This window comes from Vigna umbellata, chromosome 10 (assembly GCF_029865625.1).
Source record: "Vigna umbellata cultivar VRB3 chromosome 10, Vumbellata_1.0, whole genome shotgun sequence".
NCBI classification, from domain to species: Eukaryota; Viridiplantae; Streptophyta; class Magnoliopsida; order Fabales; family Fabaceae; genus Vigna; species Vigna umbellata.
This window is the reverse complement of record NC_142174.1, coordinates 17,457,796-17,529,046: the sequence shown is the minus strand read 5'-3', so window position 1 is coordinate 17,529,046 and position 71,251 is coordinate 17,457,796. Positions and strand designations below refer to the sequence as shown.

The following is a 71,251-nucleotide window of genomic DNA, read 5'->3' as shown; positions in this document are numbered from 1 at the left end:
GTATATAAGGTGATAAAGTTTTGGTCTGAATATTTTTATGAGTGAAAAAAGGTGCAGAGTGACTTGTACCTCTCATAAATAGAAGAAAACGATGAGCAGAATATTAAATAAAATAGGATCATGTTTATATTTGGCAGATAGCGTGCTAAAGACGAAATAGAATGTAAATATTATTAAATTTCGTTTCGCTTATTTTATTTGATCTTTTCATCAAATGAAACGTGGTTTTTGGGTGATTGAAGGAGGGAAGTTGCACTGAAGGGGGATTTGGAGGCTGTTGTTCCAACTTCGGTGCCTGTGCGTGTTGCATATGAACTTCTTCTAGCTGGTCATCGATATTTGGATGTGAGGTAGATTCAATATTAATTACAACAACTAACAGTAAAAGTAAAAGTACAGAACTTTTTCTGAATTATATTGTTTAATGAACCCAAATCTTATCAATTTTTTCTCCTATTTTGTTGCAGGACCCCAGAAGAGTTTGATGAAGGACACGTTCCTGGCGCAATAAACATACCTTACATGTTCAGAGTTGGATCAGGTTGGATTCTTTGACAGACTTATTGCAGATTTATTGTCAACCATCAGCTGTATGGGTCTTCTACACTTCAGCTTCAAGTCTTCAAGGAGTGCTTCTAACCAAATACACTGGCACGCTGTCTCTGCAGATGAAATATATTCTGCTTCACAGGTTGAAAGTGCCACTACACTTTGCTTTTTAGAACACCAAGAAATAGGTGCTCCACCATATTGAATGAAGTAACCAAACGTGCTTCTTCTATCCTCTGTGTCTCCACTCCAATCTGAATCACACCATACCTCCAATGTGCCTTCTGTGCTGCTGGATGCTTTGGGGAACAGAAGACCAAGATTTGTTGTTCCCTTTAAGTACCTCAGAACGTGTTTAGCTGCTGTCAAGTGTGATGTCCTAGGCTTATGCATGAATCTACTTAGCAAACCAACACCATAACTGATGTCAGGCCTGCTGTTGCAGATGTATCTCAAGGAACCCACGATTTGTTTATAAAGAGAAGCATCTACACATTCCTCTTCAGATTGCTCTCCAAGCTTTAAATTTGCAATGACTGGGGTTGGAACACAGTTACAGTTAGTCATATTGAAACGATTCAGAACTTCATTGATGTACCTTGTTTGATGCAAAACAACTCCATTTGCTGTTTCCATGAATTCCAGACCGAGAAAGTAACTCAGACTGCCTAGATCTGACATCTCATATTCTTCCTCCATTTTCTTCTTGAACATATCGATTTCTTCTTCAGAATCTCCAGTTACGAGGAGATCATCCACGTACAAACACACCAGTAGTTTACTCTGTAATCCAGCACTTCTCACATACACACCAAATTCAACAGAGCTCTTTTTAAATCCCAGCTTGATCAATAATGCATTAATGTGATTGTTCCAGGTCGTGGTGCCTGCTTGAGTCCGTACAAAGCCTTATTCAATTTATACACCTTTTGTTCCTCACCTTGTTTCTCAAAACCAGGTGGCTGCATCACGTAGACTTCCTCTTCCAAAGGACCATTGAGAAAGGCAGATTTCACATCTAACTGCTGAATTTTCCAGTTATTCCAGCTAGCAACTGCTATCACAAGTCTTACTGTCTCAAGTCTTGCAACTGGAGAATAGACATCTGTATAATCTATTCCTTGTTGCTGTAGAAAACCCTTCGCTACAAGTCTGGCCTTTAGCTTTGCTATCTCACCACTTGGTTTGTACTTTGTCTTGAAAATCCATTTTACCTCAATTGCCCGTTTATGCTGAGGTAGTTCAACCATATCCCAGGTTCTGTTTCTTTCAATGGATCTCAATTCTTCAAGCATAGCTTCCTTCCAATCCTTCATGTTAATGGCTTGCCTCCAAGTAATAGGCTCTGCATCTGCCAAAAACACAAGATGATTCAAGTCTCCAGAGTCCAAAACATCACTATCTGCAAACACTTCATGCCCTGACAGCCTCGTTGAGGGAAATCTAACTCTCTGTGACCGTCTGTTATTGCTTTCAATGCCTCCAGTAACTTGTTCTTCTTCAACATGATTGTCTTCCAAGATGCCTTGAACAAAGTCTGGCTCGGTTTTTGTCATATTGAAATCAAAGATGTTTTCTTCGTCCACTATAACATCTCTACTCACAATTATCTGATTCTTTCTTGGATCATACATTCTGTAGGCACCAGTTGAGTGATACCCGACAAAACAAGTGACTCACTTCTATTGTCTAGCTTCTTCCTTCTTTCATCTGGTATATGTTTGTAACATATAGATCCAAAAACGCGCAGATTCTTAACTGTAGGTTTAATTCCAGACCAAGCTTCTTCTGGGGTGCATTCAGTCAATGATCTGGTTGGACTCCTATTCAGAAGATAAACTGCTGTAGAGACTGCTTCTCCCCACAAGCAATGTGGCAGCTTCTTTGCTTTAATCATGCACCTGGTCATGTCAAGCAACATCCGATTTCTTCTCTCTGCAATACCATTGTGTTGGGGTGTGTACGGAGCTACCACTTCATGCACGATACCTTTGTTGGTGCAAAACTCATTCATTTCAAGTGAGTTGAATTCTCCTCCTCCGTCTGTTCTGAAAATTTTAACCTGCAAACCAGATTCCCTTTCCGCCATAGCACAAAATTTTACAAAGCATTGGTATACAGTTTTCTTTTCTTTGATCAGGTATACCCACATCTTCCTAGTCCACTCATCTACGAAAAGCAAAAAATATTTATTACCTCCTATTGTCTCCACATCAAATGGACCGCAAACATCCGAGTAGACAACAGCAAGTGGTTGCTTTGCTCTCTTGTACATGGTTTGTTTAAACTTGTTTCTGGTCTGCTTCCCAACAACACATCCTTCACAAACTTTGTCAGGAATCTGTATCTCAGGAACTCCTTTTACAAGATCTTTGCTCTTCAACAATTTCAGGCTTCTAAAATTCAGATGCCCGAACCGATAGTGCCACAGCCAAGCTTCTTCCTTGGAATCAACAGCAGTTAAGCATTGAACAGCAAGGGTATTAAGATTTACCTTAAATGTTCTGTTCTTGGCAAGTGGGGCTCTAAGAACAATTCGTTGTCTTTCGTCAAATACATTTATGTGTTTCTGGCACATAGTCATTGTATAACCTTTTTCAAGAAGTTGCCCCAGACTCAGCAGATTACTCTTCATGTTTGGCACATACAGTACATTGTTCATGTAGGCAGGACGTCCATCTTTGCGTTTGATCATAATTCTTCCAGCTCCTTCAGCCATGATCACGCTATCGTCGGCAAAACGCACGCTGCTTTTAATGCTCGGATTCAGATCCAATAGCAATTCTTTCTTCCCTGTCATATGATTGGAACAGCCTGTGTCTAAGTACCAACAGGATTCATCTTCTGCATGATGTGTTTCGTCAGCTAACAACACGTGTTTAGCCTTACAACACCTGTCGCATGCAGAGACACTGTTCTTGCACTCGTTACATCTGTTGTTGCATGCAGAGTTACCATTCTTGTATTCTCTTTCGTTTTCTGTGACTGTACTCATTAATAGCACTTGCTCTGAATCAGACTCCTCTGCATCTTGCACCAGATTAGCCTCCTCTTTTCCTTTGCCTTTCTTTACATCTTCATTATGCCAGCATTCTGAAGAATAATGTCCATACTTATTGCACGTATAACATTGTATGTTTCTTTTATCAACGTTACTTCTTCCTCTCCCTCTGGAGTATTTTCTTCTCTTGCTGCCGTTCTTGTTTTCACTACACTCATCTTCATCATTCTGATCAGACACACTTGCATTTCTGCCTCCAGTTCGACCTCCCCGGGCACGACCTCTACCTCTTCCATTTCCACGTCCTCTGATTTTGTAATTGCTTCTAACCTGTAGAGCTTGGTTTGTACCTTGATTCACTTCTTTCTCTGCATTTCTTCTTTCGATTATTCTTTGTTCATGTGCCTCCAGTGAATTTTGTAACTCCTCCACCTTCATCGTTGCAAGATCTTTGCATTCTTCTATCGCTACAACGATATGATCAAACTGGGGTGTCAACGTTCTGAGAATTTTCTCAACTATCTTCTTGTCTTTCACAATTTTGTCGCAAGATCTCATCGCATTTACAATTACTTGAATCCTTCCGATGTAGTCTATCACGGTTTCTTGCTCGCCCATACACAAAAGTTCGTATTGTCGCTGCAAGGATTGCAACCGAATCTTCTTCACCTTGCCTGAGTTTCCGTATCCCTCCTGCAAGATCTCCCATACTTCTTTTGCCGTAGCTGCTTTCGAAATTTTCTGAAAGATGGCAGCCGATACACATTGATGTAGGAGCATCCGTGCCTTGCAATCCAGTCGCTTATTTTCTTTGTATCTCTTTGTTTCTTCGAGATCACCCTTTACTGGTTCCTTGAAACCTTTCTTGATAATCTCGTCAACCTCTTGATAGCCAAAGATGGCATCCATTTTGACACACCAGTCATCAAACCCTTTACCATCAAACACAGGAAAGTTACTGTGTATTACGCCAGTCATCTTCTTGATCGTCTTGCATTCCAATTCTCAAATTCAATTCAAAATAATCATCTAAGTGATGATGAACTAGTGGTAGTAACTACTTTGTTGATTCCTAAAGTTTGTTCTGAATACAAAAAGAAAAGGAGTGATATACGAAATAGCTATATAAAGTATTTTTTTCACTGTATTTCCATCACAAACTAATTGCTAATTGGCTGACAGAGTAAAAGTTTATATGCAACTCAGAAAAGATAGCTACCTGGTCCAATGGCTTATTGTTCTTTAGATTTGGATTCTTCGGCTTGTTCTAGAGGGCTGTCTTATGCATCTGATGAATTTAACCTGACTGATAGTTTCAAGATTATGTCAGTTATCACACTCAATTTTGTCCATTCTTGAAATGCAAACATTTTTGTTATGACTCGAAAAATTTACCCTATGATCTGAAAAGCTCTTTTTTTTTCTTTTATTATTATATTCCATGATCTCAATATAGATTCTCCATTATGTATTCAGGGATGACGAAGAACAGCAACTTCATTAGAGAGGTGTCGTCACATTTTAGGAAAGACGATGAAATTATAGTTGTGAGTGCATATCTTCTTAAAACTCTTGTTGAGTGATTAAGTTCTATGTTAGTTTTAGCACTCCTGCTTAATCCAGATTTTGGCTTGCGGTTTCACAGGGGTGCCAGCTTGGTAAAAGATCTATCATGGCTGCGAGTGACTTGCTAGCTGCTGTAAGCATTTTTTTTTCTTCAACGCCTTAAATTTGAAGTTGAAAACAAGCATCCTAGTTTGGTTGAATGTCTGAATCAAGTTTTGTTTTTCCAAATCAAGGCATATTTCATGTCTACCTGCATACAAACTAGATTTATTGTGGAATAATAAGGTTGCTCTGAAGTCAATTGGTCTATAAAGTTAATTTTGTTATTTAATGTTGTACCGCAAAAGGATCTTAAACCATTGATATTTATAGATTAGTACAACCTTGCTTCAAAGACAGACATATTTAGGAAAATTTGGTATTGGTTTTTTGTGTCATTCGGTTTTCTTAAGAATATTTTGATTGTGCAGGGGTTCACAGGACTGACAGACATTGCTGGTGGCTTTGCAGCTTGGACACAAAATGAGCTTCCAACAGAACGATGAAGTGTTCCTGTTGGAGCTGCAGCTGTATATAGAATAAGTTGTGGGATGAGTCGCATGCATGAAAATGCGGAAACATCTCACCAAGACAGTGGGAATCTGACACAGTGAAAACAAAATGAAATCTGATACCAGAAAAGTTCATGTAAAAATGTGGAAAAAGAGGGTTTGTGAATTTGTCGATATAGACAATTGAAAAAAAAAGGTTAATATTTTTCGAACTTTGCAAAGAAATTCTCGTGCCTTGACGTGATGTTCGTCTTCCTCTACTTCCAATTCAAACCATGATATATTTATTGATGAAAAATTGAGGCCAAAACTTAATACAACTTGATAACAAGTTTCGCTTTTGCTTTCCAAAAGAGAACAATATTTTGATTCCTAGTAAGTTAGAAAAATTATATTTATGGTAAGGAAAAGGTATTGGGTAAAACATTGGATTCATCCAAGATAACAGGACTGGCGCTCACTTTCACCATCTATACTTCTTATAATATAAATTAAATATGTTTTTAATTTTTTAATTTTTAATAAAAATTAAAATTAGTTTCTTTTTAAAATTTTGATCTAATTTAGTTTTTCAAACATGTTATCGTTTTAAAGATAGAAAACTAAATTAATCTACAATTTCAAAAGACTAATTTCAATTAAGGACCAACACATATTTATCACTTGTAATTTCACAAAAGTTAGAAGCACGTGGTAAATTTTCTTAAGATCATTCCATGTGCATATAGTAAATATTGGTTAGGGACTACAGATTTAAGAATGGTGGTGATACATAGTTTTAGAAAAAATGAAAAAAAGAGTTTATATTTAAGAAAAAGTTATCAATTGTTGAGACTATAGTTTTAGTTGAATAAAAATTATTTTTATCAAGATAATTTTTTTTAAATACAATTTAAAATAATGAAGAATATTGTATACCATTACGACTTTATTATTCTTATCAATTATTATAACACATTTTTTACTGCATTCATTTTTGTACATAAGGAGCTTAATGGTAGGAGAAAACTGACTATCCAAATTATGGAATTTTTTTGCAAAAGTTCTCATTCGAATTCCAACCCGATACTTGGGCTTGGGGTCAATATACATTACACCTTCTGGACATTTTGACAAGAATATTTTTATTCATTTAGCTGTTTGTATTTCTTTTATTTTATGCACACGATTCCAATTGCAAAAAAAAGTTCTTCATTAATTATTGGTAAATTTTTAGTTAAGTAAATTTGATAATTCATTGATAAAAAGTAACATGAGAAAAATAATACATGCAAAGTTGAACATAATTCTGTCTCCTTAAGGACCCATTTATTTTTTAAAAAGAAGTATTCGTTGGAATTTAGTGCATATAAAAAAATTTACAACTCATACACTCCATTCAATCAAACTGATATAGACTCCATCGGCTAAAAATTAAATAAAACTAATTTCAAAGCATTAAGAAGAAAGTGATTACTCACTTACGCACGATATAGTATAATATAAGCCATCGATTTTAACAAATTTGTTATCTTCTCCAATACCTGATGTGAAAATCATTCACAACAACAATTGTTCTTTATGAGTATGCTTGGTAGCATCAGCGCTAGAAGACTTGCGTCCATGTAAAAAGCATATAATATAAGCTTCTGTGTTGTTTGCAAAGGAAACATGTTCGAAGAAAATAATTCACGACTTCTTAGGGTGAAGAGAGAATAGCTTGAGTAAATAGTCTGTTACAGTCATCGAATCACAAACTATTATATATATACATACATACATACACACATATATATATATATATATACATACATATATATGTATATATACCTGTATTTACTTTTACTATAACTGCCTTTAAAAGAACAACGCTATTTTTTGTAATTATTGATTGATGATCTTAAATTACTAAACTGCCAATAAAATAATTTGACAAATCTAATACAGATTGACTAAGCACAATCTTAATACAAAAATATGTTGTCCTTAAAAGAAAATTATGACAATTCGTGTTTAATATACCCTTTGAATCAAATTGCATAACATACGCCGATTTTATTACAGTTAAACTTGGTACATCTCAAGTATCAACACATAACGCCTCTGCGAGTCAACTTCGAGGGTTTGGATACAAGGGAGTGCATCGAAAAAACTCCCAGTCAAAACACATGGAATACAATTAGCAAAAAATTAATTATAAATGATACCTCGAATTTTCGACCTTCACTAATCTTGTATCCATCCTATTCACAGGAGAACAAGTTGAATAGATAAATTGGAGAAAGACGAAGATTCTAAAAGAAAATTAAGGCAAGCACAATACCACCGAATCTTTCAAGAGTAGAAACAACCAACTCAATAGATATTTGGTCAGAGTCTGGCTACTATACAGGACAAAAAGGCTATACTGTCGTGTAATCCTCCAATATCAATATCAGTGATGGACCCGTCTAAGAGCTGAGAGAAAGCCATGGGATGATTTATCCTTGTGATCATTATTACTCTGGTAGAAAAATAAAACCGTATTACTCAGCAGGTCCAACTCTACATTGGTTTTTAAACTTAAGAATTAATTTTACCTCTTTTGCTATGTGCTGAAGAATTTCTATTATTTCAGAGAAATCTGGTCTGAGAGTCGGATCTTGTTGCCAGCAGCGCTGAAGCAGTTCAGAAAGTCTTGGGTGTGTTGTTTTTGGAATTGTAGGCCTTAGGCCCTAACAGCAATTTAAGCACATAGAATCATTATGCATAAACAAGAAATTGTTTCCGATGAAATTATTTACAAAAGAAAAATAATAAAAACCTTCTGCACCACGCCGACTGCTGCTTGTAATGGGGTCAAGCAAGAATACGGTAGCTGGTTAACAAAAATAGTATATACAATGAGATAAGAGTGGTACAAGACTGATTATTTGAGAAAAAAAGAGAACAGATCACAATGCAAAACCCACTGTCTGGCATGAAAGTACTCACTTCTCCGGTTAAAAGCTCCCAGAGAGCTATTCCAAAACTGAAAACATCTGCCTTCTGGTCATATGGTTTGTGTTCAATGACCTTCAAATAAAAGTCAAATCAACGAAAGAGATCTAAGGTATACCATTAACAGCTGAATTCTTAAAAAAAAAAAAAAAAAAATCAGCAAACCAGAGCACATGCCCTAAATCGTAAATGCCTTAGTCCAGGAATTAAGGCCTCCAAGTATTAAGGCATGTTATATGAAGATGAAAATAAGAATGGAACTGAGGAATAAATATCAAACCACTGCATACTTTGTAAGGAAATAGCCAAGAAAGAATAAAAACGAGGCAACCATTTCATGTATTTTTCTAATCTTCGTTTTGAAATTTCAGAGTTAAAAGATAAAATTGAAATAAAATCCTAAGTTCAATACTAAGATACAATAAATTCAATATCTATATGACAAAATATTCACATCAACAACATATAAATTCAATATTAATATCACAAATGTGAGATAATCCAAACGAATATATTTTTAGTAGTTTAAAATTCTCCTTCACTATGGGCAAAGACATTTCAATCATAACCAAGAACAATAACTCAAGTCGGTCGACTTTGCCAGAACCCGGAACTAAATTCCACCTAGGATGTTTTTCTTACACTAATGCTCACCTTGCCCTCACCACACAACCCAAAATAAAAATAATAAAATAACACCATTTTCTTCCCTGTCCACCACCATATTTCTCACTTTTCAAGCAGGAAAAACATAAATGCCTACCACAGGATCGAAACAGGAAGTACCATGATATCCAAGAAAATTTATACCTCAGGAGCCATCCAACGGTATGTTCCAGTTTCAGCTGTCATCACACCAGACTGAGTTTGCACTCTAGCAACCCCAAAATCAGCAACCTTTACCACCTGTTGAAGAACAACTGCTATTTTAGTGATGTTTCCATCTCAGGTCTGTGTTCGCAGCTCATATTTTACTGTATTCTAACAAGAACCCAGCATCACACAGTTACCCATCTTAAACTTATTTCTACAAATAATAGACTATGGTGATTATTGTGAGTCAAGATAACAAACAATTTTCATTCATTGACAAATATAGGACCAAACACTAGTATGAATAAGAAAAGGGACAGATACACACAAGGCTAGTAGCCTTTTAAATTCAAGCATTTGGCTCCTCAAAGCGATGAATTAAAGTGCAGTTATGTCTGTTGATTTGGAAAACATTGATTGAGATATGTGCATGTATTTTATCACAATTTCAACCATTGATTTTTTAATCAATGACTATAGCTGTTCTTTATTCAGTAAAGTGTATTCCAATGGTAAACAAATCTCTTTTTGTTTTTTCGACAACATAAAAGTACTGAAATTATATTACAAAACCAAAATATTATGCAGAGAACATAGATACATGGACCATAATAACACTGAAAATGCAACAGACAGTATCAATGCGTGCATTCAATATTCATGGAATCCTCTTACTTCATTTTCATCCATCAGAAGATTGGCAGTCTTGAGGTCCCTGTGAATTATATTATTTTGGTGCAAATAGTTCATTCCCTTGGAAACATCAATTGCTACTTTTAGCAAAGATGGAAGCTTAAATACACCTCTTTGTTTGTGCAGAAAGTCATATAAGCTTCCCCTAGACATAAACTCTGATAAAGTCATAAACATGAGCACATAAGCATTAAAATTGCATTACCAGCAGACTGAATAAGGCACCCAAACCATCTCAGAATTCCTAGATAAAACATATACAGGTAAGCACAAATATTATACCAATTCTAGAACTAGTATAAATTAAAAAAATAAAGCAGCAATATGAATATGAAAGGAAGGGATGTGCACAAGGCTTCCAGCATCAAGGGGTGTGGGGAGGATCAAAATGTATGCAGCCTCTGCCATAAGCAGAGAATTTGTTTCCACAACTAAAATTGATGATCACCACAAAGCAGTAATATTATCATTAAACCCAAGCACACCCTCTAAACAAACAAAATTCTTCAAACAGAATCATGCAACATCATAAATTCTCAGGATTCTTTCCTATTTACCCGTAACAATACAAAGATTTGGGGGCCTGGTACATGCGCCGATGAACTGAACAACATTCTTATGTCGAATCTTCCTACAACCCAAGATAAATCGTAGTTAGTAAATGAAAAATGATTACTCAAGACTACAAAGATACCACACACCAATTACTAATACTCACTAACTAGTATAAAAAGACAGATTCACAAACTAGTGAAGTTGTCAGGATTGAAATATTATTAGATATTTTCAGAAGCATTTGATGTAGTGAAAATCTGAAATTGAGATATTAGTTTTTAGTTAATATATTCCTTTCCAGAATGGTCTAAGTCAGACAAATAAGGAAGTTAATGCCATAACTGTAATTCAGTCAAAGTTCATGAACCTTTGATACATGCATTTTAACAGTCTATCTATGATGCCAATTTCATGGAATTGAAATCATGTAACAGAAATGTTAGAACTTTAAGAAACAAAATAAATTACAACATGCTTCACTTTAATTGAGCAGCACTATTGGTAGCACAACTTTACATGTGTGTGCATGTGAATCAAGCTACCAGGGGTTGCTGGTTTTGAAACTGAAATAAAAATAAGACAATGAAGATCTAGCCATCAGTATAATGTCAGACCAGTTCATATTTTAAGGGAATAGTATGAAAGGCATGATCCTAAATAGAAAATAAGAAACTAATAGCACAATATATCAAAGAACATTGATTCCTCCATCCCTTCCATTCCTCTGTTGTAGTTATAGGTTGTGCAAGCCAGATTACCATGTAATTCAATACAAAATGAATAATTATAAACAAGAAAGTGAAAGCTACAGCACAAGGCAGGAAAGCATGCGAAATAAATATCTCAGTAATTGTAAATATAAGGTCCATAACTACACTCAATCATCCAAACAAACCTCATGATATAAACTTCTTGTGCAAACTCCTTCAGCATATCTGTACTTATACGCTCAGGCTTCAGAACTTTGATAGCAACATCTTGACTGCAATATGTACCTCTGTACCTAAGGAATATCAAAGAAATGCAGAGATAGACCTCAGCTACAAGGATTAGAAGAGTTCAAATATAATCTAGCAAAAATAACTTACAAGTCACCAAATGACCCAGAGCCAACTTTGTTTTCATATTTCAGCTGGTTGGTATCAAGTTCCCAGACATCAGCTCCGTCAGTTGGTATTTGAATGCAATGAGGGGATTGCTCTATCCTTGTCTGGTAATGATCATTGGCAGCACAATGTATGCCCTGATTTGACATATTCTGCTCCTGCAAAGGAAATAAGAAAGTTTATATCATTTAGTATTTAACAAAAGGAGAAATGAATTACAGTTGTCTATATGAAGTGCACGGATGTAAAGAACAATTTATTTTAACAGACGTTGTCATTACTCAAATGTAGTTCAACTTCAAATTAATATCAATCCTTTCTAATAAAATCCAAACAACAATAATCTCATCTTCCCTTCTTAATCTTGAAAACGACATTTTATAAAAAGTTCATAGCAACTATAAAAAATTAAGATATTTCCAAAAATATATAGCACTCAGTATTTTGAAATTGTCATGAGTTCTCAATCCCAAATGTTAAGGTGTTAAGTGAAGACTCGTGAAGGGTTGTTATATTACATCTCTAACAGAAAAAGTTAAAAAAGGAGAATATACCTTAACCTTGTAAATTTCCTTTTCTAACACACCTTTCAGCTCCTCAGTTTCCTAATGGCCAAAACATATATACAATAGATACAATAAGTTTGGATATAGAAAACACAATTGAAAAAGCAAATAAAATTAAATATTAGATAACAGTAGAGAAATCATAAACACGTAAAGAGTAAAACAATCAATGTATAGAAAGGAAAAAGATACAAAATCCTGATAAATTACATGACGGCTCAGCTCTCTTGCAAGGAGCCATTACATTAGTAAACAAAAAGTGGAAAAGAGAAAAGCTTGCAGATAAAAAGACATCTCAACAAAATTTTATTCGTCAATTTGGATGTACACAAAAGGAGTCCCCAAACCTTCCTCTAACATTTTATTGCTATAAAAATTCCATTATGTTGTGGAAGTCAACTGCATGATCATTAAGGAAGCTTGTGCTGAATGTGCCTATATTAGTTTTGAAATAAATTCAATTAGAACTTGAAACAGGAAGTCTCAAATTTTGTACAAAACACACAGCTACTAAGACTTTTTAACCAGCCAATGCATTGTGAATACATGGACGACATTAACAGAAGAAAGATCTTATAAATAGTTATCTATGATTATAAAAATTGCAGGGTGAGTCTTTCAGAAGAGTTAAAACAATACACTGTATTTTATACAGCATGCCTAGGTATATATTTGTACTGATACTCTAGGCCACACGTATACATCATTTTGACATAGCACCTCTACTAGGTATGTACCTGTTAGCAAGTGAAACTCAGTGAATGTTTGAGGTATAATTATCTTTTTCTATGTTGATTTTATCAAGAACAATTGAAACAGAGATTTAAAATGGGCCAAAATGATCCAGACGATCCAAAAAATAATGGCAGCAATAATATTACTTATAATTGAACCATGCTCCATTTTTATCAGGGGGCCATCGATGTAATAAAATCCTCCTTCCCTGTTCTAATTAACAGGTGCCTTGTAATTTGGCTCCAACACCAACAGCAACAATCATGCTTTGGCTATTATTGGGAGGGACATCAGGTAGCAGCACCCCTCTCGTGATCAGCCCTCTTTCTCCCTCTCTTCATGTTTCTCTTTTTAATAGAGGAAGAGAAAATTTCTTCATTAGCTATGATTTAAAATTATTCTGCATCCTCCAAAATTGTTTAAATTGGAAAGTTTTAAATTTTGTTGGCTGAAGATATCGTTTGCACCAATTGTTTGTTAATAAAGAAAAAAATAAATCAGGGATACAATAACATACCCCACAATGTTCTAAATTTGTCAAAAAAACCACCATATTTATTATCAATTTATATCTGTAAAACAAGTTTGCTAGAAATGCCACAGAGACAACAGAAGTAATCACTCGTTATCTACTGAAATGAAAAGGTAAACATAACACGAGGAGATGAAAAGTTAAAGGTATTATATATCCTTTTACAAAATCAAAATTGCAAATACTCATGGCAAGATGCTGATCAAGACATGCATAAAGTCTTTCTATTTCCCAAAATACTTGCTAGTTTTATGGGATCATTATTTGGCTACTTTCATCCTACCTCATTGGGCCATCCCTCAACAACAAAGACATCCAGAGAAAATCCATCAGTGGTGGAAAATGCATGAGCTTCTTGAATATTCAGTCCCATCTCACCAAGTATTGATGTTAACTGAAACGCAAAGTAAAGGTTGACAGACAGCCATGATACAAAATACATTTGTTATATTCTATCTCACAAATGAAGAACTTAATTTTCATCCACTCTTCGTGTGAAAAAAAGTACATTAACATCCAATAACCTTGTTAAATCGTGCAATGAATTTGACACCTCATGCAAGCGTTAACATTGTCAAATTCATCTATGATGTGATAAATCATCATTAGATGTCAATGAAAAACTTTTTACATTGATGAGGCATCAAAATTAAACTTGCTTAAGAACTCCAAAGATTTGTATCCTAGTGCAAGGATATCGGTTTGAGTTGGCCACAGAATTTGCAAAATCAAGTACTCCTCACACCTTTCCAAGGTCCACTTTAAACCTACTAAATCTAGTTATCCGGATAATAAAGTTTTGAGCACAAATGAAAGTTTCCCTTTTTGAAGTATAAAAGAGAAGTTATGACAGGCCAAAGTAATCACCAACACCACTCCCCCAAAAAAAAGCAGTTAAAGTAAAACACTCCTCTCTATGAATTTTATATTACACAATAAATTATATATTTACAGGTGTGCATTCATATTAGAGTTTAAAAAGTTACCATAACAGAAAATGTTAAGAGATGATAATTGAAAAGATTATGATATGCGTTTGTGAATGATTTTCTTAGTTTTTTACCGTTGTACCTTCACAAATTCTCAATCTAATCTGAGTGAGAAAAGAATACTTGGGCAAAATTAAAACTTGTAGTACTTTACAATGAAAACTCTTAACATACAATTTTAGTTTGACAGCAATTGGCAGATAATTTGCCCATAATCAATAGAAAAGACACTACAGTCATAATTATCTCCAGAATAGAAATACATTACAATAAGTTCCCTAACCCAATTGACGGCTCAGAAATGCGAGAGACATTGCTTGCTATCATGTCAAAAGCTGAATAATACGGTAGAAAAGAAAACATAACAAGGATTGTATGAAATAAAATAACAATGTAATTTTAAAGAACCGTTTACAAAGCATAAAAACACTTTTAAAATAAAGTCAGAATTAACCACCTGACTAAGGAGTTTAGGCTTGTCAACTGTTGAAAAGGTAATCTCGTGCATGGGCCTAAAATTTAGTAAGTAAAAGATTAGTTCTAGTTAAACTTTAAAACATTAGTACATTTATTAACTGCTATAAGCTAATGGAAACAACATGCTATCCCTAGAGAAACTCAATATGGAGAGTGTGTAATCGATAGTGTTGGCATTGACAACCTTGGCAATACCCTAAACAACAAATACCTATTGACTGATTCTACAATTTATTTTTTTCTGTACATCATACGTCAGTGCTTATCACGTATTCATGAAAAGATGAAAATGCATGATACAAAAGTTAAATATTCTGCAACATCTCCCTCTGTCTAAAAAGTTGGTGAAAAATAATAAACCAAGAGACTTGCACTTCGAAAATATTTTATCTTCAAAGTGTGAGATTTTACCTTAGTCTGTATATCAAACTTATCATATAATACATGTTTCTACTTTATCAACATAAGACACATTTTAGCGATACTAACTAAAGCAAAAGTGAGCAATCCATTACCTGTGAAAATATGGTGTTACACTCATAGCACTTCCCCCATCTTCAATGTTATTTTTGGTTGTTTGAAGTGCAAGAGCTTCTAGATTAGAGGATGAACCAAATGTGGGTGGTGGATGAATTCTGTTTTGCCCAAGAGAGAGACAAAGAAATGACATTAAAAAAAAATTAATTGGCACAAACGAAAACATAAAAACAAGTGCATAGATAATAAAAGAGGACTGCACTTATTGAGCAACAGCAAGGATGGAAATAAAACACAAAATTACACAAGCCGTACCCCTGCTTTAAAGAATAGTTAAGAGAACTCTGAGCATCCTCTATTTCAGAAGGATCTGAATGTATGGAATCAGAATAATTTGCACCACCAAAAGGATATACCTGCATTAAGGACGAAGCTTTTATAAATTAATTTGAATGTAGGACGTCTCTGTACTTGGATTCAGAGCTCATAAAGTAAATGATATAACATAGTTCCAAATTTGCTACCAGCTGACAATGCAGTCAAGGAAAAAACAATTCCATGATGTATCCTCCACAACGTTTAAAAAACTGAATTCTCCATTTGATGGGAAAACATATAGCCTTAGTCAAAACTAGTGAAAATACATAATAAAGAACTTCAATAACCTTAATGAAATGTGTTTTAATTACCTGTACTAACCGAACTTGAAATGCAGGTCGAGATGCGGGATCCTCCGCCAACTTGAGCAATCTTTTATGAGCCAGAACATCTTCTGCCCTCTCAACATTTACATCCAACGCGTACCTATGTAGTAGCAATCAGAGTGACCAACCAGGAGACTCGGACAAAAACCACTCTGGCAAATCACTTACAAAAGTAAAGTAAAAAAAGGCAAAAAAAAAAAAACACTCAGCTATCTTCTTCCTTCTTCATTTTGTTTTTCTCAAATCTCATCAGAATTCAAAATAACACGAAAAACACTTGAATTGCAGGAATCACTTAAAAAAAACACAAATAATCAGGAATATACAAAATCACTGGTCACAAATTCCCCTACCAATCATTTTCACCGCTTTACAAAAGAAAAAAAAACAATAATCAAATATAAAGGAGAACGTGAGAACAGAAGTCAGTTAGCTAGTTAGTTAATTGATAAGGAAACGGCGTGAGAGACCTAGCAGGAAGGCGATTGAAGTGAAGCCAAAGCTGATCATCGAAGCCGGGAACGTGCGCCTCCTCGCAATCGGAATCCTGAATCCGCCGCAACACCTCATTGTACACCTCCAGTTTCTGGCGGTGGTGTCGAGGGTGGTTAGCGTGCGACAACTGCACCGCTCTGCTCCCGCAGCTCTCAATGTCATGCTCGATCACCATGAACGATCAACACCACACACAAACACTAAACAAGAAGAAGAAGAAGAAGAAGAAGAAGAAGAAGAGAAACCGAGAAAGAGAGAGAGAAAACGGATCGTGAAACGGAAGAAGAAGCAGCGAAGGAAAAGGCGAGAAAGGGAAGCGAAGGGGAAAGACGATGGAGATTCAGTTGACGGAAAACTCTTTTATTTTAATTTGTTGCTTGTTTGGTTGGGTTCTCTTTCCAGGTACTAATGAGTGTTTTTGCTTCGGCGCTGAGTGTTTGTTCCCAGCTATCCACGTCAGAGTGGGCCCCGCATTCCGCCCAAAGTGGGCACACACAGCAAATTGAAACTTTGCTCATTGGATAATTAAATATTTCTTTTCCGCATCTCCTCTCCGAATAAATCAAGATGCTTCTTTTCTCTTTTATTGTGGACTAAATAAAATAATAACAATAACAATAATATAACATCAAATTTAGAAAATGGGTAAAAAATAAGTAAATAAAAAATAATAATGGGCCCACAGGGACTCCGTCTGTGGTTTATTCGGGAATATGGGCTTTTTTGTAATCCTCAATCCTTATCCTCTCGGATTAAAAATTCTGGGCCTACCAAACCATAGAAGTTTCTTTTTTTATTGCACTACTGCTAGACTTAGGGTCGTTGAGACAGCACGATCTGTAATGGGAAGAATAAAAGCAAACAAAGATAAATAGCAAGAGTTTAGGAATCTGATGTAACGTACCTTTCTCGGAGGGATTTTTCTTTTAATCTACGTGTTTTTTTTATATAAATAATTTTCTTTGAAAAATATAAATCAGAAAATTTATTTAAAATAATCAAATATATACCAAAGAAGTTACTATATTCCTGAAAAATAAAATCGGAAAGGATGTTTTCTTTTGGAACGAAATTGAAAAGGTTACAATTAGCAATGTTTTTTATAGGTAAATTAATAATAAACATTTTTAGTGATGTTAGAGTTTAGCACTTCTGGAAAAAAGTTAAAAATTTTAAATGATTGAAGATAATGTTTTACCTTATATGTTATTCCAACCACCACAACTTTGTTAGGGTTATTAGATGTAAAATATTTTCTATTTTAGACCTTAAACTAATTAACCTTTTATTATAACTTTACAGTGAGATTAAACTTCATAGCACACTAACAACAGCGTGTCTAGCAAAATGCTTCCTGAAGAATAAAATATATCTCTAAAAGACATTGTCAAATCAGTTAATTCACCTGCCTAAGAATAACTGCTGATAAAAAAAATATAAGAATAACTTTTCGAAGTTTGAAATGAACATACTTTACATTCATTCCTTGATCAGCAAAAACACTTCAAACAAAACTTCTTCTCGAAGGAAAGTCCACTTCCAATGAATTACTTTTTCACTGTTCTTTTACTTTCTAGTAAATTTCTAAAATATACAAATAATCTTTGGAGCCATGCTCAATCAGTTGAAATATGAGTAAAGTTAAATTATTTTAATTATAATTTCTAAATAATGTATATGTAGAAAACAACTTATATTGAAAAACAAAACTCATCATCACTTAGATTAGTTCTAAAAAAAACGAGAAAAGATTAGATTTATTGAAAGTCTTATCTCTAACACTAAAATAAAATCAATTTATAATATATATACATACAAAACTCGTTTTAAAGATTTGGATTGAATTAAATTTAAAATTTGTTTGTTAACAAAATTAAACCTATAGACGGAATATGATATAATTTAATTGAAATATACATTTTTATTTTTATTGAGTAAGTATTGATAATTTGTATTTAATTGAAAATGAGAAAACAAGAGGTTTGAAAGATTTGTAGTTATGATGATTGTTGTGCATGCAGCATGTTTGGTGGAGTAGGAGAATATTCAAGAATTTGTTGGTGAGAATTTGAATCTATATATAGAGAGAAAGGGTAGGTTTGACATGGTCAGAAATGACTCTACACACATGCTAGGAGCCAAATTCAGATTTAGAAATGGGGGAAAACACTGAGAATAAAAGTCAGCTCTGCGTCCATGCATGCATGCTGATCGAATTACAGGGTTGGCAAGAATAGGTTTTAAGATAATGATACTTTGATAATATTTTTTTAACAACATTTTAATATCATCTACGTGTCATTATGTTATTGGTTCATATTAGTGTTTATAATTATTATTATTGATTGTGGAGTAATTTTGGACCAATCACAGAATGACACATAAATGATGTTAAAATATTGTCAAAAAATGTTATCAAAGTATTATTATCCTAGTTTTTATACTGCAAAATTATGTGAAGGTGGAACAAAAAATAATGCAGATAAGAAGAGGGAGGTGAGAATAATACAGTAGTTATTATTGCCGTCATAATTATTTTCAACATATTACCATTTTAAAAATATGAATATCCACACAAAAGAATTGGAACGAAATTTGGAAATCAGTTGAAAATTTATAATTCTGAATCAGTTTTCTATATTGTACGGAAATCAATTTTTTAAAATTTGTTACAACTTAATTAAGTTTTACGTATTTCATAATTTGGATATTTTTAAGGCTTAATTAGGTTACAGGTATTGGATAAATTTAGGTATTTTTAATTTATATTTGTTCTTTTATTTTTCGATTTTTTTGTGATATGTATGTGATTTTGTTCTATTATTTCACGACTTTCTTGTTAATATAAAATGATACTGCGATATTAATATAAACTGACAGTTGAATTTTATTGTTTTTTATTACTATTCTTGTTATCCACAAGTTTTTAGTAAGAATAATAAAACTCCCTAATCTGTTTAACATTATCATATATTAATTAATAACAAAATCTCATATATTTTTTAACATATTAAAAGAAATAAGCAAAAAAAAATATTAATAATAATGTCGACCAATTAACAAGTTAATAGAAAAGATAAAAAAGAAAGTACCCAACTTACAAATTTAAAGTTAAATCCTAAATTGTTAAAAAAAATAATTAATAAGAACTTTAAAATATACTTAAATTTATCTTGAAACACAATTAAACCTATTTTTAAATTAGCCTCTATAAAAATTGTATATTCGATACTTTTAAAAATTTTATATACCTTTTAATTAAGTCTTTATTTTTTATTTAGTGATGTATATATCATTCCATCATCTTGTTATTCAATTATTAATAATCGCATCATTTAATTAATTAAAAAAAACTTAATTAATAAATATATATTTTTGGAATATTTATCTAATAAAAATGTAATTAAAATTTCTTAAATTTGTAAAAATATCAAGAATTAATTAAGTATATTATTATCTATGTTTCAAAATGTGATCCATATCCTGTTTTCCATTTGACCAGCACCAAGAAACATTTTTCAGAGTTATTGGCTAATTATATCAATGGTTATCACATAGTAGCTGTATTATTCTAAAATTCAGACTTTCTCTCTTATCACAATAACAATTATAAGTACATACTTACTATTTAAACGCAATAGGTATTATGAGAGTTTTATATTTAAAGCCAATAAGTGCATAAAATAAATAAATTTTGAAAAAGAAAAGATAAGGTGATGGTGATCTTTAATTTTTTATTATAAACGTGATTGTGATCTTATCTGAAAGGTTCTGAATCAATATCCTTATACTACAATATTGGAGTAGAAACCTTATTAATTGAAAGACATGTATCATGTGTATGTCCATTTGGATGCTGGTCTCACCAACCAACAATTTCAACACCGACAACTAATGTCCACTACTAGGAACACTTACTTAGTATTACTTTTTTAAATAAATATTATTATAGCAAATCTTTTTTATGTATGGCGTTGTTATAATTATTAATATATCATTTTATCTCTTCAAAACCTTTCAATATAAGATCAATTTCCTCAATAGTAATTTTTATTTCTTTAACTTTCTTCATTTCGTTTATTGGGAGGATTTAGAACCAAGTACAAAAGTTGTGTTGGGTTCAATTGGCTCTGGTCCACATTCGTAAATGACTGTTTCTTTCTGCACCTCTTTTTCTTCTTCATGCACTCCCATAAATCTCAAATTATCTTTTACTGAAATATAATAAATACAAAAAGTAAAACTGCCCAGGCGCTTTTTTTAATGAATTTTTAATTGTTTAATGGCTTAATACCCTATTTTGTCCCTAGTTTCGCTCGACAATGTCAAATTAGTCCATCCTTTAAAAAGTGCGTCAATTACGTCCTTACTTAATAAAATTTATATAAATGAAATCCCTTCCGTTAAATCCGTACAAACGGCGTTAATTATTTTTCTCTCTCTTCTATTAACGCCGTTTGTACGGATTTAACGGAAGGGATTTCATTGATATAAATTTTATTAAGTAAGGACGTAATTGACGCACTTTTCAAACGATGGACTAATTTGACATTGTCGAGCGAAACTGGGGACAAAATAGGGTATTAAGCCTTGTTTAATCTAAAAATATTTCAAATTTGAAAATGTTCTAAAATTTATATTTTAAAATATATTTAAAACATGTATTTTAAAATATGTATTTTCAAATTTAAAAATATATTTTAAATTGTACAGTCTAAAATTTATGAGATTTTCCTTTCTGGGGTTTATATTTATTTTTTAATTTTACTTTTTAAATAATGTTTTTTAAAATTAAAATAATTATTTTTGTCAATTTTATCTTTTTTAAGTGACTGCTCCTTTAAATTTTACTGTTTTTTTTAACAACTATTTTTTTAATTATAAAACTACGTGAATAAAAAATGTTCTTGCTTTTTTTTTAAGTTGTGATTTTAAAATCTATATTGCATATTGTGTTGATAAATTGACAGTAGGTTCAAGATATCATGTTCTTCATTCGGACTTATAAGATAGTTGATATAAGGTATGAATTGGGAGATATTAAGTTATGCAGTTGTGTATTTATGTTTTTTTTATCTTCTTTGTTGTTTTGTTGATTATAGTAAAATTATTTCTTTGATATGAAGAAGTACTCGTGATTTTTATCCTTTTTGTGAAAAGTTTTTCACTTTAAAAATCTTAGTGTTCTTAATTTTTCACTAAAAGTCTCATATTGTTCCCTTCAGATTGCAGTTTTGTATAAGCTGATCTGACAGTGTAATTATCAGATTATATATCTTTCCATTTCAGTACTTCCTCTTACATTTCGCTGAGGAACTTTCCATTAACCATTCTCTTCTCTACTTTAAATTTCATTCCTAAAGTTGAGATAAGTTATTTCCTTTTTTTAAATTATAGTATTTTGTGTGTGAACGGCATGTGGGACATTGTGATATTATGTTGCAAATGAAAAGAAATGTAGTTGTATATGGTGTTGTTTGCTTCATAATAGATATTTTTTAACAATGGAAGAAAAAATCATTATAAAAATTAATATATTTAAACATTACATTAATGTAGAAGAGTTGTTCTTGTAATCAATATTTTATAAACATAAACCGATATACTATATTGATTATTTATATAAGTAATATTTCTTTTCTTAATTAAGATTTAATTTTTTTCTAAATTTGGATATTTTTAATTAAATACTTAAATTTAAATATATTTTTTGTGATTTAACTTTTCTATTAATAGAATGACATAAATATTAATTTATTATTATTTTATTTTCTCATTTTACCATTTAAATAATTTTTAAATTAAAATAATTATTTTATCAATTTTATCCTTTAATTGACCATTTATTTGAATTTAACTTTTTTTTACAATTTGACCATTTTTTTTAATTATAAAACTATCTACAAAATAAATAAAATTATAAAAATTATTTATATTTAATTTTATAATTATAATAATAACAATAATGCTAATTTTACTATCATTAAAAAATAAACACACATATATCTTTATTAAGAATAAATAATATGAAGTAATTAAATAATTATATTATTTTCATTACTTGTTGAATAACAATGTCATAAGGATAAAAATAATTTTTTAATCATTATAAAAATGACTTGTGTTATTTTTTATTATCATAGTTTTTCATTGTTACCATGATTTTGTTCAACCTCTTTAATCAGGGTAAACTGTAAAACATTGAGCAATATAACAAATTTATATAGTAATTATAATATAATTCAATTTTTTTACAAAGTTTGTAATATATAATTTATAACTTTTTGAAAGTATTTCAGAATGATTAATCTCTAATGAGGATTTGTTTTAGGTATTACAAGTCTCCGTCAATTTAGGTGTATGATTTGAATTTTTTTTACTTGTTTCAATTACATCTAGTGGGGATAGTAGTCATTTCATATTAAAAACTTTGACAAACACCTTGCATTTTCGTATATGACATTATCCATCATCTTACCTTAGAAAAAAAACAATTAATAACTATGTCGACTCAACAAACTATACTAAATCAATGAAGCACCTTCTTCTTCCACCTCATAAGAGTTTCCACACACATTTTTCAATGATAAACCACCTAAATTTCAAACTTACCCCTACGTGTATTTAATTTTAGAACTTTATTTATATTTTTGAAGAATCTATATCAAAATATATGGTATGGTCATTCAGTCAACCTAGAATCGAATGGTTCACACAATTAAAAATATCCATTAAATCACTTATATACTGAATAACTGTATCTTACAAAATTTATAATTACAATTTTGTAGTAATGAAGTAGGTGATTACATTTATTACACATTAACTGTTAAATTAGTCAAATTTTTACTGACTTTGTCATCAAAATACCTCTCCCAAATAACCTTCCAATTTTACTGTTTGGGATAGGTGATAAAAACAATCATTAAAACGCATGGAACTAACACGTAGTTTCGATTTCATAACTGAAACAATACTTATTATATTTATTTTAAAATTCATTTATAAAATATAATTAAACCATATATATAAAATATAAATCAATATTAAATAAATAAATGTTCATTCTGAAAAAGAACATTATATCTTTATAATACATTTTATTACAAGAATGACACAAATCACAATAAATAAATAAAAAAAGAACATTATAATATTGATAAGAAAAAAGAAAAATTGTACAAATAAAAGTTAATGAGAAACTTAGAATAACAACAAAATAGAAATAACAGTTCTCTTAACAACTACTTAAGATAATTGCAATTAAACTAATACAAAGTGAAAATAAATACAATTTCAAAATATCAAAAACACACACTGAGTTTATCAGAGTATAATTTTTTTTTTTACCAAACAATTATTTTAAAATACAAAAAGTACACTAAAAAAACCGTCATTACAAATAATATCCATATGATCTCAAAACAATTATCTGTACACAAATGTTCATTCTAAAATATAAAATGCATTATAAAGATATTCAGAAATAACCTATATTATTCTATAGCACTTTTATAATATTAACTAAAATTCACGGATAAAGTAATTTTCTTTTAATAAAATTGATGTGATTTCTTTTTCATTCTAAGTATAATTGAAAAAAAAATACACAATATAGTCAAATATTTGTTAAAAAAATACAAAATGAAAATCTTAAGTTTTAGGACTTGATTCCATCCTATAAATCAGTCCCATCTTTTCCCCTATTATAAAAGAAATATATGTATTACTTATAACTCTTGATAGCATTATCATACATAAATGTAACATTGCAATATGAGTTAAAAATTTTACATTTGGGCTAAACTTTCCATTGCTAACATCATAAATTGAATTTTAAATCAAAAAAATAAATTATTGCATTAAATGTTTTAGAAACATAAACGTCGAGAAGTGAGATAAGTTACATGTTAGCTTTTAATGAAATATTAATTAATTTCTTCTATTTATAAACTCAATAAAATGAATATAATAAATAACAAAAATTAAACACATAATTCTTTAATATTTTAAAAACATAAACGTGGAGAAGTGAAATAAGTATCTTAGCTTTTAATGTAATATTAATTACTTTCAATAAAATAAACAATAAATAACCATAATTATAAACAAATTAATAATGGCAAGATTAATTTTGAAAAAAAAAATATTCTTTTTCATTCATTCATTACTTATTTTTAGCTTTTATATAATTAATCTAAAATGACATAATAAACATTGAAATGTACATATATAAAGATGAAAAATGTTAAACTTGAAGAGTTATCTCAATATAATGGGTGGATGACAGTATCCCAACAACAACAAACTTGTAAACATGAACGGTGGAAAATAAAATCTTTTCAAACTGATTTATTTAAAACCAAGAATAAGAAAAACAGTACAATACAAAACACAGAAAACAAAAGAAAAATACAAATCAGAATTACTTTCTCCATAATAAAACATTAACATAAACAAAAATGTAAAATTAACAAAAAAGAAATGGTAGTGACGAATTAAACATATAGTTTTCCACTAGAAAATGAATCTTTCTTTTGTTTATTAAGCTAACATTGATATGTAATGGACTCACATAAAAAATAAAAAATTGAAAACACTGAAAGAGAGTTAACTACCTCTGTCTGTGTTGTGTTTGAGGTTGTCTGAAGAAAAAAAAAGATGAAATAGTATTGAGATATTGACGCGGCTCAATCAAAACCTCAAAAATAAAAGAAGTGTTTTGAGGTGTGAATGAACCGAATCAATAGCACAATAACTATATCATAGAAAAGTGATTATGTTTGTTTGATGAAATCGTTGATCGAAGGAGCGTTTTATACTAAAATGTGTGGGGAGAGCGTTTAAGAGAGTCTGAAAATGGCATTAAAAGAACCCGACTACCAAAGCATAAAGCAGCGACAGAGCATTTAAATGCCTTACCGTTGTTTTCCATTTCTTAACCCAAAACATAACGCTTTTAATGTTGTTTCACAACCGTGGTTTTCGACATCAGATTAAAATCTTGTTTTTATCCGAACTTTTTCTTCCACCGTCTCAACTGTTTTGTCAGAACCTAAACATTTTCTCTTTCTATCTATCTACCTTTCTCTCCTCTTAAACAACTAATATATATACTAAAGCAATATTTTTATTTAATTTCTTTATATATTTATCCTAATGCATATCCAGATAGTTTTTTTCTTCTTTTTCCTAAAATCAACCTCCAATCTAACCATTTTTAATTTATCTATAATAATTAATAATAAGATTAGAATTATTAACTAAATTTTTCTTTTTTTCCTTTTTATCTTTATCTTCATTAATAAAATTTTAGTTCCGATTATTGTATTATTAGAATTATTAATAAAAAACAAAATACTTAATTACTATTCTTTTAAATTACAAGTTTTTTATTATATAACTATAACATTATAAAAAACATTATAATTATCTTTTACATATACAATTTTGTATAATTTTAATGTAAGTTTTAATAAAATAAAGGTTTTATTTTAATTTTAATAATTATGTTTTATTAAAACTTTTTTATGGTAAAAAATAAATAGTATTTATAGTTTATCTCAAAATAGTTAATATTTAATTTCTGATATATTAGTATTAATCATTTTTAAACTTCTCTTCATATCAAATATGTCAATAGTAAATACATGTATACTGTATTTATTGACAGAGTAAGATTAATCTTAATCAAGGTGTAAAAAACTTTAATTAAGATAGGAGTAAATACTATCATAGACAAATAAAACATTACTTCTTATAATTTTTAATATTCTTTTTAATTTTTTTAACAACAATAACAATAATGCAATTTTCTTTTCATGTGTCAAATTTTCTCTTTTTCTTATAATAATGTGTATTCGCTCATTATGATAATAATTTTTATATTTCAATAAGTGAAAAAAAATAATGTGAGTAACATAGAGTATATAAAACATTTTTTTCTCATTTAAATAAACATAAATTCTATTTTAAAATGTTTATAGTTTCAATTTACATATATTTAAATTTTAACTTCAAAAATATTATCACTTATTTTTCGAAAATAATCTACTCAAATATTGTATAATTTTTTTTATCTCAAATTTATCACATTTTTAAAATTATTTTAAAGTCAAAATTCATTTATTTCAAACAATAAGTATATGATAATGATGAAAAATTTAAGTGACCAAGAAGGACACTCTTATAAGTATATTAACTTTTAATTCATTATATTCATATAAATATTTTTTTTATCATTTTAATATTTAGTTAACATTAAGTAGGTGTGGACGTGAACATGGAAAACCACTTAGAAGTAACAAAAACACACTAATATTTACTTGTTTAAAATTAGTTATATTTTAGTATCTCACTTTTGTATATTCTTTTATGAAATATGAATAAAATTCCACAAAATACTCCCATTAAAGAGGTCGTATTATCAGTTATCATGTTCCATTAGAAAAAAAAAACTATTGATAAAGAATTATGAAGAGAAAAAATGTCAAATATGGTGATTTCATTATTTTCAGTTTCTAGATCGTATTTGGAAAAAGGAAAAAAAAAAAGTGAGATGCATGATGTACCTAAAAGAAAGGCAAAAAATTATAGATGTATAAGAACTTAGATTGATATTATTCAGTTTTGTTGTAATTTTGTTGGGTTGAAGAATAACTTTTTAATCTTTAACTTGTGTCTTTACTATAAATCCAACTTTAATGCTTAGGCTTTTTAAAATTATGAGATATATGGTGTCATTTAAATAGAATATCTCGATTAAAATATTGACTGTGAATGTTTCCAGGTTTGTTATATAATCAAACTTTGAAAAATATATAGAGCATAATTCATATTAATGAAAAATGGTTTTGTATACATTTTTTAGAATTATTATTTTCTATCATATTAAATCACTTGTATTATATTTTTTTAAAAGAATATATATTTTTTAAATTCTTATTTAAGAACCAACTAAAAGTCGGAATTATAACTTTATTTAAAGAAAAAAAATAAAAAGTTATTTTTTAAACAAAAATATTTTAAAATATAAATTAAAATAAGATTTAGATTGTGTTTGTCTAAGTACTACAACATACGAAAGAAAAAGAAAAAAAAAGAATGAACTTATTTGAAGGGATTTGCACAAAGAGATTTGAGTAAGGTGAACTTTATTGAATTCTAGTATGAATGAAGAGATTAAAAGAATTGTATGTTTAATTATAAAAATAATTCTGTTTTTTTTTCATGGTCATGTGCAATTCCACATTTAATATAATATTGTCAATTTTAATTTTTCAATTTAAATAATAATTCACATTTAATAATAATAATAATAATAATAATAATAATAATAATAATAACATTTTTATTTAAATTAATCCCTCACCCATAATTTATTTAAACTTAAATTTTACCAATTATATTTTATTTCAATATAATTTTATTATCTTAATTTCTTTTTTATAATTTAAATAATAAGTCACATTTCATTTTAACATAATTTATATTTATTATATTTTAGTTTAACTTATTTTTATGATTAAGGATAGAGTGATAATCTTATAATCTTTTAACAATTAAAATATTTTTTAATTTATAATTAAATCTCTTCATTAAGAAACTTTGATAAACTTTTATCTTATGTCTTCATTTCTTACAATCTTTTTTTATTTTATACGACTCTATTTTCGCATCTCCTTTCTCTTCAATTCACTTTCTCAAATTCATTTTTAGAAATAAACACCTCCTTAGTATAATGATTACTTAATTAGAAAGACTTTTATTCACTAACATTACAATTATGCATGAGAGGAGATAATGAAAAACAAATACTAATAAATATAAAATGGTTAAATACATTTTTTTATCCAATATTATCATGATTTAGTCCCATTATTTCAAATATTCTCAATTCAGTTTCAATTTTTTACATTAATCAACATACTTTTCTTTTTCATCAAATTAATAGCAGTGTTACAACAAATAACACTTTATAGATCAAAATTTGTTTGTCACGAAAATTTGTTTATAGACAAAAATGACATGTGACACGAGCAACAAATATCACTTAATATTATAGTAATATTATCACTATAAATTAAATGAAATAAGTTATATTAACTAATTTAAAAATAAATAAATTGAAAAACTATAAAATATCGTTATAATACTAACATCAATTAGCTTGTTTAATCATATAAAAAAAATTCATATTAACAAGGAAAAAAAAATTAGCTATTCAAATGAAGTATAATCTAATATTAGTATAATTTTTTTAAAATTATTTGAGTATTGATTACTGCATACTCTAGTGTGATTAGGCTTAAAATATGTATGCAAATACATTTTTTTTTCTATTAAATCAATTATTATTATAAAAAATATATATTTTTAAATAAATTAAACCTTATTAGTTAATAATAAACACTACAAGGAAATTATGTATTATTAACATGTACAATTCATCAATAATAACAAAAAATCGTTAATAAATTATGTTCACCAATGAACTACTGACGTTCAAAAATTCGTCAGTAAAATGATTATTGATAAACATTATCCATAATTGAATAAATTTGTCAATAATTACCGACAACTACAAATTCATCGTAGATTCTTGTTAGTAAATATTTGTTAGTAATTATTGACAAATATTGATCGTTGGTAACATCTATCGATAAAATTCATGATTGACTCTCTTCCTCTTCCTCTCTTCCCTTTTCTCTTCTTTTTCCTTTATTTCTTCCATTTCTTTCCTCTTCTTCTCCGTGTCGTTGTCACGCCACCTTCAACTCATTTTCTGCCTATTTGTCTTCCTCTTTCCCTTCCTCTTCCCTCACCTCATTCTTTAATTGCAACAATCACCGTCACCAACATCTTTCACCTCTGTGTCATTGTTGCACCTTCATGTCACCATTAAGCCACCGTTGCGTCACCACTAAGCTACCACCTAGCAATTACCACATCACATCCTCCTCCTCCACCTTTTTCTCTTCCTTATCCTTCACTTATCTTCTTTTTCTTACACATTTTTCTTAAATATAAAAGAAATTATATTAAAGAGATCAAATTGTCGCACGATTTTTGACATATTTACCAACAAAATAAGATTGTTAGTAATTATAATGACAAGTTACCCAAAAAATATTCATCGATATAATCTATTGATAAACGATGCCAACGACAAAAGTCGTTGATAATTATAATGATAAGTTACTGAAAAAATATTCTTTGGTAATACTAATTGTAATTTACCAACGACTATTTTTTACGAATTTTACAAATAGATATTTTGTTGATAAATTGGTTGTGAAATTTTTAAGAAAAAATTGTCAATAGATTTAAGTTTATTAACAAATTGATTGTTATAAATAATAATCTATCAAAAATTAAAATAGTTATTTTAGTGAAAGCAACTAAACAAGTAAAAAAATTTCACTAAATAATTAATTAATACAACATGTAATTCATTTATTGATTCTATTAATGTAGTTAGACATAAACTTCAATTCATTATCATATGTATAATTAGTAAATTTACAATTGATGAAATATACTTTAGGTGGGTTAAATATGTTTTTGCTCCCTTAATTTTAAGTGAAAATTAGAATTAGTTTACTTTTGAAACTTTGACCCAATTTAGTTCATCGACTTTAAAAATGTGTGAATTTAGTCATTTAAACCAAATTTTGTTAAATTTATTTGATGTTTCAAACATATTTTATAATACCATTTGAGTTGTTTACACTATTTAATCACATTTTTTTCTTCAATGTCAGTTGAGAAATGCATTTTGAAACCTCAAATAAAATTAAAAGAATTTGGTTAAAAGAACTCAATTCACGCTCTTCTAAAGATGAATGACTAAATTAGTCTAAAGTTTTGAAGGGTGACTAATTTTAATTTTCGCTGAAAGTTAAAAGACCCAAAACATATTTAATCATTCGATAATTAAATAAACAACTAAAGAGAGTAAGAAACTAATAACAAGTTACTTCTTAATTATTATGAGTTCAATTTAGCTTAACCAATATAAAGAAAAATGAAAAAGGGTATACAAAGTATAAAGTGATTAAAATTGCATTAAGATTTTTTTTTATGTTTAGGTAAATCAACCTTAAATAACATCAAATTATTAAATAAAAAATTATATAATTAACAAACACAAAACATAAAGATACAAAATATATGACTAATTTATTACCGTCATCTGAAAAGATATATTGGAGTCATTCATATATATACAAACCCCAAAAAGATACTAGAAAATGATAGAAAAATGAAAATTTTCACATTTTGGAGTTTTGAGTTATAAGAACTGAATTTTGATTTTATCAATGGAACTTGTGACTATCAACCTCACGATTTATTGCATAATGGTCTTTCTTGAATTTTTATAAGATTGGTATCAAAACTTTAACTCTTGATATTCAGTGAGTTTATATATATATATATATATATATATATATATATATATATATATATATATATATATATATATATATATATATATATATATATATATATTTCAATTTGATTTATACTTTTTAGACTTATTGCATATATTCATGTTAAAAGTGTCATTCAACTTAATGTTTATGGCAAATTATTTGTTGATGAGTTTGTTTCATAGTTGGATGAGAAATTGAAAGAGAATTTTCATAAGAGAGAAAAAGAAAGAAAATAAATAGCAAAGGTATAAAAATAAAAAAAAATGTTTGATGAATATTAAAAGAAGCATGATCAAAATATTATGATCAATGAAGAAAAATAAATTAATGAAAAATAGTTATCTGAGTGAAAAAATTAAAGAAAACGAGTTGAGAGAGAAAAATAATTAAAGAAAAGAAGTTGAAAGATGAAAAGATTAGAAAAAGATGAAGAGAAAAAGAAATTGACAAGAAGTTAAGAGAAAGAAAATGGAAAAAAGGTGTTTAAAGAAAAGAAGTTGAGAGAAGAAAAATTCAGAAAGAAAAAGAAGATAAAAAATCTAATGATGAAAATAATATTTTTTATGATTATTTTATCCATTTAATAATTTGAGGAAGATTTTTTACTAAAATTACAACAACTCACTATTTGGTCTTAATCCATGAATAATGTATGTAAAGATTGTAATTCTAAACTGGAAAACTAATTAAAGAATAATTATTGATCATGATATTGTATTTACGTGGAAAGAAATGTATTCATGATATTTTGAGTATGGAGATATACGAGAAAAGAGAAAATGATATGATTTTGAATTTGTATACGAATATATTAACCTTCTCATAACAATTACCAAATCCTGAAAACAAACTCAACATCTTAATTGATGTAAAAATCAATTTTAACGACAAGCAGAGTATATATATTTTTATTTTTTTAGTTGTAAACTAAAAAAAAAGTGTTTTGACAAATTTTTTTAATGATAAAGGTGTAAAAAAAGCAATAGAAGAGATACGATGCGTAGAGTGGGTGTCTGGCAGAGTGTAAAGAGCAGAAACATTAAAGGAGGGAATCTAAATCCATTAATAAGCTTCCAGACATAAAAGAGACGGTTGTACCACTCACTCCTCACACTGTCTCCTAGCTGTTACAACCATTTGACTCTCTCCATTTTCTCTTTTCCATAAATCTATTAAAAGCCCTTTGATGGTAGGTTTATTGTGTATTTATGACAACAATTAATACTTATAATACCCACCACCTTTATTTTCCACATCGAATCTCCCATCAAATTTATGACACCAACATGGTTTTACAACACTGCATAACTCCTTATGCTAGTGGTATGTGGTAAGTTTTTTATTATTACTTAAAAATGTATTTCATTATAAATTAATTAATTTTACCTAAATATATTTAGTATTAATTTATTTTTATTATTAAGATTATAACTTCCCTAATAAATTTTAAATTTCAATTATAACGATATATAAACAGTATGAAAATACACCAATTTAACACAACATTGTTAAAAAAAAAAAAGACAATGTCTGCAATTGTTTGGTATAAAAGTTTAATATTGCGTTTAAAATACATTGCACTGTACAATGAAGAGTTGCTGGTAAGAAAATGCATAGAAGGTTCAATGACAAAAGTGTTATGGTGTCTATGGAAATGTAGGAGACATTCATATAATAGATTGTATAAAAAATTCCATCATAGGTTCGTTTACATAAATATTGCGTTTCCAAGGAAATTTGTACTATAGACGTGTGACTACATCCATATAGATTTGGATGTACAAAACATTGTATCAAAGCTTTAATCATAAAGATGTCTATTCTGTTCACATGAGTAAGTGTGATTTCGTTAGGGATGATAAATTAATTTCTTTTCGTGTAAAGATGAATTTTTACAGTATGTATATGAATATAGTAATATTTAATTTTTAAATCGAATATGGAAATAATATATATTCGTTTTTCTTTTTATATTTGTTTCGTTATTTATTCTAGAATATCTGTTCTCATATTAGTTTTTGTTTTGAGTTACTACAACACTTTTAATTTATTAAATAATTCAAAAAATTTATATGATTTTTTTTTCTTTAATTTCATAACTTACTCTGAAGACTTACATGTGATATTTTATTCTTTTATATAATTATTTTATTTTTATATCTAATTTTATTTGATATTCTAATTTAATATTTATATAATACACTTCTACTCTTGATAATGGAGATTGAAGAAAAACTTACACATTTTTTTGACATTTATAAAAAATTTAATTAGTGCATTAAGGACGTGTCATCGGTCAACTGATAATTTTTGTTTTTTCTATCCACAAAATTAATATTGTGTCATTTGATACTATTCGTGTAATTTGAGAGTATTATGTGTTCTTTTCAAATTGAGATAAATCTATATTTTTTAATTTTTTAATTTTTTAATTTTTTTAAATAGAATAATGTGTTCTTTTCAAATTGAGATCGAATCTATATTTTTTTTATAAATGTTATACTAAAATTTTTGTTAAAATTTACATTTTTATTAAATATTTTTTAAATTCTTTTTATCTATATTAATAAATTTTTTAGTTTTTATATATTTTAACTATTACAATTAAAATTGAGATCGAATGAATAATTTAACTTTAATAAAAACATGTTTAAAAGTAATTTATTTAAATGCAATATTAGTAATTCTAAAATGTTTATTTAAATCTCATTGATAAGTTTATGAGTTGACTTTGATGGAGTATTTCTAAAATATTCAGTGATAGCTACAGACTAATAAATTTTATCAACACGTTTAATTTCAAAATGCTTTTGAATATACATTGTTTATTTATTTTAAATGAATATTAAGAACATAAAATAAGTAAGTAATTTTGAATAGTGGAAAAAAAAATCAAAATGTAACATTAAAGGACAAATTTCTCACTCTAAACATTCCTCAAAACAAAGAAAATGGATTGATCCAAGTAGGTCAATTCTAGAACCAGTCCAACAAAAAGTCTTATGGACAAATTTTGACTATTGAATCAACTATGTATCATACATCATACATTATTTCTTTCTGTATAACTTAAATTCTACTATTGTCATAAAATGTTAACGAGACAACTAAAGTTTGTTTGGAAATAACAATAGAAAAGACTGTACCTTTGGAAATAACAATAGGAAAGACAGTACCATAGATCAATATCAATACTATAAGCAAATATTTAAAAACATCAATATCAACAACTTAAAAAATGCTATATTCATTCATTAGAGTGCTAAGTTCAAAAGATCCCCAAGTCAAGTATCCATTTTATTTAAGAGTTTATTTTATCATGCTCAAACTTGCACTATTTAGTTATATTCAAGTTTGCACATGATAGAAAAGCCCTTGATTTAAAGGGGAGATAGAATTAATTTTGAACATTAAACATATTTGTGATTTATACAGTACCTCAACAAGTATCCGTATAAGTTAGCTTGTTCTTTTTTGGAAAGTTTGAAAATTAATTGTGAATATAAAGCAACCAGAGGCCGATTCTCATTAATAGCCATGACCCATGTCCTGGGATTGAACAGTGAATACATACAAGATGATCATGGTAATTTCTGGGTATTGGCAGATGCTTGACAATCTTCTACAAGGTATTGGCATTTCAATAATTTATGTACATAAAGTGGGGTCGAAAACTATAATACACAGCTGTACAAGATTTTGCTAGTTTCCTTCATTTCTGTAACCAATACCCCAATAAATCTCCGTCTAGAAATTAACAGGAATAACATTACTCATACATTTCCCCCACATTCTTCGTCAGAATTCACCCTGTAATCACATAAAAAATTTCAATATACAATTAGACAGTCAAACTACAAAATTCCAAATGTATAAATTTTTAAAACATCAAATTCCAAGTGTTTAAATATAAGAAACTAATTCTGAGTACAGCTACCTAACAAGCTAATTAGTGTTCATGGGCTGATTTACGAAGATTTGCAAGTTTGTCTCTCCATATAGCTGCAAAAGCCATACTATAGTGCTTTAGGCATTCCATAACACAATCAAAACACACACATACCAAGTACAATCATATGCAAAAGATATTTCACCTGCATCTTTAAATCTTTCCTGTTTGATAGCTATATGCATATTATGCATCATACTTAGTTCTTGAGCTACCAAATCTGGACCATCTACAGGGCTGTAAAAAGCATGTAAAGTTTAGAATCGGTCTTGCAGTAACTGATACACAGAATCTATGGCAGCAAAATTGGCACATAACAAAGTAACTATGTAATACCTGTCAAGCAATACATCATAAACAGCCTTTTTATTACGTACTCTGCCCATTCCATAACCAATTCGGATAGCATCTGTGAAAACAATTTCTTTACTTACATATATCGGAGCCTGCACAAATCAACTTTAAAATCACACAACTGCATTTTCCATCACTTATGCACAGAATGCATTTTACTACGAGTTTTGCATAAGAATAGATGAACTATAGTTTTTGTTGATTCTTGCTCAACATAAGTTTTGATAACAAATATTGGCTAAGGATAACATAGAATTCATACCTTGCATCTATTTGCAACGTTGATAGCATCTGAGGGACGTGCATCCACACTGATAAGATCACTTTTCCCTGGCTGAAAGAATTAAGTTTTATAATGAAAGAACATAAAATAGAGGTGTTTTATCATTTATGAGTTAAATAGCTTTCAAAACCTGGTTAATGTACAATCTAGCAAAGTAAGTGCTGACCACTCTCTCTGTAATTCTCACCATTATCACCTGAAAGTGTAAATTGAGTTGAATTATTTATTTAATACCAAATTTGTATTTGAAAAATGAATTCAATGGAAATGGGTGTTTAATAAAAAAGAGTTCAAGATCAACGCCAAATTTTAGGCACATAGAGATACATATAATCAGGAAGAAGAATGCATAACAATGGAAAGGTCCAAGGAAAAATGACACAATGATCCTCCTACATACAGGCAGAATCTCATGAATGCAAGGCAAAATAATGAAGCTAAAAGAATGAGGTGGAATACTACTCGTTGCAGCAATCTCACTACACCTATAATGCAAGCATCAGAATAAACAAAACTTAAATGAAAAGAAAAAAAAGCAGGAATTGATAACATATCCACATGCATCAATGTAAAGTGGAAATGCTCAGCTTCATACTTCATGGTCTAATCTTCCAACTAGATTTTTCACAAACTGGAACTGATCAGGACAATCCTGTAATATCACCATATGCTAAGCATCAATCATAATAATAAATAATAATAATAAACACAACTTGAACAACCACAAGGACCAATTTTAAAATTACCTCACTTTCTCGTTGAAACTCCTCGTCCATAAGTTTCTCAATAGCAATCTTTCCTGAACCAACAAAGACACAAAGTTAATAAAAGTTGAATTTTTAAAAAAAAAATCAGAAAAAGTCAAACAAACTAAAAAACACGTCTACATGTGACACCTACCTACAACAATTGGCAGTATATAGTCTCCATCGCAAGAAATCCTGAGAAAAATCGTAGGGTTCTGGAAACGCTGTAGAAAGCTATGTCTCAATAAACTACTATCCGTTCTGGACAAGGGCATTGATGGCGCAGACGATTTCCATTGAAACTCCGCTTGGAATCCTTTCTTCCACATACGATAGTGCGAGAACGTTTCTGCGCCAGTTTAAGTAATTAAAATTTCAGGCATTCATACACATGGATAGACCTAAAGGATGAAAACAACCAGAGTTACTACAAAACGCTACTGTAATACAATTAATCCATTATAATTCGTAATCAACTTTTTCACTTTTGAGAAAGCAGAAAAAGTGAACAAACACGAGGAAGCATTGCGTTTATTTCTATAATCGCTATCGATGCATGAGAGTGAGTAACCTGAGAGAAGGAGAGAAGCTTCGAGATAATCGTTGCCGACAGAATCGTCGGAGCTGGATCTGCGGCGAGAGGAATTGCAGGAAATGAGGACGGATCGGCGGCAGCGTAAGCGGCGGGACCGGAGCGGCTGAAGGTGGAGCGGCGAGAAATCGAGGGCGACAGAGTTGGGAGCGGAGCGGGCGATGGTTGCGGCGGCATTCGTGTGATCTGCCGCGGCGGAGCCCACGCCGGTTACGGTGCGGACACAGAATCTTGAACCCAGCATTTTGTATCGAAACGACGACGCAGATGCTGGGAGGAGGAGAGAGAGAGAGAGAGAGAGAGAGGTGGTTGAGGTGAAATGGATTAGGAGAGGGGACAGATTTTTGGTGAGACTGGAGTTGATGTTATTATGTTAATACTTAATTATATGCTTAGCTTTATTTAATTAAATTAAACCCTGTTTTAATTGCGTGTGCTTTATGCCCTTTGCGGTGGATGAGATTCTTCTCCTGGCAATGCTAACTATGCGTTGCTTTTATCACACTCATGCACCTACTTATGTCTGTTCTGTTCCAACTCAAATCCAAGAAACAAATTTGGGTTTAAACGGCTAATTAATAAAAAATTTAATTTAATTTAATATTTTTTATGATTTAGATATTTTTAATCAAACTTTATTAATATCATTTTTTAAATAGTACTCGATATTTTCTATATTTTTAAGTTTAACATTTTTATTGATTATGTTATGTGACGATTACATTATTATGTTATTTTAATTATTTTTATCTATTCATGTATTTAAAAAATGAAGTTTGTGATTAAAATAAAAAATGACAATAAGTTTTATTATTTTAATTCAAAAAAAGTATTAGATAACAACTTATTATCTTTCTTGTTAACTTACACATCGTCCTCACTTGCAACGATTAAGATATTGTTCCATTATTATTTCTGATGAGAAAACTATTTTATATTAACTATAATATTATTTATATTAATTATAAAATCTCGCAATTTTTTTAGTAACAGAAATACGTAGGACGATGAAACAAAATATAATCGAATAAATCAATTAACAAAAAATTAAACGACATATTCAATTAAAAATAAAAAATTTTAAATGCCTAACAACAGAAAAGTTAAATAAAATATCTATATTTATAGGATATTTTAAACTTGAATTAAGTGTTAACTAAAAATGATTACGCTTCTTTAACTGCAAATATGTAATCTTCGTTCTTGATTCAATAATGCACGACTTACATTTTGAAAAAAAAAGTTATCTTGTATAATTGTTAATGGTGGATTTAGATAAGAGGTTAGACAAGGGCATTGGTTCCTCTTAAGTATTATGTTATGAATATTCTCTCTCTTTGTAACATCAATGTCTATTGTTTCTATCTTTTTTTTTTTTTTCTTTTTCTTTGTCTACTTTAAAATTTAGCTGTCACCAAATTGGATCTCGTTCTAACAAGTGTCCCTTGGACAACAAAGATATTTTGACCAAGCTGTGATGCTGATATTTTTTCTCTGTTCTCATCTCACACTTTAGTAAACAGTTTCGAGAAAAAATATATTGTTTCTTTTTTTTTCAATTAAATTAAATAAGAACATGTGAAAAAAAAATCTTTGTTGCAGCATTATCATATATTGAAAACAAATAGTAATTCTGAAATTTTATATTATGTGTAACATTTCAAATTTATTGTTTTTATACTATAAAAAAAATTATCACACATTTCATAATAAAAAACATTAATCGACAAAGAAAATAAAAACATGATTATAATTATTCAAAAATATTTAAATTTATATACAAGAGTTTTTAATATTAATATCATCTAAACTTTTAACTAAAAGTTCAATAAAATATCGAAAAATTAAAAAATATACTAGGCTAAATAAATAAATAAGTTTTATATATATATATATATATATATATATATATATATATATATATATATATATATATATATATATATCCTCTATTCTTAATAATGCTTAACAAAAAATTTTCTACTCAACTCATCAAGTGATTATTATTACGAAGAAAGATCAAACAAAAACAAACAAAACAAAATATAAGCTAATTTTAAAAGAATCATACTGTACAGAAAAGAGAAAAAATCTAGAAAATTAATTGTAAAGAGATAATACATATTTTAAGTAATAAAATGTATTAATAAAATTCTATTTATATTATTAATTATTTAAACAAAATTATTCAATTTTATTATTTTAAAATACATATTAATTCTAATAATATATTTTATATGTTATCATATTATGTACTATCAATATTATATATAAATATAACACTGTAGTCCCAGATTATATAGAAATATATAATATAGTAGTTCATATTTTAATATAAGAGAACGGTTAGAAAAAAATTATAAATAAAATATTAAGGTTACAGTCATCCCAAAATGGTTATAAATTAAATATTAATTTGGTATATATTTAATTTGAGAACTCATTCTGTAAACTAAATCAAGTAAGTTTTAAGGAAAAACAATAATTATAGAATAAAGGGAAAAAAGAGAGAAAAAGTGTGTCTAGGATTCCAATAATAGATGTTATCTCTCGTGTTGTTCAGATATTTTGCAAAGATTTTTTTTTTTTAAGTTTTGAGAATGAAAATTATTAAAATACCCTTAACCTTAAAACTTAGAATCCATGGTATATAAGGATATTTTTGTCAACTAAAATCTGATACGCATTGCTAAAATGTACCAACTGAAAAACAGGCGTATGCACGTTAGCGAACCCCATATATATATATATATATAACCTCTATTCTTAACACTGCTTAACAAAAACTCTTAGCTAGAATCAGACACGAAATGCAAAAGAGGAAGCATAAGACGCATGCAACCAGCAACGATTGCATGGTTTAGGTCCAAAACAGCGGAGGAAAGGGAAAAACAGCTTACCGGTCCGAATGAAGAAAGTGATCGGTCAGTTGTGGAGTCCTCTACGCTGCAGATACTTGGGCACCACCTGATCGGAAATCAAATGGTTCAGGGAGGAGGAATGGTAGAGAAAAGGCAGAGGAACTTGAAGAACTGAGTTCTAGAGAGAGATAGAAGGATTTGGCTAATGAACCAGGATGTTGTAAAATTATATTTATACTGGTGAATGTGTTTTAACATTAAAATCTGGTTTCATTAACGTAATGCACCTATCAGCTTTCTAATTCTAATTTTTCAGGTCCTCACAAACACCACCTCTTATATTTATCTTCATGATAATAATAATAATTTAATAATAATAATAATAATAATAATAATTATTATTATACTCATTCTCAGGAATTAAAAAAATAATAATTTAGTGCGAATTTATTTCATGACGTGAATATGCTGCAATGTTTAATTTGGTATATATTTAATTTGAGAACTCATTCTGTAAACCAAATCAAGTAGGTTTTAAGAAAAAATAATAATTATAGAATAAAGGGAAAAAAGAGAGGAAAAAGTGTGTCTAGGATTCCAAAAATAGATGTTATCTCTCGTGTTGTTCAGATATTCATTTTGATTTGTTTCGGATCGCACGACTTGATTTTGTTCATTTTGGTTTGGTTAAACTCGATTCAGCTCAGCGCAATTTAGTTTAACTTAGCATGGTTCACTTTGGTTTCGTTTGGCTTATTCATCTCAGCTCGACTTAGTTCAGTTTGGCCGATTTATCTCAGCTAAGCTCCACTCGACTCGACTCGGCTCGACATGACTCAGTTCGACTTGGATTAGGTTGGATTGGGTGAGGTTAGGTGGGGTGGGTGGGTAGGATTGGGTTGGGTTGGGGAGGGTAGGGTGGGGTTTAGTGGGATTGGGTTGGGGTTGAAGTTGGGGCTAGGGTTTCATTTCGTTTCGCTTCGGTTCAGTTTGGATCCAAACCCAACTAAACCAAACCACATCATATCGAGCTGAGCAGTGCCAAGCAAAATGAGGTGAGCCAAGCTAAGCCGAGATGAACAAAACCGCGTTGAGCCGAATTGAATCAAACGCAACCGAAAGGAACGAAGTCGAGCTGATTCAAGCTGAGTTGTGCCAAGCCGACGAGCCGAGTCATGCTGAGCCAAGCCGAGCCTAAGCGAGCAAAAGTAAGTCGTGGCAAGTCGGGCAGAATCAAACCTAGACATGCTAACCGAACTAAATAGAAACGATTCGTACTGAATCGAGCGAAACAGAGCCGAGTTGAGCTGACCTGAGTCGAGCCTAAGCGAACAGAACCGAAACGAATTGAATCGAACCGACTTGAACCGAATTGAAGTGAACTGAGCCAACACGAACTGAGCTGAACTGAACCAAACCAAGTCGAACCAAAACAAATCGAACTGAGTCGAGCATAGTCAAACGAGCCGAGCCCAGCAAAGGCAAACTGAACCAACCAAAATCGGATGAATTGAGTCGAGCTGAACTGAATTGAACTAAGTTGAATTGATCATAACTGAATGAACCGAGTCGAGACGAGCTGGGATGAGCCGAGCTGAGATGAGTCGAGCCAAGCCGAGCCTTATTGAACTAAACTGAATCAACCAAAATCAATCTAAACTGAATCGACCCAAGTCGAACTGAAGCAAACCGAACCCAACTAAACAAAACCAAATAGAACTAAACCGAACCGAGTAAAGCTAAACTAGCCTAGTTGAACCGAACTTAGCCCAGTCGGACAGTGTCAAACCAATGCGAACCAAACTGAACTGAACAAAACCGAATCGCGCCAAGCCAAGCCAAACCTATCCATATCAAACATATTCGAACAAAACCAAACTGAACTGAGTATATCGAGCCGAACAAGCCGTGCTAATATTTTAAATAACATTTCACACAAAAAAAACTTAAATGCCATTTTTCTTTTTTCATGATAATATTCTTATAGAAGAACACCCATAGTTCCCACCCAATATTCTTTAAAATGACTTGTCTACAAAAAAAAAAGTACATTCACGATAAATTAATGAAATAAGAGTAATTTATGTTCTTAGTTAAATTAGGCTTTAATCAAAACTATTAATTCTTAAAAATTTGAGCTCTTAATAACTTTTTTTTTCTCACTTGCACGGAACATAGAACAACTAATCTCTTAGGCCATGTTCTTTTGAGTAGATTTGAGGGGATTTGAGAGGATTTGAAGATAAATTTTTTTGTCGTTTATTTGAGTGAATTTGGAGGTAAATGAGAGTGAATTTGGAAATAAAATTTGTGAGAATTAGTATAGAATTGTATTGACGTGACAAATTAAAAAAATTTATTTCCAAATTCACTCTCATTTATCTCCAAATTCACTCAAATAAACGAAAAAAAAATTTATCTTCAAATCCTCTCAAATCCACTCCCACAAATCCACTCAAAAAAACAAGGCCTTAGTCTGATAATATAATCAACTATGCTCACGTAATGAAGTGAATAAAAGCAAATCGTGTTCATAACGTCAACTAAATCAGAATTTTTGAAAGCTACTTTAAAGAAAAATAATTATATGTACATAAGGTCGAAGTCATAATCATAAAAAAATTTTAAAGCTACTTTAAAGAAAGATAACTAGATGTACATAAAGTCTAGCACATAATCCACAGTCTACAAATTTATGGTTGATGCTTGGCAAAAAGCATGGTAGGGATGATTGCAGAGGCATAGAACATGACCGAAAGCTTCCAAAAATCCAATGAATCCATCAAGCACCTTAGACATTAAACAAGGAAAGCCAGCAGTGGGACTAATCATATAGAAACGAGTTTAATCAAATAATCAATGTAAAGACTTTCACTACCAGTAAATTTAAAATCACCTTCAAATAGTTTAAGTTTTAAGTATTCAAAGAAACGAACAATTTTATCATTCATAGAGCACAAGATTAGATGATAGTATAAAGATTCTTGAACTAAAGTGTTAGTATTTAAATTAATTCATAAAAAAAACGTCAATGGTGGAGGTTCAAGTTTCTGTTATATATAGTTTCACTGACAGGATGAAGAATGATATCAGCTAAGACAACATGAAAGACATCTTCCTGTCATAAATTTAGTCATCATCCAGAACAAATCAGAATATGATGATGCAAATTCCATCCATAACCTATTCCTTATATGGAATTGATCATCCTTACCTATTTTTGCTATTGAATAATCACAAACCGGGTAACAACACATTATTTTGGCACAGATAAGATAATCGTTAACTTAAAATAATATCACTACGATTCCCATCAACGCGAACGAAACCAGAATCCGAGCTCAGGATAATATAGTGTATGAGGCATCTGTTTCTGTACATTATCAACCCCAAAACACAGTATGCATAATATATTTTCTTTCTTCTACTTTTATCTCCTTATAATAGGCAGTGACATGGAGTAGAAAAGGCATAGTAAAATACCAAGTACCAATCAGATTCATATTTGATCGATTTACACTGCAGTTAGCGTTTCCAAAAGTAGCTGCCGAAGTCCCTGGCATGGAATTCAACCACAATTGACCTACAATAAAATCCACCCAGTGCATCACAAAAGCGACTCAATGAACCAACCAAAAAAAAAGAATCCATAACAGCACACTGGGAATGAAATACTAACTGCTTTTGGCATCTGTTGAAATTGAACACAAGGACAACAAAATGTGATTGCCTCGTTAAGTCACATCACTTCGACTGGAAGTCTTAATCTCTAGCAACTGATTTACCCATTCAGTTCCAACATCGCAAGAATCAATGATAGAAAGTAATAATGGAAACACAAGTGATTAAAATCCTTCTTACTTGATCAGCATGAAAAGGCAAATAGATTTAACCAAGGACAAAATGGGTAGAGAGACACCATTTGTCATACATGTCAAAGATACTCTCGAGGTTGCTTTAACAACTTAATTAGCACATATGTTTGGAAACTTTGACCCGAGTAAAGACAAAGGTCTAGTGGAGTTAAACCATCCTGAAATAAACAACAGAGAAATTGCAATTTTAAAATTAACATTAAAGAAATGATCAGCACTAACCAGGAAAAGAAATAAATTGAACACCCAATCACTATTCCCAAGTTTCTCTCTCTCTCTCTCTCTCTCTCTCTCTCTCTCTCTCTCTCTCTCTCTCTCTCTCTCTCTCTCTCTCTCTCTCTCTCTCTCAGTGAGCAACAGCTGATATATTAGAAGATGCAAGTATGTAAAACTCACAACTTACGTGACATTCCATACATGGAGGACATTATAATGCTGCATTTGGTTGAGGGAAGAGAAAAGTGTGGAAGCGAAAAGAAAATTGAAAGGAAATAGAGTGGAGAAAAGTGTTGTTGGTTGAAGTGGAAAAGAGAGGAAAATGGAAGGAATTTGTAAATGTTTGTGTTTAGTTTGAAAGAAAAGAAGTTGATAGTTTTTTTGTCAATCATGTATGACTTACACTTCCCGTTACTGGAACTTACACTTCCCGTTGCACAAAGCGCAAAACACCAATGGTTGTTTTAATTAATACATAATTTGATAAACTAACAACTGGGTTGGATAGAGTGGTTGAGGCAATTGTTAACGGGAATGTGTTGACTGAAAATATGTCACAGGTTGCACAGCGGCAAGTTGTGGCTATTGAAAAACGCAATGAATTGATGCATGAACAAGTAACAATCTTGAGGAGAAGTTCCACAATACAGTATCACAGATGTGTGGGACATGTTGGTTAAAAAGAATTTGCAAGATGAACAACTAATGTATGCTACAAGTTTTTATGCAACAACCAACCTTAAAAACGAACATTGTTTTGGAAGTGTATTTATAATGTACTGTACACTTTGAAAGACTTTTGATAGATTTGAAGTGTAATGTATATCTTGAAAGACTTTGATTAGAAGTGAAGTGTAATGAATATATTGGAAGACTCTGGTTAGGATTGTTGTAGCAGGATATTTTGGAAGACTGTGACTTCCTATTAAACTTATTACACCACTTGTAATGTATATCTTGACTGACTAGTATTCTCATTGGTATATTTTGTTGTACACCATAAAATGATTTATCATTAATTCAAATGGTGTATTGTGTAAGGAACTGATCAAGTTTTCATATGAAGGTCAAATTAATCGATCATAGAACATTTCAATTGATTATTTCGCGCATGTTGGAATTGTTGAAAGTTATAGGTGTCAATTTTATCAATTATTATAAGTGTTTAATCAATTAAATCATTCATCCTGGACTTTCATTTAATACATTATCATCACTGTTTAATCGATTAAATCTTGCATAATAGAATCGTTGTAAGTCATAGGTACGTGTTTAGTAGTTTACCAGTGTGAATATGCCCAACCATAACAATGGTATCACCAAAAAAATTTTAAAAAAATTATCCAAAATCGCTGTTTCTTTTCTTCCAAACCAAATACATATATACCTTCACAATTTCACTCCATTTGTTCTCTCTTTCCACTTTAGTCCAATTCAACCAAACATTCTTTTTTTCCCACTCTATTTCTTTCAATATTTTCTTTTCCACACTCTTCTCTATCCTCAACCAAGCTAAGCAAAAATAAGAAATCCCACAATTACATAAGCAACAGAACCATTCATGCCTTATCTTAAGTCAGTTATTTAAAGGATCATGCTCAAACAAAAACCAAATTTAAAATAAAACTATATTCTATCATGTCATAAAGATTTGGAAAAACTTAATGTCCTTGACCCAGGCTTTGAAACAGCTACGTAAAATTTAGCAAACAAACATTAGATTGGAAAAGTTTAACGATCCCTCGATAAATTGTGAACCTTTTTCTTCAAAAACTGATAAATTTATAATGACTCTGGAAACGTTTCCCTGGTTTACAGAAAACTCTAGATTCAGTTTCTACATTGTGACGCAGGGTTTGGATATGAAAATGGCCTTTCTTTCAGATGACCTAACTAGTTGGTATGGCAAAGAGAAACAGTCTAAATAGCAATGACAGTTACCTTTTACGGATTGTCCAGCAATAACATCCATATTCAGGTAACAGTATGCAAGCATCAAGGTCCTTTAACATTTATATATTACTGCAGGAAATCAACAATCAATACCTTGTTTCTTAATGTTTTATCTGCACCTTTAAGCAGCAGAAGCCTCACTACATTGGGTTTCTGAGTTTGAACTGCAAGATGTAATGGTGTCCAGCCATCCTGAAACAGAGTAAACAAATTAAGTTCTCAATAGCAACTGATAAGATTACAATGTAGGTATGCTAAGTACGAGAACAATTGACCATACCTTGTCCTGAAGATTTATATCCACATTATAGAATAAGAGTAATTCAATTGTCTCGGTAGAACCTGTTTGTACAGCATAGTGCATCAAGGTGGCCCCCTCCTGTTCCCATACATAAAAAAGGTAGATGCATAAAATTATCACCAGCAAACAACTAATCCTATGATAATACTATGCTGTTAGATTAAGATGGAGCGATAAAAGTAACAATTTCTCAATGGGGGAAGGAAAGACACAATATAAAAACTTAAGGACGCAAAGGCTCACATTTGCAACAACAACAATTACGTAATTTTTTACTCACTTTATCCTGTACAAAAGGATTAGCTGAGTTTCTCAGAAGATAGCTGGTTATGGCCTGCTTTTTACCAATGGCCTTGTGAAGGACAGTCAAACCAACCTGGAAACAAAGTAAATCACTATTATTTAAATCAACGACTTCACAATGTTTATTCTGCCATATAAAAAGTTGGAATTTATCTACCTTATCGACTGCATTGATATCAACATTATGCTTCAACAAAGAATCTAAAAGGAAGCATTCTCCACATGCAGCAAATGTGTGCAGAGGAAGCCATTTATCCTGGAAATAATGTTAGCATTAGCCAAAAAAAAAAACATTATTCACCAAACACTTTCCCAGTAAGAATCAGAATCCTTTCCATCAATCATGGTTCTCAAAAAAAGAAAATACAACATCCTACACCGTTATTTTAGCTCCAATTAACCCGGTCCAAAGAAGACAGATAAACGGCAACAAAACATAAACAACTACTGAAATTGCTGAACAACATCCATTCGTGGAACAAATTATCTCTAAGCATAGTAAGCCATCACAATGCAGGAGAACTATAGAATTTCATCTTAGCAATAATACATGCATAATGAGAACAAAGCACAGGTCATTGTAATTTGTTCGTCAGACACAGAAAACTCACTGAAGTAGCAGTAGCCAAGTCCGGCATTCGCTTGTTCAACAAGAACATCTCCTCCTTACTAATAACAAACAAATTCCGACAACCTATTCATTCAGGCACGAAAATATCAATACCACAATCCCAACATTCAAAAGAAGATACACATCCAATACCAAGTGATTTTATCTTCTCCAGAAAACTGATTTTGATCTTAACATAAATTATTAACTTTAACATACTAAAAACTATAAAATTCATCACCTTCACGGGTGGTGTTAGCACGAGGTTTGTAGCTCCCACTATTGAAAAACTGTAAGACATCCTCCAAATTCTTCCCCTGAACAACCCCTCTCGGATTCTTAGGCTCTACACGCTCACCATTGAAGTCAGGTTCTGGAACCTTCTCATCGACGGGAAATCTAGAAGGGTTTTTGAGAACCAGAGGATTCAGCTTTTTCAATATTTCCTTCTTAGAAGCCTTGTACTCATTCCAATTCACATCCGGGTAGGGACTCGACACTTTTCCATTTTCCTTTCTCTTCTTCTCCACCGTTCCGTTGAACTTAATTTTCTCGGAACCTCTGAATGGAACCATCTTTCTTCGATTCTTCTGCTTGCGCCTCTCGTTAATGGTGATTTTGGTCTCTGCCTGAGCCTCTCTCCACTTGTCCGGAACCAAATTCTCGCGCTTAATCGGCGTTACTTTCTTCCCAGAACCCGCTTTGGGTTTGGGGTTGTTGTTGTCGTTTAGCAAAACGGTGTCGTTTTCGAAGATGTCATCATCGAAAGCGACGTAGTTGCGGTTCTTTTGGGAGTGGACATTCCGTTTGGCCGGAAATTGAAGGGATTGTAGAGATTGGAACCGGAGGGGAGAGATGGTTAAAGGAAAACTGATATGGTGAGAGCAGAGATTGTGAGGTTGAGCATTGAACATAACGGTGGAAAAGTTGAACATGGAGGCTTCCATTTCCAGTTGCTACTGCTGCAAATACTAAGCTAAAACAACGTTGGATCTAAACAAAATCCTTAAAATCAGTTAGATATTGATGATTCTGTACCAAACTTCATTGGATATATCATATGCTTGGTATCCCATTTCACTATCATCAACATGATAACATTGGATTTATATATACTTGAGTTCTAACCTCAAATTTTGAATCATATTGAAGAAAACATGGCAACCATATTTATTCCTTTTTTTTTCTCATATGGTTTAACCAATTACTTCATAACCCAGAAAGAACTCTGGTTCAGGTTTTTGGCGAACTCCTAAAATCAAAATACTAATATTCATTTAAAAATTTACGTTTCTTGATAGTTATTTCTCATACAGACAGAGAATCGATCAAACAACTAATCACGGGTTTATAATTCAAAATTATATATATATAATTGTTCACCGGCAGTTTTAAGGAGAAACGTTTCAATTTTTCATAAACTAAAATTAATTTATTCATAAGGTAAAAATATAAATTTAGAGAAAAAGACAATTCGTATAAATTAACTTATGAATAAACTAATTTCATATTTTTTTTCCTCCTAAAAGTGTTTATAATAAAATTTATCCAAACAAGACATCAATTATGCAATGTGTAGCTTACAATTTAATTTGTTCAATCCATATTTTTAGCCAAATTTAATAAACGTGGTTTCCTGGCAACAAGTTGATAGAGCAAAAACCATCACTGCCTAGATTTTCAATAAAAGATAGTTTACAGCATTTCCCGTAGGAGATGTTTATAAATAAAAATATTATCTTAATATAAGTTTAGCACAAACAAGTTATTTAGAATTAAAGCTGAGATTTTAGGTATGCTTGGTGTATTGTATGAGAATCAAATTTTAAAAAATGGCATGTCATTTTTCTTTTCTTTTTCATGAAAATGCTCTTATTTTCCTATCATTTAAATACATTTTACTCAATATAGTACAATGTTGTACTTGTCCTAAAATCTCCATATGTTGAAGGGTGCAAATTCTCTGCAAAACTTGTCAAGGGCTAATATTCTTTGCTGGTGAAAATCTTTCGAAAGTTGTGTTGTTTCAGGCTCCATCATCGTTTTGATACATGGCTAACTCGCCTTAGAGGCTGCTTAAACAACTTGATTAGCTCATATGTTCTGGCACTTTGTCCAGAGTAAAGGCAAAGGTCAAGTGGAGTTAAACCATCCTGCATAAACAATCATGGAAATTGCAATATAAGATCAACAAAAAAAAAAAAATTACCAGAATTAAGCACCTAGAAAAAGAAACTGAACATTCAATGCCTATTCAAAGGTTTCTCAGTTTAGTAACAGTAGAAACTTTTGAAGATACTAACAGCTGAAACAAAGTTGCATGAAACACAGGACTTCGAAGAGACATTAGGCATGAACTAACAATTCCTCAGTTACTGTAACAACAACATAAATATGATCTATCCTAAGCAGATTGGCTACTTGACACATCATGCTCAATACAAAACTAGTTTTTCCATAGAACAGTTAATCAATGTCAAAGAGATAGCACAACTTTTTGTTACTTGTGATTGTCTAAAACAGCCATCCTCTCTGATTCAGACATTGAGCTGGATATATAAGTTTTTCAAAGAATTGTGTTATTGGCAAAGTTAAATAACTCCTCAATCATTTTTGAAAAAATATCTTCAATAACTAAAAAAGTTAATATCTCAAATTCAAAATTGTTAATCAAGATTTGGATATCAGAATAACCTTTCATTAAAATCACCTAACTACATATGACAGAGACAGACCTTCTAACTACAACAAAAGCTGATAATCGTAGCAATGACCGAAGCATCTACATTCAGCTAAAATTATGCAAGACACCAAGGTTTTTTAACATTGATAGATTAAAGCAGGAAATCAATAACAAATTACCTTGTTTTTTGATGTCTTATCAGCACCTTTAATCAGCAGAAGCCTCACTAAATCTGTTCTCTGAGCTTGCACAGCAAGATGTAATGGTGTCCAGCCATACTAACAGACAGAAAATGAATTATGTTCTCAAACAGCTCAGCATAAAAAGCAAAAGGTAGATAAAATAACCAAGAGAAAAATTAATCATACATTGTCCTGAAGATTTATATCCACATTATACAGCAAGAGTAATTTAATTGATTGGGTAGAAGCTGTTAGTACCGCATAGTGCATCAATGTGGCTCCCTCCTGTTTTCAGAACATAAATAACAAAACAGTTACATACAAACATATCAGTAACAGACAACTAAGGCTTACAAGAACAATATGCTGTTAGATTAAGATGGAACAACAACAGTAATGATTTTTGAATGATGGCAGAAGAGCTAAAAACATTGGAAAGTAAAGGATGCAACTACAACAGCACAGCTCAACTATTTAGTAAAATTTTACTCACTTTGTCCAGTACAAAGGGGTTAGCTGAGTTTCTCAGGAGATAATTGGTTATGGCCTGCTTTTTTCCAATTACTGCTCTCTGAAGGGCAGTCAAACCATCCTGGAAACGAAGTAAATCAGTAAAGTAAATAGAGGACTTGTGCATTCCAATTCCCATTATGAAAAGTTAGAACTGCAATACCTTATCCACAGCATTGATATCAACATTATGCTTCAACAGAGAATCTAAAAGTTCAAATTCTCCACAAGCAGCAAGAGTGTGCAGGGGTTGCCATTTATCCTGAAAATAGCGTTGAGAATATTCACCAGAGGCTATAAGTGAATCAGAACCATTTTTCCTCCTTTGACCTTTACCACAGTCAAAAAACATTGCAACAAGGTTTCTATGACCACAGAGTATCCAGTCCAACAGGACTGACAACATCATTAATGGGATGGAGTACTCAGCAACATCATTAGCCAAACAAAAAATGACAACAACTTCCATTAAAGAAGAAAAAGAGGATTTTTTTTTCTTTAACATCAGCAAAAATATAATAACGACAGTAAAAAAACAGTCATTTTTTTTCCTTCTAACATAAAACTTACTGAAGTAGCAGTTTCCAAGTCTGGCACCCGCTTATTCAATAAAAGCTTCTCCTCCTTGGTAAACAGCTTCCGCTTACCTATTCATGCAGGCACGGAAGAATTAGAACAACGATCCCAATACTTGATAAAATCCAGACACATGCCACAAGAATAAAATCATTAATTTGATCACAGTGCAATTTCTCAGCCCACATTGTCATTTAATAACAACCATGACATGCAGCAACAGTGCACTAACGACTAACCAGTTAGACCCTAGTAAACCTCTAAATAAATACTCATCAGAAGAAGATAAAATGAATTAAGCTTGGAAGGTAAGTTAAATTTGACTCATGGAAGCAGCTAATTTTAACCCTTCTCACGAAAGTGTTATTCGAAAACATATCCAAACCAAAGCATTAGTTTTCACTGATCAGTTCATATCCCAAAGAAGAATAAGCATATCCAACACAAGTAGCAAAACAAGAGCAAACAAAAACCAAAGACACTAGAATGTAGGCAATCGAGCAAAGCGTAGAAAAGAAAAACAACTGATTTATGTACCTTGAAGGGTTTTAGCGTCAGGGTCATAGTTTTCACTATTGAAAAACTCAGTGACATCCTCGAAACCCCTTCCATAAACAAGCCATCTAGGATTCTTGGGCTCCACACGTTCGCCTCCGTTCAATTCAGGTTCAGGGTGGCCCTCTTCACCACGATTCAATTCAGGTTCAGGTTGAGGAACCTCTTCTTTCACCGGAGAACTAGAAGCGTTATCGAGAAACTTCATCTGCGCCAGTTTGGCCTCCTTATAAGCCTTATACTCATCCAAGTTCATATCCCTAAGGGGAATCAACCCCCTTCTCTTCTTTTCAACCTTGCTGTTGAACTCCATTTCCCGCGCTATCTTGCGCCTATCCCTCTTCGTGATGTTTATCTCCGCCTGAACCTCTCGCCATTTACCCGGAACCAAATTCTCGCCCACGTTCTCCTCCACCTTTTTCCTCCAACCGGGCTTGGGCTTGGGCTTGGGCTTATCGACGGTGAGAGTGTCGGAGCTGTGGAAAAGGGGGTCATCGAAAACGCCTTCCTCGAATACGATGCAGTCGCCGATGACGTGTTCTTCGGAATCGTCGTATTGGGGAGTTGGGTGCAGCGACGGCGAGAGAGAGCGGAGAATAGAGTTTCTGGGGAAGTGGAGAGTTTGTGACAGTTTGAAGTTGCGGGAGGTGGAAACGGGTAAGGGAAAGAGGAAAGTGTGAGGTTGAGGATTGAGCACAATCGCAGAAACATGAAACATGGTCGCTTGCATTACCATACCAGGTTGTTGCTCTTCCTGAACCCTGTCTCCTCTTTAGCTCATAAATTTCCACATTCTATGTCTATCTGTCTTTAATTTCGAACTATGTTTCAATTCTGAATCCTACATGCACAAAAATTGTTGGCATTGCCTCTTTCTTTCATCAAATAGTGCTATTGAATCATCATGTTGTGTGAACAACCATTCTATCCACGAATTTTATTTGTCCCTTTAACTTTATCACTTCATTTGATTTTAATATTTGAACTCAATTATTTATTATCCTTTTTTTATCTCTGAAATTAAAAAATTGCTTTTGGTAAAGTCCTTAAATTTAATCATTTACTTGTAGTTTATTTTTTAAATTTAAGCATTTACTCTTACTGATGATTCAAATTATTTTCGGGGATTAAAATGATATTAAATGATTAATTCATACAGAACAAAAGATTATTCCTTCAAGGACTTTTTTTAATGCATTTAGGAACATAATATTTACCTTGAAATGTAATTTTATTTATTGTTATTATATATTACTTTTTTGAATTGATAAGTAAAATTTATTTTTCTCATCTCTTTCTTTTTTTTTTATTACTATTTTTTTTCCCTCTTGACACTTCTTCCATCAAGGATCAAAATAATGAAATTGGTCATCACCACCATGTGTTGGTTTTAACCACATCAGCTTCATACCATGGTTCTTTGTTTTTGTCAGAAGCGTCATGATGTTGACAACGTCTCATATAAGCTTGCTTCACTTTTCTTCACATGAATGGTTTCTAAGAAAATGTGTGATATGATAAGTAAAGGTTTGTAGCTTCAGCAGCAACTGATCCAGAAAAGAGAAAGGAAAAACGTTTATTCTTTAGACATAACATCGAGAATGCGTTTATTCTTCTCCCGACTCTTAGTAAAATTACAGACAAATACTTTACAAGTTTAATGAACCTAGATAATAATAAAAAATTAAAAAATACGTTTACCATTTAAACTATCCCCACCAAGACCCTAATTTATAAAATAATCAATTTTATTGATCTATTAAACTTCACCATTTTTCCAATATCATGGCAACTTTTTATTATACTATTAATATCTGTCGTCAATACACCATTTGCCAGCTTTACAAAATTATACTTTAATGAGCGACCATAAATTTTGTTAAAAAAGAATCCCCCATTTCTACTACCGATATTTTCACCTCTATAACTAAATCTATCTTTAAAACACATACAATTCAAAAGATTGCTAAAACATTAACAAGAAATTTATTATAAAGATTTCAACAAAATTAACATGGATAATGTCACATTATTTTGCAAACTCGGGATATTTATATTTGTCTAAATAATATCTTATAAAGATCTATGCTTTTATAACTTTCAAAATTAAGTATTACATATAAAATATTGCTCATCAATTATTACTTGTGGCTAACTTATTTAAAGACCTCCATATTGAAAATGTTTCAGCAAAAAGATGTCATAAACCACAAGCTTAAAATTTTTAAAACCAAACTTCGACAATTAATAGTTTAATAAATGTCCATCAATTACTGGCATACCCAACTAATTTCCACTTGGCCACGACACACACCCCCTACTAAAAACTTAGTTAAGTTTGCGAATCTGCTTGGTGGTACGAATAACGAACCGAAAAATATCAGACAAAATGGAGCTTTACAGAGTAGTGGGTCTTTTAGATTTGACCAATAAATTACGAATTATACAAACTAGTTAAGTTTAAAACAAACAGAAGTACGAAAGAAAGTATTAATAAGTGCAAACTGTTTCCAAAACATGGATACAAACTGATGTTCATAAAACAGTTTTTTCTTTCCATCTTGAAATTTAAAGATGGAAAAAGCTTCAAAAGACATCACCTAGATCCACGAGCATACCTCCTGTCTGGGCTACCATATGGAGAGTATGGAAGTGACCTGGACCTATCCCTCCTAGTTCTTCCGCCATAAGGTGGCGGTGAATGCCTCGGAGAATAATCTCTACCACCTCGATAAGGTGAGCGCCTCGGAGACCTTCCACGCTCTCCTCGATATGCATAATCATCACGGCCAGATCCACCTCCTCTATACCTTCCGCGGTCACCGCGATATCCTTCAGACAAACAGGTGGGGTTCAGTAAAAGTTTACATAAAGCAAAAGATGAAGACTGGACTAACCATTCAAAAGACGCTGTCTCAAACCTACCATAGTCTCGAGTACTTTTCAGACCAAGATAGTGTCCAGGTGTAGGAGTTCTTGCACGCTTTCTTCGTGACTGAAATAAAACACAGAGGCTCACAATCCCTGGAGTTTATTTGGCTAAAGACTGCATAAATAAATCATCCAAGTAACACTGGAAGAAAAACACGTAGAATATCGTGATGTCCCTGTGGCCTAAGCAAAATGTACTAACACTTGCACACTATATCTATGTTTGTTCTTTAAGAGTAAGTTTCTACAACGTAAACAGGCTAGCTTATAAGGAAAAAAAATGTATATCCACACACATGATTAATGCCAGGTGTGAGATACCATAAAAGCCTGATTAGAAAGTTGTTGATAATGTCCGTTGATTAGTTGAGTTGAAAGTGAATGCTGATGTTGTAAAGTTGTTGGACAATATAGTTGCTATGTGTTTAGTGGATCAGAGGCATTTGATTAGAGCTGTTTAAGCTTGCCATTGATCAAGCTGTATCACTAAAGTTGACATGGATGAACTGATCATCTTGGATTGCTGCCAAAATAGCTGAGGCAATGTATTCTGAATACGACCACAAAACCTTCAAGTTAAGAAGAAACAAGAGCACAAGTATTCTGTAGCAACTACAAGTTAATTGAAGAACACAATACCCGCTCAACAGTGATATAGCGACCCTCTAAAACTGATTGATTGAGATATTTGATGCAGCGGTTTGCATCCTCAACATTATCCATTGTAATAAAAGCGAAACCTCGAGAAATGCGAGTACGGGGCTCCACCACAAGAAAACACGAAGCAACCTAACAAAGAAGACGACTATTAACACCCATTCCAAAATATGGGGTTCAACGGGGAGGAAAAATTGTGACAATTAAGTGAAAAAGTGTAAATCAAACAACACTCACCTTTCCCTCTTTAGAGAAATGCTCCTCCAGGTCTCTCTCAGTGACCCTTGAAGATAGGCCAGTGACGTAAAGTGTATTCCCTGTATTTTTAGTCTCCATCCTGAAACATAAATTGAACATATAAGTCCTTGACACATCATTAAACCATATCAAAAAGGCACAACCGTACTTAATTCAGAAATACTTTACAATTTAATATTTATCTTCTAATGGAAGCATTATGTCCAGATACAAATAAATCGGAAAGTGACTAACCTGTCATTACTTCTTGATCTTGATCTGAACGAGACAAGATGGTTTAGTCCACAGCACAGCCACGAAAAACGAAGAAGTATTAAACACATTAACACAATAGCCATAACTCATGAAAAATAAATGCTTGGCACTAACCTTCCACGACTTCTGGAGCGAGACCTTGGCCTTTGTTTTTCAAATGATCTTGACCGGGACCTAGACCTTGGCCTAGATCTAGACCTAGATCTTGACTGAGCCCTCCATGGGGAAGGGGACCTTGAATTCCTGAAACATCCAATCATAACACAAAGGACAAACAGTTTCATTAACCAGTAATCTTAGAGTGTCCTCCACATTCATCCTTTAACCATGAGCTTAAAATTAAAATCTCACAAAATTGAACGCGTTCACCTTGGTGACACATGAATTCTAGTATTAAACTTGTTCACAATACCCGAATCAAGAAATTAATTCTGGACCCTCTATGGGCAGATAATCAGAGCAAAACTCGGTTGAGGACCCCACTTGAAATTGGACAAAGGCAAACACTAGTAGCCAACTATGTGTAACTCAAGTTTTCTCTATAGACAGTCCTTTCATCTACGGCTTGGGAATGGCAGCGCTGTACACGCATAAACCAGCCCGAATGTGAGGGTTCATGGTGGATCTCAATTATCGTCACAGATTCTCGCCGACAGAGAGGAGATCAAATCCCAAATCAACGTCCTAGGTCAATACTAGAACAACGTTGAATACCTAAGGCAAGCCCTAAACACCGAACACGGCACAACTAAATGTTTCAGCCATAGCTATCGCCATAGCAATAACCTAGGTTCCGGACCTACCTCCTACGCTAAACTTTGTCAAGAACAAATTCGTCAACAAATAATTTTCGATGTTCTAATTCATTGTGCATTAGGGTTACAAACACAGACACATACAAACACTCGTTATCAAATGCCACGCAGTGCATGAAAATTACAGGATAATCATTATCATCATAATCTAAGAGAATTACGGAGTTTACCTTCTTGGCGGAGAATCGGCCTGCAAAATAATTGAAAAATGAAAAAAGCGTTAGAATATCTTGGGCAAGCCATAGAGAAGAATCTGAGTGATTGGAATGGATTGATAAGGGGAACATGCCATTTCAACGAGATCTTTCAAGCGTAGACCTCTTGAACCGAGATGAAGAAGAATCAAGAAAGAGACCACGAAGGCTAAGGGTTTTGTTTTGTCAATCGCAGAGCAACGAATTGACCTTCGATTCATATAGCGAGCTGTTAAAAGGGTCGGGTCACTGAGTCGGTCCTTTTTAATCGGACTGGACCCATTACGTTTCTGGTTAGCATTTTTTTTTAAAAAAGAGCCCAAATATGGCACTACTTCCCAAGATGAGAGTTCTTAGAATCGATTATTAGGAAAATAAAAAGGTTTATAACAATACTTTTCAATGATAATCCGAAATAATTAATATTTTTATGAAAATACCAAATTTAATTAAAAAGTAGTTTTTATAATAATATTAAAATGAAAAATATTATTAAAATTTGTATTAAAGTTATAAAAAGTATGTAAAAAATAGTAATAAAAGTAAAGTAGTTATATAAAAATGCAAAAAATAATACTACAAAGTAAGATTATAAATAAATATTAATAATCTGTCTAGGATAACTACTCTCGATCTTGTGGCAAGATATTGGTTTTTTTTATCTTAATATTGGGCTTGACTTGAGATAAAAAGTCCTATTTTTTATTTCATTTTGTTTAATAAGATCCATTATTCCTAGATAATAGGTCGATAATAAATGTTTCCAAATTTATAAATCTACCTCTACATAATTACCAGAAAAGAGATATATACATTAAATATTTTTAATTCAAACTTCTCTATAACAATATCAAAATAACTTAAATGATAAATATGAAAAAGTTCGCCATATTTACCAATAATGTCAAAAATAGTCCAAATTAAGTGCATGATTAACAATGTTCGAATGAATCCATCATCGTCCGACCAGATTCTGCCTCCAACTTTTTCTCTTGAGCAATCGTAGTGCACAACCAAGGATTCAATAGAAAAATCCGCAATCATACATTTAAAAATAAAAACCCAAACTCTCAATTGCTTAATCTATATGACTACATTCTAACAATATCCCAATAAAAGTAACCTCGTTAAGAACCACTCTCTTATAACATTTGGCCAAAGGCTATAAATTCCTTATTTGCGTATCCATTCAAAGCATAACTCCAAATCAAGGAATTCCAAAAAATAAGATTAACGCATCTAATTAGTACCGTCAAAATGGGTTGAAACCTGTGACCTAACCCAGCTTATCACTTGTTTGAGCCAGATTGGGTTGTAAAAAAATAAAAAAAATTTTATACGAGCCAATTTTGACCTGGCTCACTAAGAACCTGGCTCACACGGGATGAGCCTGTGGTGGGTCGGGTTGGCTCACCAACTCACCTATTTTTTTAATTAAATCAAATTAATTAAATTAATTATTCAAATCCTATTTTTTTATTGAAATAAAATTAATTAAATTGATTATTCAAAATCCACAACCTTTACTTAGCAATAGAGCCTTCCGCGCGCGGCTGTCTTTCAAAAAGTTCCCCTCTGCAAATAAAACCCTAAGATTATAGATTGGATAATATTATAGATGGAGATAAACAAGAAGATGCTTCAAGAGAGCGTAATACTGTGGATTTATCCATTAAGGACTCCAATTTAATAAATGGATAATATTATAGATTGGATCATTCAGGAATATATCATCTGTTTTATCTTGTTTTTAGACCTATCTACAAGCATGTATCTTGTACTATATATTTTTATGAACAGTTATATGTAGTTTCATTAAACTAAATTGGCAAAATTTTATGCTTGATAGCTTAGAATATATTTAACAATATATTTTTTTTGTTTCATTTTCTTTTATATCAATTGGTCCAATTATTACTGTTTCAATTTGAGATCAAAGTAACATGTTATAAGAATATCAGAAGAAGAGGGTAAAAAAAAGTTAATTAAGTGAGCCAATGAGCCAACCCGTTTAACCCACCAACCCGTGGTGGTCAGGTCGGATTCGAATTTTTTCAGCTTGCTAATAAATGAGCCGAGTTGGATTGACTCACTAAGTAGTCAATCCTTAGTGGATCGGATTGGGTCGGGCCGGGTTACCCGTTTTGACAACTCTACATCCAATGTCTCTGAACACTTGCTAAACATTTTGTACCCTTTCACATTTTGCATAGATAGGGGCCAAGGCATTGTTGGCAAATAAATCATTCTTATAACAACTCTTCAAAATGTTTTGATGAAGTTGCTTACCTACTTTCAAAGCAAGATCCACACATGCACTTGCGGCATATGCTAAATTTGATTGATAAGGTTTTTTTTTCCCTCTTGCACCACATAACCAAAGTCTTAAAAAAACATTCAGAATATAGATTATTTTGTAGTAAACACGCATTAACATAATTTTAGGAAACTAAATTCTTCCCCTCATGGCGTGAAAGACCTTTGTTACTCTATCCATATACCCAATCTTAGCATATCAATAAATAAAAGTATTTCATTAAACAACATTCTTAATCGACATTTGTTTAAATAAATAATGGTAATGGAGTTTTACATTCTAAAACAAACAATACTTTAGATGTATAATGATTAGTCATAATTACGTTAATTGATAAATTTGAGATTGGAATAAGTATTTAAATTGTGTTTGACATAAAATATATGAGATTATTGGGTGTAACAAATACATTTATTTTATGAGATCATGTTGCTCCAAATAACAATGGGTGCATGAATTTGACTAAACATTTTATTAGCCTCATCTCTATCCTTTCATTTTTTTTATTGTCGTATTCGTTGTAATGCCTTTGCAAGGCATCTGATTCTAAACTTCTTGTGCTTCATCAAACTTACCAACTCGAATGTACCCATTTATTATTGTAGTTTCGTTGAAATGGTACTACTCCAAACCTTTTCGATTTCTTTTCCCTATTCTTTTATGTCTTTTTTTTCTTTGATTTTTTTTAAGGTGAATGATTTTAGAATTCAGTTGGTCATTTTGCTTCTTTAGACCTTTAGTAAGATTCAACAGGTTTTTGTAATTAATTTGTTTTTTCAAAGCAACAAATCGAAGAGAGGCCATTTTCATGATGTTCCTTTTGCAATGTCATAAGAAAACTCTTTTAGTACAAACCATGAAGAGCTTTCTTCTCTTTCAAATCCATGTTTAGCTTCTCATGCTCTATCTTTGTAGATTCCATGTCACGACTTATATCTCAGTTCATGACTTTCAATTCTTGTAACTCTGAGTTCATATTTTTCAAAGTAGAAAAATTCGGGTGACCAAATCTTCTTTGCCACAAATTTGAGTTGCCTGCTTTTCTAGTAAAGGTTTGGTCCTCTATTATCTTCCATTCAGCTGGGAAATTTTTATCTTTTATCAGGACATATCTAACCTCCATATGGATAAAGTATTTTAAACTTTATTTTTTAAAAAACTAGAAATTATTTTTTTTAACATCTTTCCCACACTCAACCCTAACTCAGTTTAAGTACTTATAAACAATTTGAAATATATTTTGTACTTGAGGAAATCTAAACAGACAACTCCTCTGTCTCTCAACAGAAAACTAACTCTGGATATGTATGCATTGTGTAACTCTTTGAAGATGCTAGCATTGTGAGTTTTTGTGATTTGTTCATCCTCAGTGTATCATCCGAGCTTCTTTGCTCTTTCTTGTTGAGTCACAACTTGTAACAAGAGTTTCTCTCTTGTCTGACATTACTGATGGAAAGTCTAAATAGTTTATCTTTGTTGGTTTTGTCTATTCTGACAATTTTTCTGTGACCAAGTTGGTTACAAACTCTATATCTTGTGTTTGGTTTAAACCAACTAAATTCTTCAGTGTGGTTTTTCTTTTTGAAGTATGAGCAAGGGGGAAACTCATTCTAACTTTTACTCTTACGTTTTTATTCTCAAACTTACTTTTACCACTAACATTTTTTTCCCATTGTTCGATTTTATCTTAGGGCACTTTCCATACTCTCCTCCATTTAGAGAGATCATCATTATTCAACGGCTTGTAACACATTCACCAATTTTGTCACTGTTATCATAGAGAAATCCTTGTTATCTTCTAAAAGATATATTTGATTCGATCCTCTCAGAAAAACAAACCAAGATTTTCTCCACTACAATTTGATGACATAGTTCTTTACCAAGTAACCTTATTTATACGTGTAACCACCTTTATCAGTGAACTTTTTGACAATTTCACTGTACTTCATGACATCTTCAAACTTCTCAGATTTACAACTTCCTTCCTCTTCGATCTATCACTTCTTTGAAACTCTTCCTTTAATTGATTCCATGTTTCCTCGGCAGTTTCCAAAGTAACAATCTCGATGAAAATACCATCATCTACAACTACTAGTATGATGAGAAGTAGTTTTCCTTCCTTTACTATTTTGTCATCATGACTTTTAATGGTCTTGTTACTATTAGGTTTTCAGGTAATGAAATTTGAATATTACCATTTTCCACTGTATCCCACAACTTTTAAGCTCTTAAGTAAGTTCTCATTTTGCAACCGAAAGTGAAGAGAAAGAATTATTGAAAGTCACTTTAGTTCTGGAGATTTTTTGTGCATAGTTTTTCTCTCAGACTTTTTGGCTTTTTCTTTTCTCAGAGTCCCTCAAAGCATTGATACCATGGTAAATGTTAACAATAGATGATATTATCATATTAAATGAAAAATAAATTTAGGTAAGAGAATGTAGGATATATTATCATAAGAGAATGTTTCACAATCACACCAAACTCACTCAACACAAAATGAACCTTAAGAGTTGCTTTTACAAATCTTCTGAAAGTCCTCACGTTTACTCTAACTGCTAATAGTATCTAAGTATCATGTATGTACCACCTGAAGGAGATGTTGCTACTTAAAAAAAGTGTATTTCATTCGGGGATGCAATCTATGAATGCAGCTTAGATACACAAAACTATAACGAAACAAATGACAGGATAACGGACAAAAACTATCTATAAACAGGTGATCCTTTTCAAAATATGAATCAATACTGTGTGAAAGATTTACAAATGAACTGAACAATAAATTAAGTACAGAAAGCTACATAACTTCACCCCAACTTCTTTTTGTATAATCTTTCTCAGGAAGGGACAGACAACAACACGTCACACAATCTTCACAACATGAATTCAGGAGTTTAAGTTGTTAGAATATCTGGGATTGCTGTGGAGTGAGCACCTAATATCTTACCGCCAGCATCGGGAAAATTCTCACAGTCGGGTAGGGATCTAATCTTTCCATCAGAATCTACCTTTACAGGATACTTAAGAAGATGTCCTTGCAATAGTGAGAAATCTTCAGAAGCGAATAATTTCCAATTGTTTTCAGCAATTTCATTCACTTTACGCACACACTCCAAACTCTCTGGCTCCTCAAAAGTTTCATCTAACATGCCAAGATGCTCTCCCCAAAGTGACATTCTGTAACCATAAATCTGCAAGAACAAAACCGTTGAATTTGATAAATATAATCTCACATAGTATATTGGGACAAAAAGCTAAGAGGTTCAAACATTAAGGCATCAGTCAATTTTCTCCAAACAGACAAGGTACTAGAGATACATAGGCAGAACAACAAGCAATGCTTTCTATCTGGTTACTTATCCATGACACCATTTAGTCATTCAATAATTTAGGAGATTTTCATTCAGTAGAAGATAAGAGTGATTTTCAGGTCTATCTATGCCTAGAAAATCCAGTAATTTGATATATTTGATTTATAATCCATTTAGGTAAAATGACAACATGACATCTGTGGCTGGATAGAAAGATTTACAGCTAGAAAATCTGCTTCAAGAATAAAAGCTTAGGGAGAAATACAAACCTGACCATATGGATGTCTTTGCTTTGCTGACCATGTGTAATGGGGTTGATATGCACCCATAGCTATCTCAGTATCTTTAGTACCAGCCATAGATCTTTGGTTTATATTAGCAGATCCAATTATAACATACTCATCATCAACGATCATTCCCTTAGCATGCACATAAATCATAAATCTGCGATATTTATATGCTCCTGAGACCTAACAAAAAAAATATACTCAACCCATTTTCGTTCACTGTCTAATACGTAAGAGAACTGAAATACTCCATAAGCTGAGATATTGGAGATACATAACAAAGGAAAAATGTATCCACAGTTTCTACTATCAAAATGGAATAAAAAGATATCATCTGATTAGAACAATGTACAACTGGGAAAAGAGGGATTCCAACAACAACTTTTTGCACTATTTGATCATAGAACATAAGTATATATATTAGTAGCCAATCCCATTACAAGACTGGAATATATTAATTCATGTCAAGGATATCATATCGTATCATATAAGCATAGTGAAAGCAAACGCTAATGGCTTTTTAATTAAGAGCAAAGTGAAGAACTACAAATGCAGCCTGGGTGAACATCCACACACAACTGCATATTGCTTGCTATTTTCATTTAGAGTCCCAGTATCATGTAAAGGGGTAAACTAGAAGATTATAGTGTTATGTTCACTCAAAAAATGGCCAAAGCCTTACCAAAATGTTGTATATTACAATTGACAAATAAAAGTCAACACTGATTTAGAAGATGCTGCCTATTTGAGTTCTAATGGATGAAATAAAGTAACCAATGATTTTTACTATACTACGAAGCTTAGGGCAAATAAACAATAATTTAAAATACACCTTTCGTGAGTAAAGTGGTATACAGAAAATTTCATCATGGACAATAAAACCAAGGTTGTATACTTAATATGTTAATAAACTACATTTTAAAAAAGTTTAAAAGAAAATAATTATGTTGTACAGAAGATATAAATAAGATGGATATAATATTATTTCAGAGAATCACCTGTGCACCGTTCGTGCTTGAAATTTCTTCATTGAAGTCTTCCCGATTACCAAGGCAATAAAAATTGAGGTAATCTTGTGGGTTTATATCAGAAAGTTGCATTGCTTTTAACTCCCTAGCAACTACGTTATACATTGTTTGCATTGTTTGGCCCTGTACACCAAAAACACAGAATTGACAATAAATATATATTTTTTAGGAGCACTAAGCTTTAGAAAGATCTTTTAACAGAGAGAGCACATTAGAGAGTAAAGTGAGGGTTTGGTAATGGTTGATTTATGTATTGTAGGAGTCTTCTATATTATCTTTGCTATAAGTTTATTCTTTATCACAGTAGCATCATGTCATTAGTACTAGGGTTATATATATTTATAGTCAATCCCATAATTACCGAGATTTGTTTCCTTAGATTTAGTTCTCCAAATTTCCTAAAATAACCAACAATCACATGTATTTATAGGTCCAATGACCTCATTATTATAATATAAAAGAAATATATTATTCATTCTAAATTTGAGATGATATCAAAATCATTTAAAGTCCATCCTAGGTCAAGTTTGTTGGACGTATTATGTCACCTACTGTAGGATCCCCTCTATTCCCATGCTCAATGTCCTCAAGGTGTGTTAGAGATCCCACATATAGTAAATATATGAGCAAATTACATTATGTAAAGGGGGCCAAGTTCACCTTTCTAAACCGGTTTTGTAAAGTTAAGCTTAAATTCCACTATCATAATATGGTATTAGAGCTCTTGATCTTTGGGAGTATCTGGCCGTGTCTATCAACCCTAAAACAAAGCCTTCATTGTAACAGAAGCAGGACAAGAAGAGGTCTAAATAAGCTCGTACATAACCTTAAAAGGTGTCTTTTATGTCCCTAAATTGTCCACTAATCTATTTTTGCACAAAAACTTAAAGATCATTCACGTAATGTTGTTTTTCATAGAAAATGTTGTATTTTACAGGACAAGAACTCAGGGAGGACAATTAGACATGTTAGAGAATGGAATGACCCTTACTTCTTGGAATCAACTTATCAATAGCCACTTCCTGATATATGAATCCACCACGACTAGTAAAGAAAAAATTCAACTATACAATTGTTAGTTGGGACATCCTTAATTTCAAGGTGTAAAATTGATTTTCCCTTCATATTTTAGGAACTCAAAGGTGGAAAGTCTCCACTACGAAGTGAGTTTGATAAACACAAGCGTGTAAATTTTCCGATTAACAATAAGAGGAGTCTTGTCCCTTTTTATCTTGTCCATACTAATGTATGGGGTCCTTATCTCATGTACTAAATAGTTTATAATCTTTATAGATGATTGTACTCATAATGTCAATTTTAACTACCCTGTCTCCGGCCATTACCCCAGTTTCATTTTCATATTTCCCAGCATGCAACCTTGTAGCAAGGGTTTATACCTCTGATATAGTTCTAATTCAGTATTAATGTTACTTTTGTTTTACCATTCCTTTTCTGGTTCTAATCAGAATTTGTGAGAACTCACTCCCTTGATTTGCTCAGTAACAATTAAACTGAACTCTATAAAGAAAACTTAGAGAAGCAAATCCTTAATATTCACAAATTCTAAATTTCCACCATTGGAAAATAAACTTCAAAACAATGCACACGGTCTAATACCTGCCAAAAGAGGATTTCTTGCATAGCCCCAGTTTTTGGATCACCTTCTGGCCACATTGGTAAAACAACATAGACAGCAAACCTTTCCTTAGCTCTGATTTTACTAGCAATTTTCAGTGCCAACTCCATTGGGATAAGATTATCAGCCCCTGACATCAGAATACACATGAAACATCTCATCATCATTAATTTTTTTTCTTCTTTTTCCTTTGCAGACAAAAGAAACACACCAACGATTTGAAAGTATGTCTTATGAACAAGGGTAGAAACAAGTCAAATAGTTACTAAAAGCAAAAGAAATAATACCATTAGTTCATTAAGAAAATTAATAAAAAAAAATTCTTAAGTCAAAGAGAAGAAGATTGGAAAAACATGGGAGGAAGAGTTCTTTCTGACTAAATTAAAGTAATATAATCACATTTTTTTTTGCATTCAACTTTGTCTTCTTTTGCCTTCAAGATCAATGAATCAAATTTTACAGGATGTCCCTTCTCCGCATACAGAGTATACCAACTGATAAAATACATAAAATTATCCTGCTTTTAAAAACCAAGAATTTAAGCCTAACCTGCATCTTTATAAGAAGGCCATGCATACGATGATCCAATGAAGTACTGGTTTTCAATATAAATAAAGTGTTGAGCAGATCTGATTGCTTCAATGTACGCCATTTGAATGCTTTTGTCTATGACCAAACTTTTAGCACAAATAAGATTCTGCATACAAATTATGTTGATTAGAAAGTGTGGCATAAAGGTCTACTCAATTCCGTATATTACAATATATATATATATATATATATATATATATATATATATATATATATATATATATATATATATATATATATATATATATTTGAGTTGCAAATATGTTGTATAGAGTTTCACTTATATTTGGAAAATAGGATGAACAAGAGCGTATGTAAACCTGGGACAGAGCAACATCAACTTGTTTGGGAAATCCTTTAAGGGACCCTGAGTCAATGGAGCGGAAGATCTGTAAGAGTTGGAAAACAACATAATGAAACGAATCATATCCCAAGTCAACAAAGAATAGCAGTCAAGTAACGTTACTCAGAACTAAGCTTGCACTGTCCAACCTGAACATGCCAGTTTTCAGGATCATCTTCCCTAGAAACCCATACTAAAGGATCATCCTCTGGAACAACTGTATAATTATCCTTTGTGGTAACGGAAGGACTTAATATCCATGAGATGCGTTCTATTCTTATCAAAGCATCATCATGCCATTGAGAGGATTTTTTGAAAAGGATTGCAAATTCTTTCCACTTAGTTGCCTTTTTCCATCTCTGCTCAAAATTAATAAGAACATCATATGCAGCAGGTCCATCTATTCTGCAGTGTAAATCATGCCATGGTTGTCTAGGAGCCCTTGTTCCAGCCTACATACAATATAAGAGGGGTGAGAGCTGAGAAGTAACAACAAATCAGATAATGATTCCATTTTTTTGTTGGAAAAATATTGAGAGAGAAAAGGCAAAGTGTAACCACATTGTAATAAAACATAAAACAATACTTCCTACAATGTAAAAATAGGAAAAGATAATTGACTTCCATACTCACCAATTCATAGGTATGAATCTACAAAAAATATTAACTTATTCTACAATTATGACCTATTCTAGATTATGGCAAAAGACAAGAAAGGCAAGAAAATAACTGTAGTGATGGCATTAAGGCATAACCTATAAGCCGATTCAAGAACCTAACATCCCTCAAAAGCCAACACACCACATATACTATACCATCTTTTCCACAAAATAATTCTTTCCTTTTTGAGTAGTGCAAATTTGCAATCAATGGTCGGGAGTAGGTGGGCATTTGGAAAGGGATCTTAAGTTTTGGTAATAAACCCCAACTATAGAAATGGTGTAGCTCTTCTGATCCCATCCTATAGGTGCTTATGAGCAATATTACAAAATACAAATTCTGTGGTCAAATTTCAGTATACTTGGTGACCACAAAACGAAATCATAGTATCTAAGCAGGAACTCACATAGAATCTGATGGTGTATCTATCTAACTCAACCCTGTAACTTAGGGTTTTTGTCAAGGTATTATGAATGATAATATATAATACAATTTCCGGTCAGAAGCTACTGTGTACTTGGCGGAAATAAGGATTAATAGAGGGTCCACACAACAGTCTTCATTCCCACCATGGGTTCGATCCAGACATAATGAATGATATAACCAAAAATTGTTCAGCTAAAAATAGTTAAAAACTGGTCTGTCCTGATTCCTAATAAAATGAAAGAACAAGTGAAACAAACAATTGGGCTGAAACTTACAGGAAATGTAGGATTGTGGAAATCCTCAGAAAATACAGTGTCAAGATCACGAAACAGACGATGCTCGGGTGTGTCATAGCGACCATCACAAAGATCAAGACCTCCAATAAAAGCAGTTATCTTCCGATTATTCCCCGTGGCCTGTGTGTCCACAATCACACATTTTTGGTGGTGTGTGAAGACCGTTCCAACAACCTATATAATAGCATATTAAAACAACTCCATGACACTATCTCAAAACACAAGACAACTTAACAACTACTACTAAAGTTACAGGCGGAAAGGTGAGAGGAAATTGAATAAACAGAAACATATCTTGTAAATTCAAACAGTTAAATTACCATGCGAAGGTATATTTCCCATGCTAAATTTTGCGTCTACAAAATACATACCCTCTGTTTAGAGCTTAGGCCACAAAACACAGGGCATTTCATATTTGACTCCACTGAAAACTAGCTCACACAGAATCCTATCTCCTGACAACATACAGGAGGGACGTATCAACTCTATGAGACAACAAAACACAAACGACAAGAGAGCAATACCATAAAACAAGAATTGACTACATTGTTATCATTTAACACAGCAACGATCAAATTATCATTGGCAGGTAGCCAAACTCAAAACTTGTACCACATTACTGAGGCCTAGTTAGCTTACAGTTTTGAAAAAAGAGTTTTCTGTCTCTAACGTTTGATTGTTCCCCTAGTTAGTACATTTGAAAGAGTTCGTTCCCTGAGTACGTTTTCCCAGTGTACATTTCTGTTTACAAATAGTCCGTCTCGGTGTTGGAGCACTTGAAGAAAACTGAAGAGAATGAGAGAACATTTCCCAGATGTTCCTGTTTTTGGTTTTGAAAAAACTTGTTTGGAAAACAATTTTCAGAACTTAATAGGTTTTATATGAGAAATTGATCCCTGGGTAGTGTGGAATTGTTCTAGAGTGAAAAGTGGATCAAACCCTGAATGATCCAAACACTTGCCTGTTGCTTCAAGAAGCTCATCTTGCTGCTGGCATACCGAGGCGACAGAACACACATTACTGAAGAATGTTTAAAAAACTTCTTGGTTTCCTCATCATGAGTCTGCATCACACCAGTCTGCTCAAAAAGCATCAAAGCAATCAGCAATCAATCAATCATTATCAACGATTACAAAAAAGAAATAGTGTGAAAAGCCAATTAGAGAAAAAGACTAACCGTCTTGAGGAAAACCTTGTCGTGCGAAGTTTTATCATCCCAAACCAGCAACAGCACTCTCACCCCTTCTTCAGACTTATACTTCAGCAATTCGCCAAGCGTCAAATCGCCACCTCGTGGCAACGGCCTGGTAGGCTCTCTAACAAGCTTCACCTTATGGTAAATCGACCAGCCCACCAAATACACCATGTGATGAGCCTCAGATATGGCATAACAAATATCCTCCCAACACTTCCCGTGCCTGTAAACCTCTCCATTCTCAAGCTTAACCTCCGGTAACTTCGCTCCGCCAGTTTCAGGACATTGCGCATCCTGGTACAACCTCACCGAACTCCCCTTTCTCACCGGAAAATACGTGTTCCTCACTCCGCGTTGCTCCGGATCCGCCGCAATGCCTCGCTTGTAAAGCAAATTCTTCTCCACCGACGTGAATTTCATCTCCACGTGCAGCGCCGTGTCCCGCTTCGCCGGCTTCCCAGACGGCCCGACGACAGGGAACCAGCCGGAAATCAACTGGCCGGTGGCAATCCGCTGCGCCGGAATCTTCACGGTTCCAATTATCTGCGCGCCGAAAACGTCGTCGTCCTTCACGCGGAACTCCAAATCCACAACCGGATGCGCGAGCGGGATGTGGAACCGCTCGTTCCAAATAGGATCCGACGAGTTCTTCAGCACGCGCGTGCGCGCCACCGTCGCCTGCGGCACGGAAACCGTCACGTACGGATCACTTGTTATGATCCTCCGGTGGTGGTGCTGCCGAGTTCGCTGGCTTCCACCGTCGACGGAGTCCTCGGAGTGGAATTTGATAGTGTCGCAGCCGGTTACGCAGCGGCGGAGACGCTCCGAGAAGATGTCCATGTTCGGCAAGTCCCTCGCCTCGATAATTTTCAAATCGAGGTCACCGTGAAGATAGGTGACGCCATTATCGTCGCCACCAGTGTCCGCCATGTTCCCGTGCGCCGAGTGTATAGTTCTGAATTTACACTCCGCAGCGAACGAGGGTTTTTAGTGTACAAGTCGAACTATAAAATATTTTGGAATAGCTTGCAACGAAGGAAGTGAAGTCACGTGGTCGCTTGGTTTGAATTTTGAGAACGTTTTTGTTAGCTTCTGGTTTTGGATTTCCGTTGCGTGGCGGGGGGGACAGTCTGAGTGTTTCTCTGCTGGCTCATTCACAGTATTCCATGTCATTCTCAATTTACCACCATTTTTCTTCAATAAAAAATAAAAAATTGATTTGAATTTAATCTGCTGGTGGCAGTCAAGCAAGCATCGCACGTGGAGAGTGCACGACACCCAAATCCCGTTTAATTTTATCACTACCTACTGTATTTTCTCAACGTTGTTGTTATTTTAATTAATCACAGTGCAATAAATTATTGATTCTTGATCAGATCTTTGCACGATGTCCTGCTGGATGGTGGGATCGTGAGAAATTGAATCCTCATCACAAATCGTTTTTCTCTGCGTTGTTCGTGGGCCTCTGGATTAGGTCATGGTGGCGCGTCAGTGGGCCTTATGGGTCATATTCAACACTCGGTGGGCCCAACCTTGTTTTTAGATTGTACTGTTGACCAAATTGTGTCCCTAGTAGCGGAAAAGGTAAGCTTCATCATCCGTTATTTAAAGCTTTTTACAATTTTTTTTATATGAGTTCAAAGAATAAAAAATTGTTCTTTTTCTTTTCTCCTTTTTTATTTTTGGCATGGGAATAGACTACTGGAATAAAGAAATCTGTTGGGATTAAAGAGAAAAAGCTACTTTTTAAAGTTATTTTTGTTGTGTGCGGTGCTTAATAGCTATGATAGGGTGAAAAACAGAGAATTAAAAAACAAGAGTTGAATAATTGCAATGGTTGGTGACGTTGGTGTCATAAGCCATTAGGGTAAATCATAGACGTGATTGAAAGTGGGTCCATCACTACAGACAAACATACCAATTGTGACTTAGTTTGGTTTCTATAATTATTGCAACATTTGATTTTTATGTGTTTTTTTTTCATTGGGCATAAATGGAAATAAATGATGCGAAATAGAAAATAGTTTTCTTAGAGAGGAATAGAAAGGTTTTTGATAATGACTAAAGTTAAAGTAGTTGGTAATTTAAAGTTTGAGTTATGGTTAATTGGAAAGGAAGGGAAAAGGAGGGAGAAAATGTGTATAATAAGTTAGGAAATTATGTAATGGAATATTAAGGTGTTTGAAATTGAGAAGTAGAATCGCTTTGATCTCTTGGCATGTGATATTCTCGACTCAAAGGAGGATCATGAAAACTTTCATCATGCAACCGTGAAAACATACTAAAACCAGATTCCAAGCCTT

The 71,251-nt window shown here is 32.0% G+C and overlaps 7 protein-coding genes across 12 annotated transcripts in view; 1 reads left to right on the top strand and 6 right to left on the bottom strand.

The window, feature by feature from the left end:
- LOC148192069 (thiosulfate sulfurtransferase 16, chloroplastic-like) overlaps positions 1–5,911 on the top strand; it is a 6,372-nt gene extending 461 nt beyond the window's left edge. The window contains exons 3-7 of the mRNA XM_088100459.1: positions 243–350; positions 468–541; positions 5,027–5,097; positions 5,196–5,249; positions 5,587–5,911. Coding sequence (XP_087956585.1) covers positions 243–350; positions 468–541; positions 5,027–5,097; positions 5,196–5,249; positions 5,587–5,661 — 382 coding nt within the window. The 3' untranslated portion in view covers positions 5,662–5,911. The remainder of the gene's footprint in view (positions 1–242; positions 351–467; positions 542–5,026; positions 5,098–5,195; positions 5,250–5,586) is intronic.
- A 1,770-nt stretch (positions 5,912–7,681) lies between these two features.
- Positions 7,682–17,179, bottom strand: STY17 (ACT-like protein tyrosine kinase family protein). Its single transcript, XM_088100334.1, has 16 exons — positions 16,743–17,179; positions 16,258–16,372; positions 15,884–15,984; positions 15,607–15,726; positions 15,072–15,126; positions 13,909–14,019; positions 12,347–12,397; positions 11,775–11,950; positions 11,582–11,689; positions 10,689–10,762; positions 10,114–10,289; positions 9,436–9,531; positions 8,620–8,700; positions 8,450–8,503; positions 8,226–8,360; positions 7,682–8,149 (listed from the first exon to the last, which is right to left on the bottom strand). The coding sequence occupies exons 1-16, from the start codon at positions 16,940–16,942 to the stop codon at positions 8,081–8,083; spliced, it is 1,722 nt and encodes a 573-aa protein (XP_087956460.1). The 5' UTR covers positions 16,943–17,179; the 3' UTR covers positions 7,682–8,080.
- A 17,526-nt stretch (positions 17,180–34,705) lies between these two features.
- LOC124821522 (Wound-responsive family protein) lies at positions 34,706–37,495 on the bottom strand. Of its 3 annotated transcripts, XM_088100127.1 has the most exons (10): positions 37,106–37,490; positions 36,689–36,883; positions 36,535–36,587; positions 36,384–36,440; positions 35,919–35,984; positions 35,768–35,839; positions 35,488–35,597; positions 35,297–35,388; positions 35,140–35,204; positions 34,706–35,012 (listed from the first exon to the last, which is right to left on the bottom strand). In XM_088100127.1, exons 1-9 carry the CDS (start codon positions 37,368–37,370, stop codon positions 35,152–35,154), a joined length of 963 nt encoding a protein of 320 aa, XP_087956253.1. In that variant the 5' UTR covers positions 37,371–37,490; the 3' UTR covers positions 34,706–35,012; positions 35,140–35,151. The 3 variants fall into 3 exon arrangements, with proteins under 3 accessions (XP_087956253.1, XP_087956254.1, XP_087956255.1); XM_088100128.1 differs by lacking the exon at positions 35,140–35,204 and having other exon boundaries at positions 37,106–37,495; XM_088100129.1 differs by lacking the exon at positions 36,384–36,440 and having other exon boundaries at positions 37,106–37,492.
- A 5,036-nt stretch (positions 37,496–42,531) lies between these two features.
- Positions 42,532–48,475, bottom strand: LOC124848323 (ankyrin repeat domain-containing protein, chloroplastic-like). 4 transcript variants are annotated; one of them, XM_088100272.1, is made up of 9 exons: positions 47,487–48,475; positions 47,247–47,329; positions 46,793–46,891; positions 46,613–46,708; positions 46,312–46,410; positions 46,125–46,223; positions 43,919–44,020; positions 43,667–43,763; positions 42,532–43,570 (listed from the first exon to the last, which is right to left on the bottom strand). In XM_088100272.1, the coding sequence occupies exons 1-7, from the start codon at positions 48,190–48,192 to the stop codon at positions 43,922–43,924; spliced, it is 1,281 nt and encodes a 426-aa protein (XP_087956398.1). In that variant the 5' UTR covers positions 48,193–48,475; the 3' UTR covers positions 42,532–43,570; positions 43,667–43,763; positions 43,919–43,921. The 4 variants fall into 4 exon arrangements, with proteins under 4 accessions (XP_087956398.1, XP_087956400.1, XP_087956399.1 ...); XM_088100274.1 differs by having other exon boundaries at positions 42,532–42,811; positions 43,471–43,570; positions 43,667–44,020; positions 47,487–48,474; XM_088100273.1 differs by having other exon boundaries at positions 42,532–42,777; positions 43,471–43,570; positions 43,667–44,020; positions 47,487–48,474.
- A 421-nt stretch (positions 48,476–48,896) lies between these two features.
- Positions 48,897–52,663, bottom strand: AKRP (ankyrin repeat protein). The gene is made up of 7 exons (XM_047325971.2): positions 51,734–52,663; positions 51,191–51,267; positions 50,784–50,882; positions 50,604–50,702; positions 50,297–50,395; positions 50,108–50,206; positions 48,897–49,398 (listed from the first exon to the last, which is right to left on the bottom strand). Exons 1-7 carry the CDS (start codon positions 52,485–52,487, stop codon positions 49,282–49,284), a joined length of 1,344 nt encoding a protein of 447 aa, XP_047181927.2. The 5' UTR covers positions 52,488–52,663; the 3' UTR covers positions 48,897–49,281.
- Positions 52,664–54,147: 1,484 nt separating this feature from the next.
- Positions 54,148–57,097, bottom strand: LOC124848325 (RNA-binding (RRM/RBD/RNP motifs) family protein). Its single transcript, XM_047325975.2, has 8 exons — positions 56,957–57,097; positions 56,838–56,857; positions 55,967–56,095; positions 55,832–55,855; positions 55,577–55,676; positions 55,322–55,471; positions 54,677–54,746; positions 54,148–54,583 (listed from the first exon to the last, which is right to left on the bottom strand). The coding sequence occupies exons 1-8, from the start codon at positions 57,080–57,082 to the stop codon at positions 54,348–54,350; spliced, it is 855 nt and encodes a 284-aa protein (XP_047181931.1). The 5' UTR covers positions 57,083–57,097; the 3' UTR covers positions 54,148–54,347.
- A 4,770-nt stretch (positions 57,098–61,867) lies between these two features.
- On the bottom strand, positions 61,868–70,112 carry PLDDELTA (phospholipase D delta). The gene is made up of 10 exons (XM_047325974.2): positions 68,931–70,112; positions 68,715–68,831; positions 67,733–67,927; positions 66,521–66,823; positions 66,349–66,417; positions 65,987–66,134; positions 65,419–65,567; positions 63,772–63,924; positions 62,756–62,956; positions 61,868–62,366 (listed from the first exon to the last, which is right to left on the bottom strand). Exons 1-10 carry the CDS (start codon positions 69,876–69,878, stop codon positions 62,070–62,072), a joined length of 2,580 nt encoding a protein of 859 aa, XP_047181930.1. The 5' UTR covers positions 69,879–70,112; the 3' UTR covers positions 61,868–62,069.
- Positions 70,113–71,251: the final 1,139 nt, after the last annotated feature.

Bases quoted from the DNA above. Each gene is read 5' to 3' on its own strand.
- STY17 (XM_088100334.1), bottom strand. From the start codon at position 16,942: ATGGTGATCGAGCATGACATTGAGAGCTGCGGGAGCAGAGCGGTGCAG. The intron at 11,690-11,774 runs GTAAGTTATTTT...GATATTCCTTAG, and splicing joins TCTGGGTCATTTGGTGACTT to GTACAGAGGTACATATTGCA. The intron at 8,150-8,225 runs GTAAAATTAATT...TTTTTCTACCAG, and splicing joins TTCAGCACATAGCAAAAGAG to AGTAATAATGATCACAAGGA.
- LOC124821522 (XM_088100127.1), bottom strand. From the start codon at position 37,370: ATGCTGGGTTCAAGATTCTGTGTCCGCACCGTAACCGGCGTGGGCTCC. The intron at 35,840-35,918 runs GTTTTGAAAGCT...TAATTCTTTCAG, and splicing joins CTAGATTGTACATTAACCAG to CCAGGGAAAAGTGATCTTAT. The intron at 35,389-35,487 runs GTATTACATAGT...TGCTTTTTACAG, and splicing joins TATGATGTATTGCTTGACAG to CCCTGTAGATGGTCCAGATT.
- LOC124848323 (XM_088100272.1), bottom strand. From the start codon at position 48,192: ATGGAAGCCTCCATGTTCAACTTTTCCACCGTTATGTTCAATGCTCAA. The intron at 46,892-47,246 runs GTGAGTTTTCTG...CATTATTTCCAG, and splicing joins ACTTGGCTACTGCTACTTCA to GATAAATGGCTTCCTCTGCA. The intron at 46,411-46,612 runs GTGAGTAAAAAA...GTATGGGAACAG, and splicing joins ATCCTTTTGTACAGGATAAA to GAGGGGGCCACCTTGATGCA.
- AKRP (XM_047325971.2), bottom strand. From the start codon at position 52,487: ATGGTAATGCAAGCGACCATGTTTCATGTTTCTGCGATTGTGCTCAAT. The intron at 51,268-51,733 runs GTACATAAATCA...CTGCATGAATAG, and splicing joins TGACGCTAAAACCCTTCAAG to GTAAGCGGAAGCTGTTTACC. The intron at 50,207-50,296 runs GTATGATTAATT...TCTGTCTGTTAG, and splicing joins ATATAAATCTTCAGGACAAT to TATGGCTGGACACCATTACA.
- LOC124848325 (XM_047325975.2), bottom strand. From the start codon at position 57,082: ATGAATCGAAGGTCAATTCGTTGCTCTGCGATTGACAAAACAAAACCC. The intron at 56,858-56,956 runs GCATGTTCCCCT...ATTATTTTGCAG, and splicing joins TGAAAGATCTCGTTGAAATG to GCCGATTCTCCGCCAAGAAG. The intron at 54,747-55,321 runs GTATTGTGTTCT...GTTTTATTTCAG, and splicing joins GCTATATCACTGTTGAGCGG to TCACGAAGAAAGCGTGCAAG.
- PLDDELTA (XM_047325974.2), bottom strand. From the start codon at position 69,878: ATGGCGGACACTGGTGGCGACGATAATGGCGTCACCTATCTTCACGGT. The intron at 63,925-65,418 runs GTATTAGACCGT...TTTGGTGTACAG, and splicing joins AAGAAATCCTCTTTTGGCAG to GGCCAAACAATGCAAACAAT. The intron at 62,957-63,771 runs GTGATTCTCTGA...TTTTTTTGTTAG, and splicing joins CAAGCACGAACGGTGCACAG to GTCTCAGGAGCATATAAATA.